A 63,468-nucleotide genomic window follows, 5' to 3' on the forward strand; every position below is an offset into this window, starting at 1 on the left:
TTAGCCCAACTGAAAATATATCATTTTAGGAATGCAGCGTCAACAAGAATGAATCTATCCTCAATGTTTCAAAAACCTCGGGTAAGTCATTAAAGTGGAATACCTAAAAGCTGTCGCCTGCCATCTCGTGAGGCTGAACGCAGTGACTAGTCAGTGTTTTAGTTCAAATTTATGACAAAGCGCAGTAAGTTCACCACTCTACTGATTCAAGACGGTAACTTGGATTTACCTTGTAAACTTTGTAAAGCCAAAAACTTTCCAAAAGGTGCAGAAATCTGGCATCTATTTCTTATTTGGCAAAGGCATCATCATAAAAATTTTTGCAGAACTATATTCTCTCATCTATCTTAACTATGAAATAACAGTCGTCATATTTGGTATATTACAACGAAAGCCATTGCAGACTAACCGAATCTGTCGATCAAGGTCCCGGTTTGGCCGGAGGAGTTAAAACTTCATTACATTTTTCTAGCCTGCCTTGATCGATAGATTCGGTTAGTCTGCGATGGCTTCCAGTGTGCATGATACGTAAGCCGTTATCGTTGGTCAAAAGTCGACTTCAGAACGGTTCCAATTAAAAGTATCCTTTTTAAAGTAGTATAATAATAAACGTTTTCATGCTATATATTATAAGGTCGGGTATCAACTGTTGGTTTATTACCTTTAGGAAATCAACCAAGGTCACATTAAAAAATTTCCCCCACAAAATCCCTTCCCCCAAAAAAACATTTGCGTATTGGCGCCGGTGGTAACACGCTATTGTTTTTTTTATGTTGCCACGTCTTGTATGTCATGTACTCTTGTTCAACTCGCCAATTACAGATAATTTTACGAACAACGATGTTGGAACCATACGAGACGAACTTCGCAAAGCAGCAATGCGTATTACAGGAAAGAATCTTCAAAAGTAATTTTATATATTTGCAAGGCATTTTATTGTCCATACAAGAAAGACAGAGTAAACTATTCGGCAACCAAAACAAATTATCTTTTTATATAGCTTTCAGCTTTTTTAAATTTTGTACTTAACATTTTCACAGTATACTAACCTTAATTACAATGCGTTACAAACTGTTTTATTTCCATTTTTTAATTATATATGTATTTGTTGTACGTAAAACGTATATTCGGGGGCAAACACTGTTCACAGCCCCTTACCATCAACTAGCAACAACGTTTTAATAATTTAAAGGTCTAAATATTTTTAAAAATATATGTTTTAAAATATCAGCATATATTACCCCTCTAAACTTCTTGGCGGTGGTTTCACAAATTTTAAGGTGAAACTTTTCCAACGTTACAAATTGTAAAAAAGTTTTTAAAGATATTAAGGTTTACACGTTTACAAACTGTATTATCAAAGGCCAACACGATATATTGTTTTTTTTAAATATATTATCACTAATAATCAATTTTACAACCTTGGTCAGTAGAACAGAAATTATGGTATTGATTATGTAGTTACTAGGTTGCTTGTTGAGTTAAGACTGATGGTGACAATGAAGAACCAAAGTACTATATTTTCTATTTAAAACGTTGCCTGTTGGCTATATTAAATTTTACAATATTTTAAATTGAATGATCCAATGTTTAAAATGAAAAATTCTTTACAGTTAAACCCACCAGGTATCTTGCTGATAGCTTTCTACTAATAAGACATCCGTGTTTACTTGTATTTAACTGCCTATATTCATTTAGTGTTGTTAAAAAAGAATTACATGACTGTTCGTATTGGTTAGGTCTATCAAACTGCCCACCGAAAAAATAGACTTCACCGGAAGAACCGTGTATCTACGTTCGGTGGCTTCCCTTTCACCGCTCTATCACCCGAAAAGGTGTTTTGAGGAGTAGTCGATCGGATCGAGCAACGTAAAGTACTTCAGGCGCTTCAAAAAAATGCAAACGATCTTATAGATTCGTGACTTTTTTCTCTTGCTTTGCCTTACAGCGTACACAATATCTGGTTATTTTATTCTCGAGTGAAATAGCAAATATGGATAGAACTCAAATGCCTTAATGTATGTCTGGATCACGTGGTACTCAGCGTTAGTTTTGAACATCATCTACGCATGTTCCCGATCTGTTTACACACCGTTATGACGGATTAAGTAAACTTTTCTTTGTTTTATGTGCACATCTTCTATTTATAGCTTAAAGTAACGCTTATCGCAGGGCTGCCAACAGTTCTTGTGTTGAGTTATATATTTATCTTGTATGTGCTGTGTCAAACGCTGCTCCTATATTTTACCTATCTTAATTTATTTACTTAGCGGTGCTTGCCCATATACTGTGTACACAACAACGTTTAATTAACGTTATAAATAAGCATTGTGTTAGTATGTTAGTATAAAATTAGTACTGTGAGAGTACCCTATGGTATTTGCTTGATGCTTTTTGTTTGAAATGCTATTTGTTGCAACGTTTTATTTTGCCGCTAAGTCTTACCTTAATATCGCTGCTATGTGAGTTCCAACTAAATGTTTTTCATATTTTTTCATACTAACTTTTGTGTTCCTTGGACCAAGTGGTTTAAATCTCCGCATGTACTACTTATTAATATTTTGCTAAATTTGAATTCGGATATTTCAAAATTTTCATTATTATATCTTGCTGAATTTGGTTATTATGAAGTGAAAACCGTGTAATCGTACATCCAACCGATCAGGCGTCCTGGCGGCACGGTTGTCTTTTTCCGGCCACACTGGAATTTCGTTTATACAAACAACATTTGCAGATTACACCTTGGCAACAGTAAAAACGGAATCTCGATGATTTTTTGTAATTAATTATACCTTTTCAAATTTATCCTAATAGATGACGAAAAGCGAAAATACACCCTAACTGAAATTATTTGTTTAGTGATCATAAAAAATTCGAACCTTACCATCTCATGACGACATTATGTGTCATTGTGTCTAAAACTTTTACTTCCCAGATAAAAAAAAATGGTGGCACCTGCTAGTTCAATGCAATAATGAATATTTGCAGTGGTTGTTAAACCCCTCCATTTTTGACACCAGACTAAAATTACCCTGTAGTGTTAGGTGTGTGGGTGAAACCACAATGTAAGAAATGTTTACTATAATGGACAAACGTTAAATCGCTCGGTACTTACAGCTTTGTTTACGACAACGTTCGATAATTTCAATAGTGAACAATGTGTAACTGTTCAATTTGACATTGAATTGTAAGTATAAATATATTTAATACATGATGGTTCTAAATAGTTTTGTGTGGCATTAGGTAGATAACACGAAACAGGAAATTCTCAGACTTACCAACGCCACGGGAAACATGCTGGCAGCTTGGATAAAAAACAGGCAGACGACCGACCTGTTAATGGCATCACAATTGGCCAAACTGTATTAATAGAATAACCGGAGTGTGACCCGATCATTTCCAACCTGCTACAGGTGCATTCCAGTTTCATAAACAGTAAAAAACTTCTTATTTTAATTGGATTGAGATGCGTAACATGTTTTTGTTATACAAATTTATGTAAAGCTTCACATTTAACTTTGTTTGCCTAGCCCTAATTGTTGGTTTCCGATTACTAATCTCTCCGACAACTTTTAATTGAAATAATTAAGTGCAAGAAACACTCAGTAACCCAACACCGTACACAAACTTATAAACCGTGGCACCGTGCTATCAAGAATTTAAAAGCAAGCAGTTAATTATGAGTTCTCATTAATTGTCTTTGTCTGATGAATTAACCTCACTCCTTCAATAAGTATTGCTGTAGTCTGATTACAAATCCACACAGTTTTTGTCGGCTGGTGTTGGGCTGGCCTAGCAGCAAGCCGGCCACACCCGCTCAGTGTATTGACTAGACAAGACTGGTGTATATTCCCATAACGCTTTTGCTTATACAAGTGAGAATTTGCATGAACAACAAAAGGGCGACACGGAAAAGCGAAAATGTTTCATAACCCGGAGCCTTTCTGGCAGCCGGGAACTGTTGCAGCAACGCGTTCACACAGGCGAAATACTTTTATCTATAACGGAAATTTGTGTCACACAAACACATTTATCTTGTGAACCGTGCCGTGGCTCATTTCACAGGCAAAAAACAGAAAAGCAAAAGGTTTTAGGACGCTGAAAGTCGCGTCACAGCAACACATCAGAAAATACGCAATACAATAAATTCCAAATTATCCACTAATTATTTATTATGACACTACAAATTAATTTATAGTTGCGTTACTTCAGATCGCTTAAGCCAGCGGTTCTCAACCAGTGGGTCATGGCTCACTGGTGGACCATAAGAACACTTTGAGGTGGGCCACAGATCAATTTAAAAAGCTAAATTTAGTTTGATTTGTATCCCTATATTTAATTTTGCAGGAATAATGGTGGAGAGGAATTAAAAAGCAATGTAAAATTATTGTTCAGCCGCAAGTATCTCACTATTGCACGGTTGAATAAATAATCTGTTTTGAAATATGTTCTGATGTGTTTTGTTCTAAACCAGTGGTGCTTATCCTTTTATGCTTCGTGCCCCCGTTTGATAGGCTCTCAACCCTCGTGGCCCCTGCTTATAAAAATATTCCTAGCATTGCGTTTACGTGTTTTTACTTGTTCTTCTCCACGTCAGTAACAAACAGCAATTAAACGAGGTCTAACGAATAAACTTAGGGCCTACTTACTTTTAGTGAATTAACAAATCTGTTACTTCACTTCAAATTAACATAGTTATAGTAGTCATTGCAAAGCTCATTCTTGTTTTTTGTATTCGACCTGTATTGTTTTGGGCCATTTTGTTTTATTCACGCAATATCAGAAAATTCAACTTTGCGAAGATAGTTATAGTTGCGTATTAAAAGCACATTACGACGGCCTTCCTGTTGAGTAGTGAGTAGCCTACGAATCTCGAATAAACACACAAAAAAAACTGGAGCTATTATTTTTGTTATTATGAGGCAGCTTCGTTGCAGTCATGAAAGTAAACGTCTGTGTTTTAAAACGCCCTGACTTTTTCACGGCTTTTCCGCGATAAACTACCCATAATACTTTTAGCAATAATTCTAGAATATTAAACTGGCGAGTAGGGATCTGCAAAGTAGGTCTTGAATCCAAAAGCATTCTACAATAATAGGTTTCGAATCTAGAGTAACGAATCCAGAATTGGGAATCCTAATAAGTATTGAAATTATTTGACAGACACCTAAATGATAAAGCGAAAGGTTATCGGCCAGTAATTGGTCGCCGGAAAAAGTGCTAACGCCACATATATGGCTGCATTTGAAGCAGCACAGTAGGCCTAATTGTTGCGGTACAGCGATAGGCGGCGTTAATCCAAATTTTTCGCGATAAAACAAATAAATTACATCGGGTCCAATTACCTGACATAAACGGCAGAAGTTTTGTAGTACCATGACCTATGGCTTGAGAGTTATGCCCGTGGCACCCCAGACGTGCCGAGGGCCACTGGGCCACGAAAGAATAAAGGTTGAGAACCACTGGCTTAAGCAATAATTAAGCCACTCCGGTATTGAACACAAGTAAAAAAACGCGCGTCGTCTTTCGCGGCGTGTTTTTTCCCAAAAGTAAGAACCTATCGTTGTTAAAAGCCAGCATTAGGTGTTTAAGCTAGTACAACATCAGATTTGAAGCTCAAACTTGCCCAAGTTATGCATAGCTTCTTTACAAATTTGGCCATCTGTTGCGTATTGCAAATTAACTTATATATTCCTGATTCTTGCGCTCTTTGAAAAGGCGTAGAGAACCAAAAATTACTACAGAATCCTAAAAAATCGGCACCCCGGTTAGGAACCACTGATGATGTTAAAGCATAATGTAATTTTTCGAATGAATTACATTTACGAAAATAAAATGTATAATCAACTTACTAAATTTAATATCATCTGTTTCCCTAATTAGTATTATGCATTAATATTCCCATTTCTAATTGCGGTAATAGCTGGTTTGAAGTTCGTTTTTACTTTTAGTTAACCAGTATAAGTTACTGATTGATGTTTAGTGGTTAAGCTTAGCTGACAAAGTGGCCACTCGTTAGTTCCCACGGTAAATAGCAAATTATATGTCATTCGTAGCAGTTTTTATTGACGCAATCAAGACGTTATACCTGGGACTAATCGATTTAGCCAATTCATTTTTTGTTACCCTTAGCATATTCTTTCATATAAGACTCTCGAGTGTCCATCGGCATTTTGAATTTTGTAGGCGATAACGAACATTGATGACTTCGTTCGATATTTTCCCGGGAGCTATTTTTGGGGGTATTTAGTGGCACCTTTCTCGTCATAAATTAAAAAAAAAATTCTGTTGCAATTTGTTTAATTGTTTTACCTTGTTTACTGGCCTAGCCGGCGACTATTTCCTCTCGTGCTGAATATTTTTTGGACGTTCTTAGAAAAAAAACGGAATACAAAAAAACGTAATACCGATGCAAAAAAACGCATTTGGCTATCTGATTAAGAACCAGTTGTTTAAAGCAGTGTTTCTTAAAGTGGTGAATGGTTCACCCCAGGGTGAATAAAATTTTTGCATGGGTGAACCAACCAAAAGGGGTGAATAAGGGTGAACGTAAGTTCAGGAGCATCCTATAGTTACTAGTAAACAACTTTCTGAAGTAAATCGACTACTGAACTGTTGTTTTTTGGTGTTTTTTTGCTTATTGTAGTAGTTAAGTTGGTTTGCACTGAGTGTATAAGTTAGGCCTACCATATGTCTTCCTTTAGGAGGTTTTTTTCGCTTTTCTTGAGAAAACTGAACGGTCCTCCGAGGACGCTCAAAAATGTCCAAATGTCCTTTTTTCGCATTTCGAGTTAGTTGCTAATACTTTTAGCAAGGTTTCTAGGGGGGCTCCAAGCAATTTGTAGGGGGGGGGCGAGCTCTAAGTTAATATTTATATTTTTTGCTATGATTCTAATGGTATCGTTTTCGTTTTGGTTGTACACCACTCCTACAGCGCTGTACAAACTCTGTTTTTTTTTAAATTTGCGAATCTTCTGTTATCTAATTTTGTTTACTTTGTTGAGCACAATGCCTCTTTGAGTGCCATTGCATGTTTTCATATCATCGAAGGTATAACGGCCCTATTTAATTATAATTTTTCTAACTTATAGATAAACGATAAAAGTCATCCCCCGTTCAATCTATTTTTTATCCATACTTTATATAATTGGACAACAGGCTAGCAACAGGGGGACGAAATGTTTTGTGAAAAGCCTCCTGATTTTACAGTTTAGCGCCAATTCAACCAATTAAATCCATTTTTTTTCGCGCTTTGCGCGCCGACAACAAACTTCACTATTTTCAAGTTGTCTCAGTGATATTTAATTAAAAATTCCGAATTGCTTTTCGTAGGTGTGCAAGTCAGTTTTATCATACCGTGAGACAAGGGTGAATGAAATCTGGAGATAGATATGCTAGGGGTGAACGAAACTAAAAAAGTTTAAGAAGCACTGGTTTAAAGCATACTGGAAAACAAACAAGATTCGCGCGAATGGCGAATTGTTATTTTATTAAAGTAGTTAAAACACGCAAAAATATTCATTGGCATGGAATTTACCATTGGCCGTCGACCCGCCTCTGTGCACAAATACTATATTGTCCAAGCTAAGTGCTTTTTTTGCGTGACTTAGGTGTAGAACGCTATAATCCAAAATAAGTTTAGTACGGCAATTTTGATCATACTAATACACTGAAAGCGGTGTAAGACGTTAAACCACTTATTACATAAGAATACATTAAATATTTCAAGTTTACCAATTGAAATTACCTCACTGCAATAAATATATATATATATATCACTGCAATAAAAATAGCTGCCAAACATTTCGTTAAAATAACAATGTGGTATGATTTTTGTAGTCTACATTGCATAAGAAATACTTAAGGTGTGTGTTGCGATAAGAGAAAGTTTAACCAGCCATTTCGACCAACCTGCAAGATACCTTTGCCACCCACTGGTTTAAAAGTGCTGCCCTAAGCAGTACGCATTCAGCAGATGTACAATTAAGGGCCAATTGATTGCGTCTCGGCGCCTGGTGCGAGCCATTATTTTGTGCTCGTATTATGTAAGCTTGCCTCAGTAAGCCTGCTATTTGCGAGAAGTTTTGAATAATAACTTTTTTCATCGTTTGGGTTAGACTACGTTTTTACTACTTGAATCGCTTGTGCCTGTAGAACGATATACGACTTACTTACGTTATATTATAAAAGTACAGACCAATGGTAACAAAAAAGTGTTTACATATTGTCCAAATAAAATAAATTTAACCCAAATACTAAAATCATAACCAATCCAGTTAGGCTGGCTATTTGCTTGAAGCAGTGGGTTGGTTTCCGATCCATAGGACAGGGGTTAACCTGTAAAAGGCTAACCAGACAAATCTGCAGAAAGGAACTTATGAACATGTAGTTCATTTTGTGCTGGCATAGTGTTTTACAAGTCCGAACAGCCAGACTGGAACGTTACAAACATAAGCCAACCCTACGCAATCCCAGCCAAATTTAAAGTTTTACCAACTCCTTAACGCAATGTAGAATTGTCATGTCTAACTTAATTCATCCTAAATTTTAGTCTTTGAAAGATGGAGTTTACAATTTGTTAGACTGCAATAATAAAAAAGTTATTTCATAAAAACAAGTCAAGGGAAGAGAAAGAAAAACTAATTTTATGTTTAGAAGAAAAACAGCTGCGCTGAGAGCTTTGAAAATATTGTATTGTTGTTTTATTTTATGCAGTTTTGTTACTGCGTTTGAATAATTAAGGTCAAGGTCGGTTTCTGTAAAATATCGTATCTAGCATGATGTATTTCTGTAGATCTTTTGTAGAAATAAACTTTTGGTTGGTTTTGTTTGAATTAATTATTAAGGTTGTTTGCTTACCACTGTTGTAAACAAGTCATTTTAAAATCGTAGGCTATAAGTCCAAATCAAGTATTTACAAAATAACTACAATCCCAGTCAATTCATTTTTAAAAAACGTAAATGTCAGTGCAGGCTATTGCCTTTTTATTTTTGGCCAAAAAAAAACAATTTTAATAAAATGTATTCATTGAAAGCTGCGTAATTTAATTTAAGTTATTTGAGTAAATCAAGTCAAGTTGTTTGTCTTACTGACTTAAGTAAAGTACACAGCATAAGGTGTGCAATTTATAAAGCTTATATTTTTCTTCGCTTTTTGCGGTAAAGAATAATTAAGCTTGATATCGCGATTACATTGGATATGGTTTAATTCAGAGGTAGCCAACTCATGTTTGATCGCAATCGATTGAAATATTTTTTAGAGACTCTCGATGGACTGGTTCGGTAAAAAAAGTCACAAGAACACTTATTAAACATTTTGAGCTTTAATGGCATTCCAAGCCAGCGATGTAGGATAATTTGTCAAGTCAAATAACGCTTTACTAGGCTTCTCCGGCAACAATTGGTCAATATAATGTTCCGCTTGTGTGCGACAGCTACTGTTACTAATAGCAATAAATGACCAATGAGTAATGACGTAGCGCATATTCGACGCGATTGACCAGGTGAAATACGGCAATATTTAGGACTAAAAAGTATAATTTTTGGTAAAACTCTTAATTGTTTTCTTTTTACAGTATTTCGTAAACATAACAAAGCATCATGGTTCAGCCAATAGCGTTTTATATGTGTTTATATATTTTTTTGATGGCAGCAACGAATGTATTTAGCAAAGGTGAGTTATGTTGAATTTTGTTAAGGTTAAATTTTGACACATGTAATTTGTTTAACATCTTTATGGAATGTGCCGGTCAAAACGAACCCAGTGCTTTCTTAACCACCCGATCCGTTAGAAATTAGTGCAGTTTTAAGCAAAAAGGCCATCCAAAGGATCAACAAGTCTGACTTTTGGACTCTAAGATCTTAGACCAGGGATGACCAACCTTTTAGCAGAATAGGCCGCATTGTCACTTTAAGAATTTTGATATGCCGCAAAAACAATTAAAATAATAAGATGACGTCATAAGTTACGTTTTATCGTGACGTCATAAAACAACTTTAAAAAAACGCTTTTCGAGAGTGAACTCGTGCGCAAATATCCTAATTAAACTTCGGCCTGGTCGCGTGAACGCGAAAAATTGAGTTTACATGCCGTATCATGTCGTTGTAAGACACTTTTGACCTAATATATTTCCTTAAAACGCTCCGCAGCACACATTTATAAAAACAACCGTCCGCAAAAACAAAAAGTTAAAATAAAACTTATACTCTAATGAGGCCGATGGTCGACATAATATAGTGTTTCGCAACGCATCACATTAGAAGGTGGCATTAGATCATTTTTCTAACTGGTTTAATGCCACTTTATGAAGCAATTTCGTGCCGTCAAGCCTAATAGATTTCGTGCGAACATTTGCCAAATCATATTCCTATACCCCCCTATGGCTAGATCAACCTTAACAAATGTATAATAGAAACTGAATCTTTTGTGTATAGCCTTCATAATATATTAATTTTTCAAATCTCTTTAGCTACACAAATATACACGTTTATTTTCGGGACTGTCACTAAAGTAGGTATTTTCAAATGTCGTCAATTAAACCCAATCTACAGGAAAACACCTGGGTTCCCGGGGCCTTTTTCTGATAACTGCGATCAATTAAATAAAGTTTATATTCCTTTTCCAAGTACCAGCAAACCTAGAATATCTTAGTAAATTATAAAAAACAAACATTTTTTGCCAACAGTTTGTGTGAATCCTCAGCCACTACTGCACGGCGAAGTATTGGGCCCAGGTCCCTATGAAGAAGGTGCTGAAATATACTACACCTGCAATGCGTCATTTATTCTCTCTGATGGTAATGAGGTTTCGAGGTCGATATGTATTAATGGAATGTGGAAACCCAGTGCTCCGCTGTGCGAACCACTGAGTAAGTATACTGTGCTTACACAGTTAGGTTTACCATAAACTGGACGTTATGCTATGGTGCCTTCAAAATAAAAACAAATTGTGCGGACAAATAAAAAAGCCAATCTGCTTGACGTGTAAGATAATTTTATTTTACGACAAATGGTGGACTAAAACGAAAATCAATGCGTTAAATCATGAATTTATAACGCTCGATTAATTTTACAGATACTGCTGTGTATACTTATGAATCGGAAATGCAATTTTAAAGCGCGCAAACCAAGTTAGGATTGTGTCACATTAATCTTATATGAATTAGTCAAGTATGTTACACTTTGGTTCAGCTTTTATCGTTTTTTTGGAGTTTGGTAATTTATAGATCGCAACAAATTTTTAGTTGTAACATTTTTTAATTATTTCTATTTTATAGGCCAGGTTAAAAAACTATTATTTACCTATATTTAATCATATGTTTTAAGTTGAATCGGTGTGCACCGACCCACCATTAGCAATTGGAGGAATCGTTCCACCGGGGCCATTCTCCAATGGAGTAAATGCCACCATAACTTGTTTAAACAACTCTAAAGCAATAGACGTTGATACTGCCACGTGTCTGTCTGGAGTCTGGCAACCGACCGTTTTGACATGTACTAAAGGTAAAATATTCGCCAGTATTGGCTAGGGATATCATATTTAGAAATATAGTATGGGGCTACGCCCTGTTTGCAGCCGAATTTGGTTGCCCGAAAAACTAACGTTAAAAACAATTTTCGAAGCTGAACTCATTAATGCAAACTGTTGGTTACAACCACAACCAGGTCAAGTTTTTTCTATATCTCACTTTTAAATGTGCAAGACTAGTGTTTATTGTGCACGAAGATTTAATTTTTGTCGTAGCCAAATTGGTCATATGTTGTTGTTGCTGACTTTTGCAAAAATACTGGCATTTTTATATCAATTCAAGGTTTTTGCAATTAATGGTATTATCCTAAAAATTATCACCATAGACATAAATATATTTAAAAAACTTTTTAAAGGGGGTGTTTAAGGTTGTGCCATATCGTGACGTCATAAAACAGCTAACCTTAAAAACACCCGCTTTTTTCGGGGCAAGTTGTGTGTAAAGAAGAAAGTGAATCAAGCTATAATCACGCAAAGCGCGAACAAGAGCTCACTCACCTTTGAGTTGAAAATATCTTCTTATACGGTCAAAAACATAATAGAAAAAATGTAGTTCGTGCCAAGCGCAACAATTTTTTAGTTTACTAAATAAAAATTGGCAAAAAAGACACCGTTTTGCGGGCCCGGTATTTAGAATAATCTAAAAAAATATCAGCAATCAGTTCTCATTTCTTCAATTCTAAAAAAAAATATAACATAAAATGCATAAGTGGCTATAGTTAACAAAAATTTATAGAGGTAAATCACAGAATTCCACACATTAAAAACTTTCGCTTTTAACACCGGTTGGTGCACTGTCTACGATGGCTGTTGAGATGAGGCATTAGACTCGATTCGAGTTTCACAGAAACTATTAAATGACGTCAAATACTGCACGTTCTACACGTTGATGGACCTGGGGGGAGCGCTCCCCTGGGACATAAAAAAAACACTGAGAAAAATACTTTAATCTATATTGAGTATCAAGTTTGGAGAACACGAATATTGTTTTAAATCCGATTTTTACTCTGAATGACACAAATTATTTTAATCCAATCACTCAATCGATTCTCCTCAATAATATGCACCCGCCCCTCGTTTCTTATATGGTCTGTTAAATTAAAGTGTCCTAAATGTGAAACGACACTTACTTCCGGCTACATACAAAACAGGGTGTTAAATTGGTCGTTTTCAAGGGTTGAATCAGGGTGGGGGACACTAGGCCATGTCCCCTAAACTATGTATTTTGCCACATTTTACTATATGAACGCAATTTTTTTAGCATTTCGCACGAACATTTAATTATTGTTTATCCTCCGTTTTAATTAAATATTTCCAGTCTAAATGCGCCGTATAAATTGTATGCTGCGTCGTACAAACTCATAAAAATGGCAATTTGCTGCATATTTGAACACCATATTTCGCCCAAGAAATGCATTTTTAAAGATTAGTTGTTTCACGACCTCACGTTATGGCGCAACTTTGTGACCCCACTAGACAGAAATTCTGGGCCGTTCCCGGTCTATTTATGTCCAGTTACGCTGCTTTAACTTTGTTATATTGTGAAACCCCCAGATCTACTAAAAAGGGGGTTCTCGTAGTAATTGCCTCGGGACTCTGCGCACTTAATTGGTCGTTGTTGAGATTTTGTAGAACGGTGGAGATAAACCTAGAACGATAAATTTTATTGCGAATCAACTTAAAACATGAAATGCTAATCGGTTATTCTGCTTTAGTACATTAGTCATCTGCAACTTGTTTTAATAAATTTCATATTTGTCAACAAACAATTTTAATGTGCTATATAGGGCAGGGATGGCAAACCACTGACCCGCGACCAACCACTAAAAAATTACACTAAAAATTACTGTTCAATTCAGGGCTGCCCAATCTGTGGGTCGTGAAAAGTGTTTTAGAGGTGACGAGTAGGCTTACATTAACTGCAACAAATGCGTGCAGAAAAGCAGACAACTAAAAGCATTTTGTTTATCGCTGTAAAACGTAAAGGGTGGCGAAAGGGAGGAAAATTAGGACCTTACAGACCACAAATTCTGAAAACTCTGGTTAAACCATACTCAAAAGCTTTCTGCTGAACTCATGCAATCCCATACTAATTCTGAAGCATTTGTTAACTATTTAGGTTCTTAATATTCGTGGGAATCCGAATTTGGAAATCGTCCAAAAGACGTGAATTACCAACCCAGACAATAACACTTAAAATGACGCATCAGCAAAGTTTCGCATAAAATGAGCATAGCATAATAATGAAATATATGGCCCACTTGTGCATTTTTAAGGATAAAAATATCAATTGGAAAAAAATACAACATCAATTGGAAAAATTGAAAAAAAAGAAAAATTAATTTGGCAAAAGAAAAAAAAGTGTATAAAATTAGTCTAGGCTAACACAGAAAGCGTTGTGAGACATATTTATACTTTAGCAATACAATATTTATATAAATACAAATGATTTATGCCTTTAAACATTTTTCGTTCTTGCAGTTAAGATGATCTCTTAAGCATGTTTTATGTCTAGTATCATAGGTGCCGTTTATACCTAACGAAGGTCTTGTTGGAATCTCCCTACCTGTTTTTGCTGTAGTACCCACAGTTGTCATAAAATCAAGCTGCAAATTAATAAAGTTCATTAACACCAAACGGGAACACACAATAAGACCTAACAAGCAACAGCACCTAAAGCAGAAAAATCTATAAAGCCATAGTATTAAAACCAACGACATAATACAGCCAAATACGCAATAATATCCAGTACAGCATGAGATCAAAATCGTCTAAATAAGACCTAAATCTGTCGGAATAAGGCCTAAATTCATCGGAATAAGGCCTTAATTCATTGGAATAAGACCTAAATTCATCGGAATTAATCCTAAATTCATCGGAATAAGGGCCAAATTCATCAGAATAAGTCCTAAATTCATCGGAATAAGGCCAAAATTCATCGGAATAAGGCCAAAATTCATCGGAATAAGTCATAAATTCATCGAAAAAAGGCCTAAATGGTTAAAATAATGCCCGAAACTATGGGTAGAGGGTATGGGACGATCGGGGGCCATCGGTCTGGCATCGGCCGTTTTGGTGACTACGATTGGACGCCCTAGTTTGGGCGGCGCCCTGATGGCGCCTGTTTTGGTACCGGATTTTTGGTCCTGTTTAGGGTTATTGGTGGGTAATGGGTGGGGCTACACCGGTTAATGCAAGGGTCTCAAACTCAAATTGCTCTGAGGGCCAAATGAGGACGTGTAAAATGCCCAAGGCCCGCAATTCACAATAAATAAGAACACAATAAAATATAAACACATGTAGGCTGATTTTAGGCCATAGTTATTTGTTCTGGTTACTTTACTGGCAGCGTTTTTCAACAAGGACCTAGATATTGGGCTTCAAACTGTCAGCAGAAACAAAATTTAGAGTTGCCTGCAGATGTGGACTGCTGGCCAAGAAACTTCTTTGTTTGCAAAATGCTGGTTTAACTTTTTATTTTTTTACTTTGCCCTGGTAAGCATCTTATTTATCGCGGTGCATTGTTTCCAGGTGCAAACCCTTGTTATACTTCTTCATAACAGCGATCTTCTGCCGGCAAATAAGGCAATAACTAGTACCTCTTACCGCGGTGACAGAATACAACTCCTCCCACTTATCTTGAAAAACTTTTGTTTCGTATGTGATTTTTCTCATTTTTGAAGCAAAAGACAAGTGTAATTTAGCTTTTTAAACTATAGCCATTTATTCAATACTAGGCTCCCGCGGGCCGCGTGTTTGAGACCCTTGGGTTAATGGGTGGGGTTAAACTGGTTATTGTTAAAATTATTAGGGGAGTTAGTGATGTACTTAGGGTGTGGTTTAGGGTTAGTTAAAGTGTTGTTTAGGCCTGATTCTGACCTATTAGGACCTATTCCGACGGTTTTAGGACTTATTCCGATTAAGACGGTACTAACACCATTAGGTATTAGTCCTATTTTGGCCTTATTTCGAATTATGTTTTATTCCGACGTTGTCGTTGCTCTTATCTCGGTCTTATGGCTGGAGTCCACACAAACATTGTACTATAGAGACTTTGCCTTAACTGGTAATATTTTTAACCCTTAAAAGTATGACAGATATGATCTTCTTCAAACACACATTTCTAAAACTATCTATTTTTATTCCATTAGACAAAAACAAACAAACTGTCTAATATATTTTAGCCATGGCTCTTTATCCATCGCAGAGTTTTTGATTTGTGAAGGTTGACAATCGAACTAAGGTTATCTTTGTAATTTGATAATTTTGCTGATTTGACAATAATAATATCTTCACTTGGTATCGGTTTGGATATCTGTAGATATCGAAATGAAGTATTAAGCATTGGACATCCATAAATCCTTGTCTTTTGTTTACTGTCATCACTCTATCAGTGACGTGCGGTGAGGTTGCTAGATGGTGAGGCACAACATTTTTCGAGTCACGTTTTTTTTAACAACCACAAAAACGGTATCGTACTAATAAAAATAAAAAATAAAAACTTAAAAACTATTCAGAGAGCAAAAACAAACTGATTAAAAAGTAGTAAAACTACATTAATATAGCCAACGTGATAATGACTACATCGTTTAAGACGTAACAGTCCATGACAATTGAAGGTGTGGCATGCCTGTGATCAACTGTTGTGGTAGGCTATTGCTCATAAAAGCTACAAAACAAATTATTATTAAGAGTACAATATTTATAATTTTTTGGGTGCCCATGGACCCCTTGGCTACGCGTATGACATGCCACGCATTCACTCCTTTTTTACCAATCTCTTTGAAAGTTGCGTGTTATTTTTTTTTGTCCAGTCGTCTGATACAAAACTTTTAAATTTGCAACAGGTCTGCCTTTAATTTTGACTTCAACTTAGCTTTACACTTCAAGAAGTCAATGTACAGTTGTACACGTACTATGCGGGCATTCAAGCTGGACGAAAAAGGTTTTATAGCTGGGACGTCACAATTGAGGCATGCCTCAAATCATAGCTAAATCGTTCATCATGTTTTCCGAGAGAATTAGCGAAAGAAAAAGGCACGCATAATGCAGTGTATGGCACTTTTGTGATCTGAAGAGAGGCACGGCTTAGCGCTGCCTCTATTCGCGTATTTCAATGATTTTGACCGCGTGAACGCTTGGTATGAATAACGCAACAGAAATAGAAGAAAAAATAAAGCACGATTTAGGTATAGAAACGTAGATATAACTGACATAACTTTTGCTTGATATATATTTTGCTTTGCCAGATGTTGACAGGTGAGGCAGTGCCTCACCTGCCTCCCCTGACTGTACGTCCCTGCACTCTATGTCAATTAATTTTATTGCTAAATCATTTTTATGACACCACGTATCTCAACCGAAAGATGTCAAAAGGTAAAATCATTAAAAATGTGTTTTTCAGCATTAAAAACTACACCAAGAACCATTAACACTTTAGTAACCTTAACATTTACGAAGCACAAAGATAATATGGTGACCGAAACATATGTTATTTCTGTTAATGTTTTGTTGGGAATACACAATAAGACTGAAAAGGCAAGCAGAAAAATGTATAAAATTATGATGTTAAGACCAACGACATAATACAGTCGACACAATAATATACGCAATATTATCCAGTACAGAAAATGATCGAAATCGTCTGAATAAGACTTAAATCTGCAGGATTATGTCCTAGATATCGGCCGTTTTGGTGTCGACGTTTGGGCGCCCTAGTTTGACCTGGTTTTGGCCCCTGTTTGGGGTTATTGGTAGGTAACGTGGGGTTATTTTTTTTATCTCGTCTTATGGCTGGACTCCGTTTTGTTAATTACTGTGACCAGCTTAAATGATGTAATTTTAGTTAGCAGATTATATTATTTTATTCTGTTTTTTTGGATTCGCTGGTCCTAATTCTGACGTCGAAAATTAATATGACTTCATAAAATATTTAAGGTTTGCAAAGCATGGTACGCATTGCTCTGCGATAAGTAATATTTTATTTATTGTGTTTCTATTATAGTATGTCCTGACCCTCTGCCTTTACTGAACGGCGAAGTTTTGGGACCCCGTCCCTACATAGAAGGTGCTGAAATCTATTACTTTTGCAATGAAGAATTTATTCTTTCTGATGGCAATGAGGTTTCGCGGTCGACATGCACCAATAGCGAGTGGAAACCTAGTGCTCCGTTGTGCGAACCACTAAGTATGTAAATAATGCTTTGGTTACTGCTGATATAGTGATATTTACCAATACGAGTCGAGTTTCAGCTAAATTTAGCGACTCCGTAGACCCCATTGCTACCACCCACGTAACTAAAATGGGGTTGGTATACAACAATCTATACTCACTTACTCACCCATTCACATAGAATAGTTCAAAAATTTAGCACCCTTAGCTATTGTATCTTTTAATGTATTATAGTGGTCATTTAAATTAATCCTTAAATACCACAGTTCACAGTTGTTAACACTCATGTGTGTGTGTGGGCAGGTTCCATTTAATAATGATATGGTTACTGTAGATCCCCCTCATTATGAAGTTGCTTGTACTAACAGAATGTGGCAAGCATTGGCCTATGGTTGTTACTTTATACAGTTCTACTTTAACTTAAAATCTACAATGCCTACAACAAGTAATGAGGAATTTACCTCGATTACTTTTAGTGTTTAGTAGTTAATATTACATATTAAACCTATTCTTTTTCATAGCCCCAAAAAACAAGGTGTAAAAAAATTTTTAAAACAAAAAACATTGAGAGGCGTTTTTCTCAAAATCATAAATTTTGAGTTACGACAGATTTGGTATCCCTGACGACATACAATTATTATTTTTTTTAGACCGCGTTGACGAAAACAATATTTAGTTTGCAGTCACAAGTTTCCACTAGTAAATGAGGCCCCATAACTTATCATTCAACCTACTTTACATTTAACCTTCTTATTAAATATTGCTTCCTGTTAAACTGACGTAATAAATTATCTTTACTCAGTGTGCACCGACCCACCATTAGCAATTGAAGGAACTGTTCCACCGGGGCCATTCGCCAATGGAGAAAATGTCACTGTAACCTGTTTAAATAACTCTAAAGCAATATACGTTGATACCGCGACGTGTCTGTCTGGAGTCTGGCAACCGACGGCTTTGACATGCACCAGAGGTAAACCGTTGGTAGATTAGTGAGAAAAGCTTTGGTACATCGGAGTGGAAATAAATGATTAGTTTATACCCAATCTGACCCAATCCTACGTTTTCAAATTGTATATATTTTTTGTTTTGAACTGCCAAATACACCTTCACAAAAAAGACCACTAAATCTACGTAAAAAATGTTTAAATTTCAGATTGATTGTAACAGTAGGTTTTCTATGTTGGTTATTAATCACGGAATTGATGCCAGAAAAAAAGTCAAATATATAAATGGAAAAATGTCGTGTCTAAGAGGTCACAACAACATAATTCATGTTTTCACTGGCTTCAAAATTCCAAATGCTTTTAAACGTCCGAAATTGGTCTCATATTAAACTAAAGGCCACCATTTACTATTAATTTTGATCTTACTTGACAATTTCAATTTATTGTTCCCAATAAGAAATGTCAGATTTAAGAAAAACGTTTCTTTTTTACATTATAAATATTCATCTGGTATGTACTTTATCAAATAAGTCGCTCGTAATGTTGGCCATAGCCTTGGAGCACTGATGGACGGTCGCCGATTTACAACACCACATTAGTCAACGGTGCGTTATCAAAAGTTAGAAATTTTGGACGAAAAGTCAAAGGTGTTTTATGGATTATAAAAAGTGCGTCGTGTTTTTTGGCGATAGTTTTAGGTAGCTTTTTTTTTATTTTGTCCTTGGAAAGGGTACTTTGCCTCGATTTTCTCCTCTTGGCAAATTCTAATAAACAGCAAATTAAACAGGGAAAAAGTAATGTAACCTTCACGTGGCTTTAAATAAATCACTACAGATAACAGAAAAGCTTGCTTTGGTATTTCTGTGTTACAGAATATCAGTAGGCTATTCCTTAAATCCAAACTGTTTATCTTCGAAAGACTCGGTTTATGAAGAGGAAGTCTTTTATTTTATGGGTTAATATGGTTTAATTGTGTCGCAGTTCCTGACAATGCTTCCAATACAATTTTTTACAAAAATTATTCTCAAGAAACACAAAAACTTTGTCAAAAGCCATAATTTGACAAATTTAGCCTTTTTTACTTTATTTTTACTTTATTTTGACCTAAAAACTTCTTAGAAACAGTCCCCTTAGGTGCTAAAAACAACTTTATTCTTTGATTCGTGGACAGACGAAGTCCTTAAAAAACTTTGACTTTATTGACTTTTATGGGCCCTATACTGATAACTTGATGTTCTCGTAATGTTTACTTTAACATTGGATAAAAGCAGTGGCAATTGATAATTTAAGTTACATAGTTGAAACGGTGACGTCATAATGGTATCATCAAGTTTCATACCTAAGTGTTGTGATTGAGTTTAGATAACGTATGTGGCCACCTTTTAACTTTACTTTCCATTGTAAAATTTAAGTCATTAAAAAAATGTTGATGACGCCTTATGACTCATAGCTTTGATGAAATTTAATTTTTTGTTACCCTTAGTATATTCCTTAATATGAGCTTAATAACGTGTGTCTATCGCCACTTTGAACTTGGAAGATCATACAAAAATTTCCGTCATGAATCAACAAAAAATCCTTTTGCTGCAATTTGTTTGATTTATAACCATGTTTACCGACCTAAAAAGATAAAATGTAATACAAACCTAACGTAAATCGACGAATAAACTTCGACGGAAGGTTACCAATGAAAGCATTATTTTCCTACCTTATCACAATCTTATAAGCCAGTGCTTCTCAACCGATGGGTCGCGACCCAAAGTTGGGTCGCTGTTTGATTTGGTTGGGTTGCCGACCGCAGTAGTCACATGTTTATACTAGTTGAGATTGGTTCTGAGCAAAATTTATCAATTAAGAAAATTAAGGAAGCAATTCAAATAATGTCTTAGAATAATTTTTAAAATTCGAAATTTTTTATGCGAATGCCTATTTTTTGTTCGCTTACAAGAAGCTGGTTTTTATTTCGCTTCCAAGAAAAAACAATTAGGTCGCCAAAGCTCAGTCGTCATACGCTTAATATTTGGGTCGCCGCGAAAAAAGGTTGAGAAGCACTGTTATAAGCGGTTCACGTTTGGCGAAGAACTCCGTGTATTATTATTTTTCCGTGTATTATTATTAATTATCAATCCTATTTCACTGTTTCAACTTTATTTTAACTCGTCCACAACTCAGGTATACTAAACAAAACGTGGTCGAATGTTATACATCGCCACTAGCCTAAAATAGGTTGCACAAATAACCTTAAAATCCAAGTATAGAGCTTCGTAACATTAGATAAAAAACCTTTTATATTATAAATTGTTAAAACATTGAATATTATCTTGATAATAAATTGCAAAGCCAAAAAGGTTGAGTAGATCGACATCATCTTGATTAAGACGTTTCGATAAGAATTTATACCATCTTTAGATAATGTTACTGAGAAGTAACTCAAAACATCACTTTTAATGAGGCCCTCCGAGTATTTCGAGTTTCTTTTAACGAGGGTTAAATAACACAGAGTGGATGAAAAATGTGAGATTTGCAGACATCTTCTGCAGCATTCAGACCATAGGGTTGATTTTGGCAGACCCGAAGTGTTCGGGCGGGCTTCAGTCGTGTTTAGATAGCGGTTACTCGAGTCGTTATCTATCCAAGACTATAGCCCCAAACTGAAAGTCGATACTTCAACATCGCTGTACCTGTTAAACACCTGGATGCTAATTAGTTCCGACTATGGAAACTTAGAATGATAACAATTGCGTCCCACCTTTTATAAGTGACGCTTTGATTTAGTTCTCAGGCACTGAATATGAATTACTTTTTTGTGGTAATTACTTTTTAACACGAAGTATTTTTTAATCACATGGAGTTTAAGGTGGTATAGTACTCTATTCAACCTGGTCAATACCAAGTTTTTCGTTTATTATTTGGTCAAACCACATTATTGATTAATTGATCTTGTGTCAACATTTTTTTTATTAAAAATTTTTAGTTTTCGCGCACAACGTTCTTTGCGAAGTCCACTCTAATCTTGTAAAATATATTTTTTTTTATGGATGGTGCATTTTTATGGATGGTGCAGGAAAAAAACAACCTATGTAGGGAGTCAGTAATCCATTTATCGTTACTTCTCTAACCAGGGCGGATCCAGGGGCACGAAACACTGACCCCTTAAACTGAATTTTAAGCCTGGCAAAAAATTGTCTAAAATTATACTTCTAGTAAGTCTTAGCCCAGAGTTCGACAACATTTTCTCAGTCGCCGGCCAAAGTCACACAGTTTTGACAAGCCGTAATACAATTTACAGAAATTTTTGTTGTTAAAATGTGTAATTTGTAAACATTTTTACCACAACTAGTAATAAGGGGCTTACCCAAGATTTTTTGCAGTTTAAAATCGTTCTCATTAAATTTTGGATAATGGTGAACCGTTCGTATACGAAGCAAAAAAAAATCTTTTTTTGGTGAAAAATTTAACACGGCTTCATCCATGATCCCAACGAAAAGGTTTGACAAAAATAGGAACATAATATAAACTTAATCGTTAATCTAGTTTGTGGTTTATATTCAATATGTCTGTTAAAATATTGTGACACAAAATGCATAGTTATACTAAGCTCGCAAAATTTTATATTCATAGGTTAGGGCTGTGGTCGGCAATCGCCGGTCCGCAAGGAGTTCATTACCGGTCCGTAGCAGGGTTTCCAGATGATATTTTGATCAAAGCCCGATTTTTTTTATTGTAAAATCTAACTCCTCGTACGTACAATATATCGAAAACGGGCCATATATAATGTTTTTTTGATGTTCAAGCGTGCTCACCCAAAAGTGCAATAGAATCGAATCATGCAAACAATGTTTATAAACAATGTTGATGTTCAGACAGGAAATTTCGAAAAAACACATGCATTTTAAATAGGACATTGAAAAAAAGTTGTTATAAATTTCCTTTACTGAACATTTGTTGTTTTTAAGGCCGGTCCGCGACAAAATTTCAGTTTTAAACCGGTCCGCAGTGTAAAAAAGGTTGCCGACCCCTGGGTTAGGGCATTCTTGGCGCCGGGCTGGAAAATTTCTTATCACAACATACTAGACTTATTGGCAGATATATAGGCGCGTAGAGCGAAAACAATTCCACTTACCTATAGTTAAAATTGGTAAAAAATAGGGTGTATGTCCTCAAGCTGAGTTTGTAAAAGAGGTGGTGGGCTGGATGAATTACATTGGCAGGTCGTAGGTTGCTGTCCACTGTCTTTCGCCCGTCTTGCTAAACTCGTTTGAGCATAAAGACGCCGTACGTCTTATCGAATTCTGTATAATAAATCGCTTCACGATGTGCGTGTTTCCGTATTTTTAATTTAGAATGTGCTGGGTGACTTTTACATAGGTAATACATTGATGGCTTGGTACACGATAAAGCAGGACAATAAAAGCAGGAGGCCTAAAAAATAAAGTCAAGTCCTAAGTGCACGTCTGAGTCGGGATTCGATAAGCCTTACTGGAACTTCGAATCCGACTCTAGCCAACTAACCAGACTTCGTCGAGTCCGTAGACCCGACCTATAGGCTGAAAGCCTTTAAAGGTAACTTAAATTTGTTATTTCGGTTAGTTTGTTCTGATCCCCAGCCTCTACTTCACGGCGAAGTATTGGGCCCTGGTCCTTACTGGGAAGGTGTTGAGATCTATTACTTTTGCAATGCGTCGTTTGTTCTTTCTGGTGGAATGGAGGTCTCGCGGTCCATATGTACTCTTGGCGAGTGGAAACCGAGTGCTCCGTTGTGTGAACCAAAGAGTAAGTGCAGTAGTGCTTGTGTGTGTATCGCAAACTGAAAATTAACGTTTAAAATCTCATAAGCCCAAATGTTCAAAAACAAATATAAAATATATATTATATGAAGTTTGGTTCTTATTTCATATTTTTTAGGATAATCAAAGTTGGGTTTCGCTTGAAACTTCAGGTAAACTACCTAACCAGAGATTCTTACCCGTGGCCCTCATCAGTATCTTAATTGTACCTTATTCTGTGCGTAATTCGAATTAATACAGCGATGATGCTCAAAAGAGTAAAATATATTTATTGTAAACACACCAAAACAAGCTGATAGATTTTCTAAGTTCGTACTTAGTTTGTCTTTTACCAATTTACGTACAACCAGAATCGTTTATTTTTTTACCATACGGATTTAGGTAAATTATTTTATTCGAAAGAAGATTCAGACCCGTTTGGTTTATAGGCAGAAAAATAATAACAAAATCATTTATTTAATGAAGATGCCTACCCAACCGTGGGAATTGTGAAACTAACTTCGTGTTATTTAAGTTTGCGCAGACCCACCATTAGCAATTGGAGGAACTGTTTCACCTGGGCCGTACGCCAACAGAGGAAATGCTACCATAACCTGTTTGACTAACTACATGGCGAAAGAAGTTATAAGTGCAACTTGTCTGGCTGGTGTGTGGCAACCGACAGTTTTGACATGTACTAAAGGTAAAATTGTTGGCGCATATTGGTATACAAAAGTGCGAAATTCAGTATAATTGTCACAAGCTCTAAATTCTTACATTTGAATAGTTTTGAACTGAAATAAATACTGTGCGATGTAACGTTCGCTTGGCAATTTATCTTAGGTAAAGGGACCTCAATAATTTATGTTAACTATTCTTTGTTGGGTAATCCATTTTGCTTCATCAATTAACCCAAAGGTTCTCTTTTCTGCCCGTGGACCCCAACCGTTATTCCAAACTTAAATTCTCCCCAAAGAAAAACAACACCTGCAAATATACCTTCCAATATGTCAATACAAAAGAAAGTATACCTCCTTAAGACTGTGAGCTATTTTAGTTCAAAATTATTAGTACCGTAATCAATTTGCTGAATGATGTTTTCATGAAAACGGTAAATGCTGACTACTAGTAAATGACAGACAGCACACGCACAATGCATTGTGGCGTGTTAATAATAAACTGTAGGCTACTCGTCAGTCATAAGTTTTGTCTCCCTTGCAAAAAATATCTGTATTTTTCAAATTGGCTCTGCTTATAAATTGATTTTATATGCATATGCACGCGAAAAATGTGCCTAATTTTTTTTTGAAACTTCTGTTTTTGCATATATTAATCTTGTTAATGCTAATATGACTACCTTAGTAACGTTAATTGTGCACCTCTTAATAACACATACAAAACATTATTTTCCGGTTATAATGTATAATTTATCACATTTTTTATTAACTGACCATGAAAGTTAGGCCTGCTTAAAGGAATTGGGCAAAACTATAAAATGATTTTAACAAGTTGCAAGACTATGGATTCAACGTATGACCGTATGTAAAGAATTTTAGTTGAGCTAAAATAGGGTTGGGATATTTTGAAAAGCGTTTACATTGGCAAAACTCCAGTTCGTTGGGGGAGCATGGCTTTACAGAATCGGCAAACTTTTCTTTCATCAAAGTTGACGTACATTTTATTAATAAAAATTTTTTGCGGTACTTAATTGGCTGAATAATTTGCTTGCATTTCACTCGTGAAGTTACATTTTTTCCATTTTGTGCAGTAAAACAACCACGTAATTTTAATTATTAGATATTAACACACTCGGCTTGAACATACAAATACCACCCGATCCGTCAGAAATCAGTGCAGTTCTAAGCAAAAAGGTCTACGACAATCAGTGCATTCAAAGGATCAAAAAGTCCTACTTTTAGACTTTGAGGTCTTGGACAATGCACTAATTTGCATTAACAAATGTGCATAAGAAGATTAAGTTTAACAATACTTGACCCAATCAAACCCAAACGCTAACCAGCGCCCTAACCCAAATAATGTGCGATAATTTAATAATTATAACGCTTCAGGCCCCAATACCTCAATTTGTGACGTAATAATCTTAAATACAATGGACGAGAAACCATCCGAGTTTGGGCTTTTTTTCCTCAGGATTTAAAGAATTATTAAAATAACGCACATTATTTGGGTTAGGATTCAGGTTAGCGTTAGGGTTTAGGTGGGTCAAGTGTTATTAATCCTATCTCACATTTTTTGTTATCTTTTCTGAACTTTTAATGAATATTTTTAATTTATCTTCGCCGGGAGTTTACCTAAAGGTCCAAATCAGTGCATTGCCAGGACCTCAAGGTCTAAAAGTCTAGACTTTTCTGCCATTGGATGCCCTGATTGTCGTAGACCTTTTTGCTTAGAAATGCACTGATTTCTAACGGATCGGGTGCAAATACTTAAATGTTTTTATGGCAAATAGCAATTAGTCTAATAAACAGAACTTTGACCAGGTACCGGTAACATTTTATTTGTTTGCCAAATAATTAGTTTCAGACACCTCTTAGGCTACTTAACACAAGTATGTTTTAACAGTAAGCATAGCCCAAGGACCAATTGGTTTTTATATGCAGTCATAGATTTTGTAAAAAAAACTATAGAGTCTTGCTTGTTGAGGTTATGCCATTATTTAACTTACGGTATAAAACATATACTATAGTGGGTAAACGTTTCTAACTAAAACGGAATAAAGAACGCAATACACAAAAACTCTTTTCTAAAGCGAAAACAAAATAACTAAAAAGTAGGCCTATTAAAATAATAAAGCTATTTACTAAACAGAACAAAAATTTGACTACTCTTAATTGATACAGTTATCGGTTTCGATATTGTATGTGTATTAGCTATATACTTCATACTGCAGTATGTATGGTCAAATCGCGGACATAAAAGCAACTTTTGCCATTTTCTCCTTGACGCAGATTTCAACACTAAATTCCCTGACATGTCAGGGAAAATCCTAATGTATTGCCTCCCTAAGATAAAAGCCATAGGTCAGGTGAAAGGGCATGTTTATGAAAACGCAGAGAATGGCGCTTGCCTAAATAAAATATTTACCAAAAAAGAAAATCCAGTTTCTGTATCATTAATATAAACACTGACGATAAAAGCACTGTTGAACCATTGCAATGCGTACCTTAAGGGTTTAATCAAAAAAATATAAGTGACCAACGAACAACAAGCATCTTCGAATTGTTTGGTTATTATTACATGTTTCCGGTTACACAATTAAATAAACCAGTTTACTATCGCTCATCAAGTTCGCATTCGCGCTTCTGGAAAGGATTATTTTACAGTTTTTTTAAAGGCTAACGCCTGACAAAATTGATCTAGTTAAAAAACATTTTATGCTAATAAAATACAGCATTCTAAATTAAAAATTTTGTTAAATACACAATTTTGTTCGCGGTTCGCGCGCACGATTTTGCCCGTCTCATTATCACTCGATTTCATTTGCGCAAAAGCGCGACGAGAGCAGCAAGTTTTTTGAGCTTATATGTTATTCGACGTTACTTTTTGATGATGCTTTGTGGCGTTATCTTTAAACATTTCATGCCCCGACCAAACGAAAATCATTGATCCGCCCCTGGCTCGCATGTAGCACTTTATGTGTCCCGCGAAGCAAGAAACATTGTGGCCCGCGATGCTGTGAACCTTGGACCACCCTACCCTAGAACCTAGGAATTCGGCCTTTGGCATCACGTAACCCACATCTATTTAGTAATATTGCAAAAACCTAAACAGCGTTTTTTTAATTAAGACCTGAACTAAACTGTCTTGTCAAAATAATTTCTAATGACTCAAATCCGAGTAACTATACTCTTTTTAGTATTTACTGGTTGTGTTGACCCGCCAAAAGCAGTGGGTGGTAGTATTCGAGGTGGGACTTACCAAGATGGTGACACCGCTCAAATTGTATGCTTTTTTGGCAACGAAGCAAAGGAAAGCACATCGTTGTGTTCAGCGGGTTCATGGAGTTATACTTCGCTTACGTGCTCGCGTAAGTACACGCAGTGCCGAATCATGAGTCTCATCACGATTATTCTAGTTCAGGAGTGAGTCGAATGATTTTAAATTATTAATCCACAGATTCTTTCCATAAACCTAGTTCAAAAATATGCTTTCCAACGTATACCAAACAGGTCATCATTTTGAAATCGCAAAGTTTCCCAAATATTGAAACTTTTTTTTTGCGGTAAAACATTGCCAATGCTTATTTTCCAGTCTTTGAGGTTTAAATATGCTGTAAAAAGAACCTATAAGTTTAAAAATACGAACGATTAATTGTTTCTTCTAGGATAAATAAATGGATAAAACATATATATCTAAGTACAGATAACGTTATAAATGGTTAAAAAACGCAAATATGTCGACTATAAATCAAACCATTGGATAAAATGAGATTGGCAAGGCGAACTTTTAAAGCAATTTCAGACGGACCTACGACCCATCAAACGTATAAAAATTATACGAAAATATTTATGGCGAATATTAATATTGAATATTATTATTTTTTTAATATTATTTTTTTTTAATTTACAAAATATAGATCAGTCTTAATATGGTGGTGATTATTTTTTAATTATACGTAAATATGTTTATTTTCGCGTTGAAAGAAATTTTTAGTTGACTGGCCTTTGGTATTTGTTAAGAATAATCATTTGTTCAGTTCGAATTATGATTAATTATTACTTAATAGAAAGTGCCATGGTACACACAGCGCATTTGAGCTAAAAAGGATTTACCAAATCGTGTAAACATATAAATAGCCATATAAGATCGTCGTAGTTGAAACAAGCAAACATTATAGTTGAGGGCATGGCTTCAGGGCCGCGCCTTCCTGATATGGCTTAAAAAATATAGCGTGGTCACAAAACACAAATGTCTATTTTGTCACAGTTGTAAAATGCGCTAATACTTACATAATCTGTATACCTTTCGCTTTCCTTTTGTCAGTTGAATAACCTAGCTTTGAATCGGTATACACTTGGCTATGCAGTATACCCAGTTAAAGAGCACTAGTTTAAACTACAATAAAAAATATCTTAAAATACCCATGAAAGTTCCTTCTGTACGTCTTTAACAGCCAAATCTTGTGCGGTTCGTGCCGTGACAAATGGAATTATCAGTTTCCGGCGTTATGTCCATGGTGATTCTGCGACGATCATATGTGATCGTGGATATCGATTTAAAAGTAGTTCAACCTGCATCGATGGTCAGTGGAGACCACCTACATTTGGATGTATACCCACGGGTAAGAAAATCATAAAAACGCTATTTCTTGATTAATGATAAAATTAAAACTTTGATTAGAATATTGTTACAACCAGGATTCAAAAGTTTTATTTAGGTTTGACCAATTTTGTTTAAAATTCGGTGGTAGTGCTATATGAATCATTTGTCAACGAGATAAAACTACAATAGACTTTACACTCAATAATTACTAACAGTTTTTGGTTCGTTATATCGATATTTGAGGTCTCCATATAAACAAGCAAAAATAGAAAAAATTAAAATTACAATAACAATTTGTTTAATACTTTTAGCTTCGCCCCACTTCGTCCGTCCCCTAGCTGGTCGCCAGTTTTCAAGATTTTATAAGCCTAAGCCTGCGAAGTGCTATGACAGAATAAATCAATGGAAGTACGGACACAACCAGAAGTTCAGTCAAATTCGCAATGGTCTTTATTACAACTGTAAATGTATAATAACAACGAATGAAAAAAGAATAGTATGTAGATTCGCTGGAGTTGTGAGCAATTTTCGCAAAACCACTTAAGAATCAAAGTTTTTTTGAGTTGACTATCCGGAAAATGTCATTTGATTTATTGTACTGTACTTACACAAATAGATTGTACGAGAGTCCTGATTTATCCCAGTAAACAAGGTGAAAAAAAAATGAAACAAAATGCAAGTTGTTTTGTTGATTCATGACGAGAAAGGTGCAAGCAACTCCCAAAATAAGCCACCGAAAAAATAATGTGTCCAACACGTCATAATAACGTCATCCATATTCCTCATAGGCTCGAAAATTTAAAGTGCTTCTAGATTAGACACCACATTTTTCCGGGGACATTTTTGTGGCAGTTCCGGGGACCTTTCCCGATATGATTCAGCGAAAAACCTACTGTTGCAATTAGTCCTAGGTTTGGGCCTTTTTTAACCTAGATTTACTGGCCTAATTATCAATAAAACAAAAATCAGATTCTTAAAGATTCCCTTATTAGTAGTGGCATCCCGGTTAGGAACCACTGTGCTAGAGTTTATGCGGCCCTTTGTTTTTAACTCCCATTACTTCCTTATAGTATTTTGGTATAAATGCATTTTTTCGAATATGTTACCCATTTCACTTTGTAGGGTTCACTTTAACTTATCAACTCTGCCCTCTATACTGTAAACAGAAACATGTTGTGATTATGTGTATGGATCCTAATAAATTAAGCTTTTGCTTAGACAGGTTTGTCTAAGATCGTATGATTTCATTTGTGAACCAATACGTTTTCGCTATACAATATATATTTTTTCTTTTTCCCCCTTTATTTAGAAACTAACTATAATTCTGGTCTTAAAAGAAACCTATGCCCTAGGGAAGTGATTCCCAAACTGTGTGCCGCGGTACACTAGTGTGCCCCAAAAGATTGTCAAGTGTGCCGCAAAACTCCTTGTAATTTTGGAAAATAAGTTATTTGTATTACCAATAGGCATACACACAAGTATTTTAGACTTGAATACGCACCATATATTACAAATTATTCATATTGAGACATTTAGATTTAGTTTGTCGTGTGTTTTAAGGGCAATTGTAAAATGACTCTATTGTTGTTCTGTTAAAAGTGTGCCGCGAAATATTAAAGATATTTTTAGTGTGCCGCGAGTCAAAAAAGTTTGGGAACCACTGCCCGTCTATGGTCATAAGTAACAGATGAAGATGATACGTTCAACATGAGACTTATAAGCATAGCCTACATTTACAGAAGAATCTGGTTATCCAAAATTGTAAATTACTATTATGATTATAAAACCTAAACCGCTTCTGTTCTCACGTTTGAACCTTCGGGTTAATAACAAAACGAAAAACTAAACTTTTAATACCTAAAAAATAATAGAAGATAAAATCAATTGACTAGGTAAAATACAAGTAGTGACGTCATGCTGGATTGAAGAGATTTTTGACAGGTTTTGGTTGGGATAAGGTTCAGTTTTTTTTTTAAATATTCGGTTCCGGTTCGGCTCCACAAAAAACGGTCCAGGTTCGGTTACCGTTCGGAAGAAATTGACCCAAAACCGGTTCATAAATTTCCGGTTCGACTTCCTGGCAATAAGCGCGATAATTTGTGAAATTCACACGAACTTTGTAAGGGTAATCAAAATTAAACAATTCATCATGCTGTGTGCTCTTTATCACTATTGCCTATTACGTTGTTCTCGAGTGGGTTTAATAAAGAGGCGGTAACGCATACACATACATCCTCCAATATATCGCCTTTAAAGTAGTACTACATGGCGATACACGTTCGGTAAATGGGAATATAATATCAAAGTAAGTTTGCTAAAGCCCGTATTATAAAGTAAGAATACGCAGCATTTAAACGTGACGAAAATATGAATTTGTCTTGAAAAGCCACCACATAACTAATCGCAAATTTACTGATTACCATTATAATTACACACTGTTTTAAAAACATTGAGCGTAAACCTTAAAACTTCGCAAAAGCGATGACTTTAATTTGATTTTTAAAGTAACTACAAAAGATGCGACCAATGTCAGACAAACCAGTAAACCCTTCGTAATAAACATTTCTGACTGGTAAATCTGCTGCAACCATCGTGATATTTAGCGGAATCTATATAAATTGTGCCTAGTTATATAAAATGAAAGAGTTCATTATACTGTGAGCTCATTATCACCCTTAAATATTACGTTGTAACATGTCCGTGTAAACTTGCTAGCCTCATGAAAATTTGTATGCCTACAATTTGGAAAAATGAATGTGTCAATTCACATGTAAGCAAAAAGTGATGTTACGGATTCGTCAGAGGGCTAAGTATTGCGAAAATATTTTTTTAGAAAGCATAACAGTTTTATTTATACCCAAACGTTTACTTGGCGCTACACGTTCGGTAAATAAAATTTTAATATCGTGTGATGCATTGAAAAATGCTCCATGCTACCCCGCAATAACAGTAACACTACTAAGAACGACCTATGCGGAAGCGGCATATAAACGGCTGGCGTGGTATAAAAGTTTGCTGAAAGCGCATTTTACAGCCGATGGTCTCAATAAGATTGTGAAAATTTAACACGCAATCCAAGTACAATGTTGTGTGTTGTTTCTGAAATGGTACTACTAAATACTCAATTATAGCATACAACACTTAGATATCAATCAGGAATCACTTCCATACGTAAAACTTTAAGTCGTAGCAGCAAATAGACTTGCGTGATGGCGTGCTATTCAACAAAATACGTAATCTCGGTACTAAACTGCGTCAAACGTAAAAAAATCCCTTTGAAAAATTAAAATTGCTAACTGTTTAAACTGGTGCAACAAACGTAACTTTTTGCCAAGTCTGCCTAAAGTATGCGTGGTGAAACACACTGCAAGGAGCCATTAGGCTTTGGCCTAAATCCAGTTGTGGGATTAAGCCGGTTCGCACCGGTTCTATAGAACCGTCTCGCTGAATTTTATAAGATCAGCGAACCAGTTATCATTACTGGTTAATGTCGATGGATTTTTGCATCTTATTCTATACATCGATTTTTGAGATCCAATCATCCAAGTAGCTCACGTGATTGTTTTTTTTTTCAAAATGTGCAATCATCAAGTTCGCAAGCAGTCATACCATAGAATAGTATTCTATGGTCATACACTGTGTTACTTTGTATAATTATAGTAGTTTTCCTTCTGTGATTGTTTGTCTGAAAATTTAATCGTTGCCTCATAAGTACATATCATGAGACGACTGCTGCTGTTTACAGTGCCTGTTAGCAGTGATGGGATTCAGCCAGTTCGCAGTTCGCAAGAATTCACTGGAACCTGGGTTTGCATCCTGTTCTTGCAGCTACTTTAATTATTTTCCGGAAAATATGACTTGAGCCGGCTGAAATATACGAGTTTTGTGGTAGAACCGACTGACAAAAGATTTGAATCCCACCACTGCCTAAATCTCTATCAAATTTATTTTTGCTGGGAAGGTTTGTTGTTCGATACCCGTATGAGTTTCCTGATGTTAAATCCAAGTATGTTTAGTATTTCACCCATGTGGTAACAGTGTTTGTTCGACTTGTGTGATATTCAAGCAAGCCCATAATCCCGGTACCTAAAGACGTAAAACGTAAGACGAACTCTGTCAAATTATGCGTGGGTAAACACCCCGTAAGAAGAAAAAGCTACAACCTGCGACAGTCTAAAAGTAAAACTTTCTGAGACCATGAGTATGGCAAAGCCTGTTTGAGACGCGCGCTTTGCTCCGTCTTTTTTTTACAGAAAAAGGCGAGTTCCTTTCTGCATTTCGCCAGGTAAATTACATTATTAGTTTTTGTAAACAAATAAATACTTAAAATAAAATAAAAAAATACACACAAAAATTAAATGCATCCAAAACAAACACGGACAGAGACAAGCTGTAACCCAGTGTTTCTCAACCTTTTTCGCTGCGACCCAAATTATAAGCGTTAATAGATAAAGGTTTGGTGACCCATTTATCAAAATTTGTAAGCGAACACAAATAAAAACAAATAATATAAATAAATTTGAAATAAAAAATATGAGCCATAAAGGCCCATATTCAAATTTTTACCGCAGTTTTTGCAAATTGCAGATATGTGTTAACCGGAACCAATCCCAATAAATTTAACGTTGTAAACTACTGCAGTCGGCTAACCAGCCAAATCAAAAAGCACTGATCAGCACACAGCCAAGAGGAAAGACAATGTAAATCAGTAACGTAACGAAAAACGAAGAACGAGCAAACGGTAGAGGGAATAAGAGCAGATTGGCAAGGAAACAGCATAAAATTCAAAACGCGAGAATGGGGCGAACCAACCCAAAATTTGTGTGCTCTATGTCCATACTTTTGTGTTTCTCATGATGATCACAGAGGGCACTCTTGCCGCACAGAGTCAACAAAACGACTGCTTGGCTAACGGTGTTGGCAAGTTGTCGATAGTTATAGTAAGAAGGTAGTTAACCATGGGCGCCCTTCTGAAGACTTTGTAGCCCGTGGTTTACGCGCTTTATCTTTATTGGATTGGAAGGTTCAAATAAATCGATTGGAGTCGACCATGTGACAACGCCGTCTGTCGACTTGTCTTTAAAAGGCCTTTTTTTCGTTCTTGAATGCTGACAAAAGTGCAGACTTAATGCCTTCAGTGGTATCGACCCCGACTGATATGCAAATGATGTCATCAACAAAACCCTTAAAGACTTTAGACGTGCCTAACGTGTCTGAGATTGATTCGATGTGTAACAGCGGTTCCCAAACTTTTCTAAAAAAATTGCTTGGTAAACCCCTTGCAATTATTTTAATATTTCGCGGACCTATAAACCTCAAGGGTCAGTTGAGCTATGTTTCTTGTACTACACTAGTGCAGTCATGATTCTTTCTAATGTAACAACTTTGTAACTAATGCGAACGATTCGCTGATAGCAGGTAGTACCGGTACAGCATATTAGATGCTTTATGGTGTCACAATAGACATCAGAAAACACGCTATATGATCGAATAATAAAGCATGTAACTAAACACAATAATGATGACAGATAATGTTGAAAAACTTAAAGACTAATTCTCATTGCGGACCCTCTGAAACTGCTGTACGGACCCCAGTTTGGGAACCGGCTGATGTATAGGATACATTGCAATATTGTCTATCGAAACGGAATGGCTGTCTCACGTAATAATACCCTCTGTTTGACTATAAAAATTCTCGTCGTATTGGAAGATATTTTTCCAGTGTAAACAGTGTAAAATTTAATACGTATTTAAACCCCAAAGGGTTTAACCCACTCTGTAGCTTAATGATCGGGACAGGGAACGTCGTATTAGCTGTCTGCTAACGCTTGGATGTCACGCTATACCACACCCGCTGCCGCAATGTAAATATCCTTCGTTTTCCCATTTATTTTTCTTCGACATTCTTCCATTGGATAAGCTCAGTTATGTAATGCTTACTTTCCTCGTAATATTCATAATATATGTTCCGGCAGTATGCGACGCCTAGCACCTGTAGTGTGGTAGAGCTGTGTTTGGGAAATTACATCCAGGCGATACAGCGTTCGCAGTTACACTTAGTGTACGCTTATAACAAATTGTTTACTTTTTTCTTGTCCATCTCTAATCGGTCAAAATTTGTAATTTTATATTATTTTCCTGTCGTAATCCACGTAAGAGCCAAAGCTAATTTTACCGTCTTTATCAGACCAGTAAGTCACAATTTCCTTCCTGCGAACTGAGTTTTTTAAACTGTTAATCACCATGGCATTTAATAAATCATTGTAGACGAAGGTTTCCTTAAAGTTTGTAAGGAATTTCCGGTGTAAGATTGCTACATTCTGATCGTCACTTTAACACAGGGGTGTCCAACAAGCGGCTTCTTTATATATAGTAACATTTTATTGTGTGGAGGCTAGCATTCACATAATATTATATAGTTTCTACTAGACCAGTGGTTCCCAAACTGTGGTACGCGTACCACCGGTGGTACGCGAGAGTCTTTCAGGTGGTACGCGACTAACTTCAGCATACGTATAAATTTCGAAAACGTTCAACTTTTTAAACTTTCAGATTGGGTAATTTGCCGTGCTGCGTTTTAGTTACCTTTAACTTGAGGTTTCGCACGTTTATGACGTAACACTTATCTTGTTCAAGATAATAAAACGCTAATTGTTAGCTGGTTTAATATACATGTAGTAATAAACTAATAGTGAGCGGTGTAGTTGTAGTATGTATCGACCAGCTGGTGAAGAAAAAACAACTATCGCATTGAACCTTGGGTTTTGTTTAATTTATGGCTTCTTTGTCTTACTGGTATGGCGTTTGGTAAAGTTTAATTCTGCTTACTTATTTTGTATAATATGCTAAAATAGTTAAAGCAGCGGTTCGCGGTTCTGAACCGGGGGGGGGGGCGAGCTCGACTTTATATATTTTTAATTTTTGCAGTGATTTTAATGGTTTCGTTTGGGTTAGGCATAATTCCTACATACAAACTCTGTTTTTTGCCAACTTTAACATTAAAACTGCAAAAATTTTCGCGCTGCGCGCGAATCTTATAGTTCCCTTTTAGAAAATCCATGGTATCACCGTCCTATTAAATTAACTTATAGATAAACGATAAAAGCTATCGCCCTTTCGGACTATTTTTCATCCATATTTTATATATGATAACAGGCTATAGCAACATGGGGAGTCGAACTTTTTTTGCGCGAAACTATATTGTTTTTGCAATATTGCCGTTGTATTGTGTGTCGTTACATCTTTTGAAACACGATAACGCAATGTTTAATATTTGCGCTTGACATTTTTTGCGCTCGACATAATAACTCTTACAACTGTGGAGTAAATGCCCTCGCAACACGTTTGTCAAAATCAGCTCGATAAAATCAATGTGTCGAGCTCGCGCAATTTGTTGCGTGCCCAATGCGAAACGCCTCTTCGGTTGCAGTTTAGCCAATTCGACCAACTAAAACTCAAAATTTTTTTTTTGACCAACAATCCCTTCCTTCACTATTTTCCTGTTTTCTCAGTGATATTTAATTGCAAAATGTCGAAATATTAGGGGGGCGCAAGGCATGAGAAAATTACCAAAGGGGGGCGCGGCTGAAAAAAGGTTAAGAACCACTGAGTTAAAGTTTGAGATATTCTGGTAAGGTGTAACTTAGGTGGTACATCAACACTGTACAAAAGCTCAAAATGGTTCGCGAGAAAAAAAGTTTGGGAATCACTGTACTAGACAATAAACGTTCTTATTTTTGGTAAAAAAGCGCTTTTATGATTAAAAAGAATTGGTTCGGTTACGAAACTTTGGCACGGGAAAAAGTTATAAGATAAAAATTGGCACGCCGGCATGTTTGAGTTGGACACCCCTGCTTTAACATAAGTCAGAAATTTTATTCTATCAACAATAAAACCCAATTTAAAAAACCCCGAGTAAAACCAGGATCAGACTATACTGGCATCGTCAGTCCCTATAAGTAAAATACATATACATAGCAAAGTAATAATAAAATTAACAAAAAGGTTCAAAAACATAATGAAAAAGTATGGCTTTCTGAAAGGTGATCTAATAATGCAAATCAGTGCCGCGCAGAGGCAACCTGGCGTGACAGTCGATATGAACAAGTCTTTTCCATCAATGTGCGAAGTCGAATATATCCATTAGGATTTTTCAGTTTGACTATTCCATGATGCGGTGTAGGCGCAAAATTTAACCAACGTAACAACAGTAATTTAACGCTGTCGGTCAAATTCACGGTGGATTTGTTGAGAATGACTTCTTCCGCTGTACCGTACGCAAATGCACAGTGCGTTTAGAATAACTTTTCCGTTTTATAAATCTCTTTTCATCCTTCTGCTTATTGTTTGCTTTTTGATGGCTGTCCAGCGCCCATCAAATTCGTTTTACTTCGCACTGATGTTTTATCATCTTATAATAGTGCTTTAACTTCTTCACATGCCACAGTATCGATGAATGTGAGGCTAAATGGCTTAAACTGACCTAAGCCGCAAAACATTCAAAAAATATTATTACCGTACCACAAATTTGGTTCCTATTTTGCGGGTTTGTGTTAGTTGCGCCTTATTCTTGGGTTTTAAAGTTTATGCCGTTTCCCTGATGATCTGTTGTAATTTTTTGCTACTCTATGATTTTCTTTTAATTCGGCCTGAGTTTTCTTGGCGTCGCTATGATTTACATATCGCTTTCCTACGGGCTGCGTGTTTGTACTCCTTGCCTTTAGAATTATATTTGTAGGACTGTAAGGACGTTGTCATTTTTTAAGCTGAAGTGTGGACAAACTATACTACAGTACACAGAAAAATTAAAATCACTAAACTGAATTAGTAAAATGTTAATTAATTTAACACAGGGATCATCGCCCCCAAGGCGCTACAGCCACGGAAAACATACCCTGAATATCAATCGATTTAGCCGCCAAGCCAAAGAATTCTTTAACCACAAAACGTTATAAAACATCTTGTGCGATGGGATATAAATTAATCTCTTATCAGGCCAATTGACAACCATTTATAATGTCCAAACTGTTGAGGTAAGTAAGATTAATAAAAGTTGATTTTGTTGAGAGTTTATAAACTGTTGCTACCTTTTATAAACTGTTGCTACCTAATATAAATCAAAAACAGCTCCTCTGGTAATTATAATTGTTTACAGGACGCCATGGCTCCCGGCGGATGTTGTGACTGGGTTGCAAATTTGTTTACAGCAAGTGTTTTTAACATTCAGGGGGAAATTTTACCACCAAATACAGGGTACAGCGATGGGTTCTCCAGTTTCTGTGGTGGTTGCCAACATGACCATGAAAGCCCTGGAAGGAAAATCCCTGACAACATTTGCCAACCGACCAAGGTTCTGGCGGCGTTATGTTGACGACATTTTTACCGTCATTGCTAAAGATCAGGTGGGACTATTTCTGCACCATCTTAATCAGGCGCAGCAAGGCATTCGATTCACCATGGAAATGCAACAGGGAAACCTCCTTTCATTTTTAGATGTCCAAGTCACAAAGACTTTTGTCGGTGATTTATGTTCAAGAGTGTACCACAAGCCAACAAGTGCCGGCAGGTATCTTAATTTTCGTCGTGCGATCACTTGAGGACCAGGCCCAACGCCTACGTTCTAACAGCATTGAGCGCGAGGTGGAACTTAAAAAGGTACACGACGCCCTGAAGTCCAACGGTTACTCGAACTGGATGCTCCACGACCGACCGAATTCTGTTGCTACACAGGTTAGTTTTGTGAAAAAAGATGGGTTTGTTACGCTGCCCTACATACCAAAACTAACCGATGTGTTAAGACGTATGTTGGGAGACTTCGGTATAGCGGTTGGTGTGCAACCTGACAATACTCTTCGAAAGCTTCTGAGTCACCCCAAAGATCCCATCAGTTCCTTTGACCAACGAAGTGTGGTATATTCAATCCCCTGTGCGGATTGTAATTTGGTCTATATCGGCGAGACCGGAAGGTCATTCAAGACTCGCCGAAAAGAACACCAAAGGGATGTGGCAAATAACGACGCAAAGAAGTCTGCACTCTCATACCATGCTGTTTCCCGAAGCCACCAAATTGATTTTGGTACAGGAAAAGATTATTTTTGGAATCGTGGAACATCCATAAAAAGGGTAACACCATGAACGTCAAAACTGACGTGATGCTTTCTGCATGCTACACGCACCTGAAGGACTAGAGGCAGTCGCTAATTATTTTCTTATCGTTTCGTTGCTCGCGTTTATTTCTGCTTTTTTCCTTTTTTTGCTTTCCATTTATTGTACGAGCGTTCAGTGTCAATCACCCTGACGAAGGTGGCTTGTATAGGTTGCCGAAACGTTGGTTAACAATTACAATTACCAGAGGAGCTGTTTTTGATTTATATTGTTGAGAGTTTGTCGGCCTAATTTTTTTCCAGGGTGTGGTGGTCCCAAAGGTTCTATGTTAACAAGGCAAACGCGTAGATTCACATTGTGTGACGAACACGTCAAATTAAACGCTATAATAATGCCAATCTTGCAAACTATAAAAATTACTGTATTGATTTGTTAAGCAGGTCCAACGATTACCTGAATATAACTATCTTGATGTTTCAACCACTTTACATCAGATCGATCGCCACATCTTAACTTTTCTATCGGATTTATTTTTTTCGTGAGTTTCCATAATAATATATGTGTTACGTCACCCGCCAAGTTTTGCTTGCTTAAAATTTGCTAATTATCTTATAACAATAACGCCTATTACATCACACGGTGTTGTTTACTGCCGCTAATGCTACAGTTAGTATTTTTTATTTGTGAACTACTTGTGTTGCTGGCTGGTTGGTAATTGTAACTCGTTTATTTAAATAAGACTGTTGAAAATGTTAACGCCGATAATTAAGCGACTGTTCCTATAATAGTTCGGTAAGTTAATTGTTAGACTGTTGACCGTGGCGTACTGTCTTATTGGTTACTGATTTCGTTTGCATTTAGAAACCGCATTTGTTGAACGAATTAAAGAACGACGATTGGTTTCTTGTCTCAAAGGCGAGTTTTACTACTTAGGACAGTAAACAGGCTACTACGTATTAGGAACTCGGCGCCTTTACAATATGTATTTTAATTAGATTGCCGTACGAAATATTTGTGCTCAACAACCCAATTTAAACAACGCTTGTAATAGGTATAAAAAGTAGAAAGTTCGCCATCCTTGCCTATAGTGAATCACAAATGTGATGTAATAAATACGAGCCACTTTTTTGCTTTTTTTTTGCAAAACGGCCCTTGGCAATTTTATTAATGTTGACCATAAATATTATTCGCGATCTATGATTCGCAAATCGTAGCCCATAACACAATATAAAACAAGGTATTTATTATTTATTAACATTTAATAGATTAGATTACAGCGGCAAGTGTCACATTTGTTCACGTAATTTGTTTGATTACTTTTAAACATTTTGGTAACAGGGTTACTTTGCGCCGAATCAAAATTTGTACAAAAATGACAAGGAGTTTCTTGTATCTTTCTTGACCTTGGTCATAGGGAACCCTGTAAAAACAAAAACAGTATCAACTAGACGGGGGTGCGGTTGTTGTATATTTTGTCAGGGGGTATATTTTCAGGGCTTAGTGTTTATTTTCACTTTTTATTTTTATTATTTTTTTCAATTGATTTTATTTTTTAATTTTTTTTTTTTTTATATTTTATTGATTTTTTTATTTTTTTTTTTTACTTTTTACTTTATATTTTTTTTTGTATTGTGTATTTTATATTATATATTTTGTTTTTAATTTTCCTTAACTTGTTTCTGCAAGCAAAAACAGATATGGGCCGAAAACTTCCCCACTTAACTTATGCCTTTGATGCGAAAGGGGTTCTAATATGGCGTAGATTCTGGGGAATGATCGAAACATATATTTGATAAATAGAATTTACGTAGAAAATGCGTACAAGCATGTTATTACATTTTGACCAGCTTACGTGTTTAAAAAGCAAGTATCATCATTCTCTTAAAGACTTAAAATGGTTTAACGCCTATATGGTTTGCTATACTTTTGCAAACTTTTACTCGGTAAATTTTTACCATTGCTTTGTCCGAGCAATCACTGTTAAAACAGGCTTTAAATCTGTAGTTTCAAACAATATGAAAAACACTATTATGTGCCTAATACGCAAACTATTAAATCGTAAGTTTTGCTAGTTGTTTAGGCCAGATGTTGGTATGTTATTTGGAGCAACATGCACACCATGTGCTAACAGAGAGGCGTATGTACTGCCTCAAGATTTCGCATTTAAATTTGCAGCGGTAAATACAACCTATTGACACTTGATTATTAGGCGAAGCTTATCGCAGAGTAATTGGTCGCCCCAAAAAATGCTGACGCCGCATTGAAAGCAAGCATTATAAATGTGTCGCCGATATTCTGCCTTGAACATCCCTACTCGAAATGCTTCCCTGCGTTAATTGTACGGTAGGTGAAAGTTTATTCACGGCCTTACCTCTTTTTGTATTACCGCGACAATACGATGAAGTACGATTTGAAGAATATTTGAAAAAATCGTATTTGGAGAATATTTGCTATTTGCACCTGTATAGTATGTTATTCCAATCCAACATATCAACACACAATTTTAAGTTGTGTAGGCCTGGTGTTGATATTTTGGATTGGAGTTGCCAACAGATTTCGCATTTAAATTTGCGGCGGTAAAATAAGTTGTTTCTTAAGACCATTAAGTAATTTTACTAAAGAGAAGCCTCTTTTTAAAATGCAAGTCGCCCGAGCCCAGTTTTGGACGTGCCACTTCGCACAATGAAAGTCTCACGCGCGGGACAATAAAGCGCAGTAGGCGGTCAGTCGCTTCTTCACTTTATAAGCTGGACAAAGCAAGTGAATATAAACGAATTCTGTATGAAAGTTTTTCTGCTGCTAGATGGCAGTCGTTAGCTACAAAGAGCTAAAACGCAATATTTCAGGTTTTGCCCCCCAAGCAAAGGCCCCTGGGAGTGCAGCCTCAAACTTCTACAAAGCACCTACATACCACTCTACGCCATGTCTGAAACTTTGAAGGTTCTACGATGTATACTTTTTCTATAAAACTTCGGACAAAAATCGGTCTGAAACATGCCATAGGAAACCATAGGAAACCATAGGAAACCATAGGAAACCATAGGAAACCATAGGAAACCATAGGAAACCAAAGGAAACCATAGGAAACCAAGAAAGAATGGCGGCAAAAACAAGATATGTCCCGAAAATAAATTTTCGGCCCATATAATAAATATAAACATTTGGGTTTTTTGGGGTTTTGTTTATATAAACATTTGGGTTTTGGTAAAAGAAGCTATTTACAACCTGGATTTTTTAAAAGAACTTTATGTAAATATAGGTTGCACTAGGCAACAACTAAATAGATTTATGCATACCTTAATTAGGCACACATCGCATCGACACTCGGTATCCAGATTGGACGCATCTACAAAAGACGTTTTGTCCATTGTTGTACAGCACGACTTGTTGTCCGACAGCGTATCGGCGATTATTGAATAAGCATGCTTGATTAATAGGTTGATAACCATGTGGAAATTGCCCTGCGAGTAATGAATATTGATTCAAAAGATCGTTATGAAAATAATTAATCAAACATCGTTTCTCTAAAAATAAATATTAAGGTAATTTTTATAACGAATCGCCTGTTCGTCCTGCTTTGTTTGAGTTAATAATGCGAATGCGAGTTCTAATTGTACCGCAATATACGGAGGTAAAATCTGTTCACACAGGAAAATGGATTAGACACAAAAAAAACACACAAAAAACTCAAATTTACCAAAGTATCATTTCTAAGGCACTCTAAATGGGCTTTGAAACAGTGGTGTTGGTATGACCGTCAATTGATTGATTGATTTACGTTTACCGACGCTATTTTTTCAGGCAAAATGCCTTTTCTTGACGAACATCATTTTAAAGAAATGGCATGATTTGGACTGGAAATTGTTTACATAATTACCCTAAATTGGTGTTTTGTGGTCAGTTTACGTTATCTTTGTTTTTAGTTACTCTTGTTACAAGTAAAGTACAAAAACGTCAAAATGTGTGCAGCCAAAATCTGCTTCAAGAGAAAATAGTTTTTTGGATAATTAACCAATAAAGTAAATTACGCAGAAGCTGAATTTAGGTAATTAATCATTTGACAAAGAATTAATCAAAAAGGTTGCATACTAGGTTCGACTTAGCATTTACTGATATTTTCTCGGGATAATTGCTTGTTGTAGTATATAATACTTTTGTTTTTTAAGCAGAAATACTCTGTAATGAACTTACCAGTCATATCTCGATTACAAGCAATGGAAGCCTTGCGACCGGTGATGGTACATGTGCAACTCCAGGGAATGTTCCCACGTATTTGTTGAAATGTTTCATCATGTTGATAATTTTTGTGTGTCCATTTTCTGTCGTAACAAGTGAGTGGTGTTTCTGTAAACAAAACACGAGTGGCTAGCTCGATAAGCATAAAAAGTAGAAGAAGTTTAGTTACCTATAGTTAACATTTATCTTACCTTCTAAGGTAATAGCTACATTGGATCGCAAATCATGGTTTATATTACTATACGTTATTTTAGTATAGGACAGGCACCGGTACTACCCTAGTTTTAAATAAGTACCGATACTAAAACTTGTAATTGGATATCATATCTAACCCGATATTTTTGGACTTTCCTAGCACTACTGTTGTTCATATAACCTAAATAATCTAGTAAAAAATTCAACTTATATTTATTAAAAAAGCCAAATAATTTTTACGTGGATATCCTAAAGGTTGAGGCATAATGTAAACAGGATTAACATGGGATTCGCCGGCGCTGTGCACTCCACCAGGTACTGATCCGTCTGTTTCTCCAGTTTGTTCTGTTGTTGGGGGATTGACGGCTACTACCGATCCCCGAATTGTGTCGCCCTCGTGACTGCTAGGGCGGGTATCAGTCATCGTCTCCATTCTAGTACAAAGCAAATCACGGCAGTTTTCTCCGGTACATTGACATAAGTACTGTGAACCGTCGCTTTTAACGCTAGTGAATGATGACGATGATGCGATATTTGAGTAGGTAAAATCGGTCGTGGTACACGTTTCCCCAAGGTTTGATCCTGCAGCAAAATTTGTCATTTTTAAGGGTTACAAACTTTGGTCGCATTTCGGTGTTCATGGCCAATTCGTGCTAGCCGAATATAGAAGTGTTACTTATAATTCCGTATAAAACTATTAGATGATAAAAAAAAACTTTAGAAACAATGTAAAATATTTAAATTATTGATAAACTTGTGTTTCTTTAGACTAGGTGTTACCTACCATGATGGGATGCATACACTGAGACTGCCAAACAAGCCCAAACGTAAATTAACATTGAAGAAAACATTTTCATCTTCTGCATAAATATATTAAATATTATATCAAGCGAAAAAACATTAAAATAATAAAAATAAATTTAAGCACGCAAGTTCTTCACAAGGTCTCACTCTTCTGGCACTATACTACTGAATCTCCCCCTGATATACGACGTGGTCTTCAAAATAATTAGTTCACTGCTTTGCAAAAACAAGCAACTTGTTTTCGCCTTGAGTTCTATAAATACTCCAACTGTTCCCTATCCACAGCCCTTGATTTTTCCGGAATTGCAGCCAACAAGGCACCGTTGGCAGACTGTTCAGTCCTAATTAGGCGATTTTTTTCAAAAACAAATTGCACGTAAAATGCCCTTATGTTAACAAATGCCAGAACAAAGCGTCATCAAAAGTGTTGTACCAAGGTCCATATTTGACTTTTAGGTGATTTTGTTAAAGCAAACATAAAACTTTTGTAAGTGCTTTGTTTTATTAAATTAAAGTGTTTTATCTTTCTGTTTTTTTTATAGCTCCACTACATCTATTTAAATTAGATATTATAAATTTTGGCTGTGGTGTCGAGATGCAACGCCATCTTTGTCTACGAGTTTTCGAACAAGACGGAAATCTGTGTAAGATTTGAGACAAAAAAAACGATTTTTGAAGCAAGAACGTAAAATTTTCACACCTAATCGAAATTTTATTTTGTACTAGAGCAAAGTGCTTAATAAATGTGGTTTAATAGGAACAATTCTCATTGTATTTAGTTGATGGCAAATAGTACACCTGAAAAGAGCAAATGACCGTCATGGGAGCCAGTGGTTCACAACCCGGTGGGGACCAGTGGAACAGTAAATCAGCAGTATTGTTCGCCTACCACGTAAGCAAATCACAGAGATATGCAAATTTTCTACAGCATCTATAAACTTTCAAGTGGGTGATAGCCATGTATATAGTAATAAATATAAATTAGCAAAATGGCAGATGAAAATTGCGATTGTAATGGACGGTGTTTGAGTTCTTCTTCAACAACATGCTCTAAAATCAGTGGTCCCCAACCCTTGAACCAATGGTCCCCATGGGTGACGACCAATGGTTCACTTGAGTAGCATTTTTTGCATGCAAAATAAACAACTTTTCTGTTCTGGCATTTTAAGTTAAATGCTGTGATGTGTTGAAGCTTGAAGGATAGATTAAATTTCATGTTAAGACTTCTAAATCCCATTTTACGACGCAAATAAATCCTGGAGATGCAAAAACGTCAAAATTGACCCACAGGTCCCACATCTCTGCTACTGAGGGTACAAGATACCACATAAGAATAAGCCTATGATCAGGTATCATAATAAATAAACAGGTTTATTACCATGCAGAATGAGTGGAGTGTACAACAACACATGGCACAACATGCATTTAAGCGTGTGCAGGTTGTAAGATACTATATTCTAATTGTTTTATCATAACCAAATATTTCTCTTGCACTGACTGGTTCTTTATAATGGTTAATAGTTGTTTTTTTCAGTACAGCAGGATGTATGTTTTTATAAGTTCAGTGCATTACGTGGGGTGGGGTGTACAAGTTCTTTAGTAAATGTAAAAGTGGGTACTGTTGCACATAAGGTTGACAGGCACGGAAATAGGCACATAACTGAACATCTTTTATGCAATTACAAAGGTCAGAGCAATTATGCAATTACAAGGTCAGATGTCATTGGCGCGATACGCGATAAAAATCGAAAAATTTGCCAGTAGTGTAAGGCGGTGTTTATATTGTTTCAATGGTGTTACAAAAATGACATCAGACATAGGTCACAAAAATACGAGTACCTCCGGGTTTGCCTGTAGAGTAACTTAGAAAAGTGTCTGTAATAGCGCGCCAGTCAGACTACAGGAAAAACTTCTTTTTTAAATATTGGAACATTCACAAAAAGGCTAACACCATGAACATCAAAACAGACGTAATGATCTCGGCATGTTATAAACACTTGCAGAAGGACTAGACTTTGAGGCTATACGACTATACGTTATCGCTGACTGTTTTCTTATCGTGTTTTGTTGTTTTTATTTTTCCACATATTGTGCTATGATCGTTCGGTGTCATAAACCCTGAAAAAGGCGATTTATATAGGTTGCCGAAACGTTGGTTAACAATTACAAATACCAGAGGAGCAGATATTAAATATTATTACTATGCCTAGTAGCAACAGTTTATATGTAGTTTTATTATGTCGTTCGTCGTAATAATTTTAATTGTACATTTGGCCTTTTTTGAGATATTTTTGCTTTACCGATCTTACATGTTGCTGTGGAAAATACTTTCGGTAAACATAATAACTTAGACCTAGTCCGACTCCCAAGTCCCAACCTAACAATGACACCATTCTTGCTACATCCTGTTGGTCCAAACAACTTCATATCGACTGTGTTTTTCTACAGCAGTGGTCTTCAACCTTTTTAATAGGTGACCCCAATTCAAATAAAATGCAATTATAATTTACATTGCGACCACATTTTGTTTTCTAATACGAATAAAAATATTTTAAATAACGTTGGAACATAGTAGTTCGAGCGTAAATTGTACACAACAAAATAAATTTGGATTAAACACACGAAGGAACGTATAGAAATTTCATTTGTTTCTACAATTAATGCATTCAGTGCTATGGTTGCGCCTGCGTATTATCTCCATTAATTTTGACATCCAGTTTACCACATGTCATGGTCTATTTCTAAGCAAAATAGATATATATAAGTCCAAAACAAAACATATAAGTCCAAAACAAAATATATGCTTAACGTTTTGATCATGTTACTTTAAACGAGTTAAAAGAAATTAGGTTTGTTGCTTCCGTTTGCCTTTAAAAAAACACCTTTATATGCATATTTCGCCTTTAATATGCTCATTGCGCTAGATCCCATTTAAACCATTTTTAAAAACCAGCCCTTTATAACTGATGGAAATAACGTCGTAGTGAAACAATTTAAGCTAATTTTTGTTAAATGTTACCTTAGTTGATAGCAGCTCCAAAGAGCTAAAGCAGCAATTTTATGTAAAAGATTTACTTACTCAGTCACTTATATTTATTTAGTGACGTCATTGTAAAGAAAAAAACTACATAAATCGCACTAAAACGGAAATACGATGAGTTAATGGCGACCCAACAAAAATTTCAGGCGACCCCAGTTGGGGTCGCGACCCGCAGGTTGGGGACCACTGTTCTACAGTACCAAGTGGTATCAATCAATGAAAGATACATGCACATACGTGTACAACAACTGTGACATTGTTAAAAGTTATGACGTCACAAAAAAGGTTTTCGCCAATTTTTACGTTCCAGTATAAATTCTCGTATAATATGCTTGTCAGAAGGAATAGAACGGTCATGTTCAAATGGCGGATCGCGATCCTGTTCCGGATCTTTTCAGCGTTTTGTGCGGATCTTTTGATTTAGTCTTAAAAAACAAACTTTCTACAGTGTTTTCATGTGAATACCAATTGTCAGGGTTAATAAATTTTGTAAAAAATCAAGCATACACCGAGACTCCTAAATGCTAATCTTTGTGAGCGTTTGAGGATATCATTAAGCGACAGAAAGCCCCAATTCGATGCTATTGTAAGACCTAAAGTCTAAAACAGGGGTCGGCAACCTACAACCCGCGGATGCGCCCCGCTAATGTAATTCATTCGGCCCGCCGCCTCTTTGACAAACTAGATACGAGTCCATTTCAAATACTTTTTGACCATTTTAACTACGTAATGGCGAAAATTTTTCCCGCTTCGCGAATTATCTTTCTACGTCCGGCTTGTTTACGTTTTGATGCTTTTTGTGCCCGTGGCCCCTTTTGGATGCTTTCACATAGTCGCGGAGCGCACCTTACTTTGGGTAAAGTAGCAGACAACACCTAATTACTTTGTGACGCGTTTATTTTAATGTTACTTCTGCTGAGTCTCCGAAGCAAGTCTTAAAATGCGTGTTTGTGTTTTTGACAATGCTAGGCTTGTTTAACAAATTCATTGTTACAAACATAATTTTTTTTTTGTTTTTTTTTTATTCAGTGTTACAAACATACAACAATTGAAAAAAGGCTTCTAGATGAAAAGGAAATTCAACAGGACCAAATTAACATTTTGCACCATTTGATATTGCTGGGCAACCCACATGCTTGCTCTTTAGATCTCAAAAAACGAGTTATAAATAATTATTGTAGACGGTGGCAACAATTTAATGTTCAAAAGTAAAAAATGAAATATTGGGTTACATGTAGGGCTACCATATTTTGGCACCCCAAAAAAGGACATTTTTGCCGGCAAGTAAAACGAAAGTAGTAATTGTTACGTTTAAGTCTGATGATGTTTTACATTTCTCTGTGAGTTGCAGGCAAACCTTACAAAAAAAGCAATGCACAAGTTACAAAAAACACACACAAAAACAACAAATCAAATTTATTTTCAGATACAGCCCGTGAATAGTTTGCGGTTCCCTTAACTTTTGCCAATAGGGAATGATCATGTTTAACAAGATCGTAAAATTGTTTACACGACATACTATTGAAATTATAAACAACCGTCAAGATGCTCGAAACTGATCCAACTAATAGGCTGTCTCTTTCTTTGCACCATTGTGGCTGCATAAAAAAATGCGTAAAATTGTGCGATTTTTAACTGTTTAATAAACATTGTTGGAAAACCTTTTTAAACCAGCAATTCAGCATGTTTCATGACTACAGTATTTTTTGGGAAATAAAGCCAACGTCTCGCCTAACAGTCGTGTTGAAAGTATAAACAACCAACTTGAAATGCGAAAAAAGAGGACATTTCGGCATTTTTGAGCGTTCTCGGAGGACCATTTACTTTTCTTTAGTTGCAAGAAGGCCCAGGAAGGGCGTAAAACTAAGACAAAAATACTTAAATCACAAATCATCCTTTGCACTAACATGGCCATCACATCAGACATGTATATAGCTTTTTTTTAATTGGTTTAAACAGTTTGGAACGTCGTGGATGTCTCTTGTTTGCCAACGATCAAACACCATACAATGCTTGCCTTGTCAGTGTAAAAAGGTTTTTTCAAACAACGTAAAATTTCATATCCCAAAGAGACCTGTACAACATAATGCTATAAACGCTCCAATTTCGATTCAACCTAATAAAGTTGAAAAAAAGATAGTGGTGGTGAACGTAATTTCACTGTCCGAATCTGTAGGCCGCATGAAGGTACCAAAAGTATGTCCAAAACCAATTCTATTTTCGGCAGAAAGGTTTAAACTTTAAACAATTACTTATTTTAAATTGTCTCTTTCGAAAAAGAAAAGTTGGAACTTAAAACAACTTGCATAAAAGACGTCGCAACTGAACATTACGAAAAGCGAAACTTGATCTATATTTTTTGCAATAGACGGATCTTATATCTACTGCCACAATATCAATTAATGGAATGGAGGATTTTCGAAACACTACTTATTTATTTGATTCGAAGGCTTTACTAAAATACCGACCAGCAATAGATTAATAAGTGGCTAACAAAGAAACATTTCTGTCGTACTTATCTGATATCCGACGTGGTCGTTAAAAAAGTTGTTACTGCTTAGCAAAACAAGCAACTTGTTTTTGCCCTAAATTCTATAAATAGTTTTACTGTTCCGCATCCTTTTCCTTTGATTTTTCCGGAATTGCAGACAATTGGGCGCCGTCGACAGCCTGTTCAGCCTTGAAGCGACTTCATTTAAGAACAAATTGCAATTAAAATATCCTTATGCGTACAAACTCAAATCTCCAAGAGTGTGGTGTCCAGGTTTATATGCTTTTAAGTGTTTTGTTGTTAAAACAATTACAAAAGTTTCTCAAGCGTTTTGCTTTGTAACACATCAATGTTTTTCTGTGAGTTTTAATTGCTAAGCTGCTCCACTGCATATTTTTTATTTTATTAGTTTTTTTTAATTTTTTAGCATTATTAGGACTTGAAACTAGGGCCTACAACATATATAAGCTTGATAATCACTGTTCGAAAAAAGTAGCATTGCTCGGTACGACAACAACCACAACCGTTTCACTAATTTGCGACAATATAAAGATAAATAGCGCACCTAACCGTCATATCGTTCTACAAATAGTTTTGAAAAAGTACTTGTAAAATAATAAGTAAAAGGTTTCACAATACTACGATAAACAAACGTTTTGTTTACAAATGTTGCCTAATTTATTTTGAATATTATTAAATACATTTCACCTAATGTCTATATGATTGCAATTGCAATAATAGGAAAGTTACAGATATGTGGTAAATGTTAGGGGCAAACTCCGCCTCTTGGTTGAGTTAATTGCCAACTGCGTGGCAACAGCTTCCCCTCGGAAATGTATCTCGCCAAGCAAAGCGAATCTGTCCCATTTCTGACGCAGAACGTATTATTAGTATTGGAATTTGTTGCAAACGTTTGGGGCCTTTTTTGTCCGTTAGCGAATATTCAGTACTTTCGACAGTAGAGCCAGACATTTGTATTAGTTTTTTAACAAGTATGTATTTTGTTATAGTAAAGGCTTAACAAATATGAATAAAATGCTATGGTTTATTCAAACAAATGCTCTAATGATTCTGACAGTCATTTTCCAAGTCAATGGACTTCCTGGAAACCTAGGTAACAAGCTGTTTTAAAGTCTTTGTAATGCTTAGTTACATACCGTGTGTCTAAAATATTTGTAACCGATTTTATTATTACGTCTGTCTATTCAGAAAAGTTTTACCTCAAGATTTGATATTGCAATATTAAGTAACTAAATTTTGTAGGTTTGCCAAAAATGTGTCTTTTTCAATTTCTTAGTGCGTGGCAAGCTAAAAGCTAAAAAAAATCTGAAATACTTAACTTATAAAAAGTTAGACAAGAAAGTTTATGTTTAGTAAAACCGATACAAAGCATAAAATAATTTCTTAAAATTAACAGAAATATACATTTCATTGTATGTAATGCAGTAAAATGTTAAAACTGCAGTTTAAGCATTTTCCTACACGTTTGTTTATTCTGCAGAAACGGAGGATGTATCCCATACGGCGAAACTTTAATTTTTAAGAAATTATTTTACGCTTTGAAACTATTTTTATTATTTTTGCTGTTCAAGTAAACCGTAAAATTATAATCTGATTATGGGAAGCAAACATTTTGTTGTCTGCGAGAGATCCTTTTTACACGAAAATTGGTGTTTCAGTTTATTATATATATGCATTTAATATTATACACCTTTCGGCCTTAAAATGATATCTATCTTTTTACAAAGGCGGTGGTGGCATAAGTTTACGTCAAGATCTTCCAATATACCTATTGGCTTGTTTAAGGCTATAATTCTTGTCATGTATAATATGTTTCCCAAAGAGAAAGTAACATGTAACATTTTAAAATTGTGTTCCTACAAGTAATCCAACGTCCCCCTTCCCCTAGATGAATAAATAAGAATCTAGAATAGGTCATCATGCTTCTAACTAAAAATTTTCAGGTTTTTCGGAAATCTGTAACTCGACTGGTTTATCACGTTCGCCATCTGCGAAATTCATCAGCCATAAAAGCGACGGTTCCCAGTACGCGTGCATTTGCAGTGGACCGTCATGCGACACGATGACTTGCACAAAACTCAAAACGCAACCTGATGTCAACGATACGATTGCCGGAGTTCCCGTTATAGGTGGAACTGAAGGCACGATGGTCTTAGAACAACCAGTAATCACTATTGTTGAGGAGGAAAATAATTCCGTACCTCCTCTTGAGGTCATTCCAGTTGTACAACCTAAAGTCCGCCTTAGACCTTTTCCTCCTGTCCGATCCAGACCTCGCCCATTTTATCCTTTCGGACGTAGAGGTACCAATTATATGTTCTCTGCTTGATATTTTGTTAGTTTAAGCATTTAAATAGGTGCACACAAAACATTCGTTTTAGTAACCCTATTTACTCCTTAAAGAAACTAATTATTTTCACTAGACGGGTTTTATTTTAGGCAAGTATAAGGAGGAACATTATAGTGCGTTCCATCTAACAAAATTTTGTTCAGTTTGATGTGATACAGCTTATAAACACCTTGGTTGCAATGCTTTTCGACATTATAGTCATTACTCGATTGTACCGGTTGTTCAGTTAAAAAGTATAGTTTTACCAAATTTCAGTGCCCAGAACATGCCTAACGCCTAACGGGAGAAGAATTGAAGTCAACAAGGAATTCATTAATTTGATGCCACATAGAAAGGTTTGTAAGTGTACGCAGATTGGAACAAGCAAGCCCAAGATAAAATGCAAGACTGAAATTTGTCCACTACCGCCATCTCCCGAAGATATGGCAGCCAACGGTCAAGGTGATATCTGTTTTAATATTTGAACTTGCATATACATATTAATTAGTCGCAGATTTTTTTTGTTGTTGTTTATTTTTACATAACTTTAGGTATATAAAAACATTGCCTTGCAACTAAAACATCTTTAAACAAACATAGGAAAGATATAAAGCTATCCACTCATTGGGGTGTCATACAACTCACCCAGAGGTGGTTACTAAATACTCCACCATATGCTATTTGATCTTTAAAATTTAACGTTTGCATCAATATTTCGAATTAGGAACTGAGCATGCGTACTCCGGACTCGGGTAGTTTTATGTACTCTCGAATCTCGGTCAGACCCCGTAGCCCTTATATTTAAACTTTTATTTGTGATCAAAACGCATTTTTGTTTATTTGTTTTATAGTTTATTTTGCACACTCAATTTCAGTCTTGCATATTAATCCAAAGTAAACAAAACTACTGTTTGGTAAACAAAACTATTGTAAATTAGTGCTAATTAAGGGTTTCACGTTATTGACTTATGTTTCAATATAAAAAAATATTAACATTATGTAGGCTTACCACTAATTTCAGTAATATTAAAAGTCTTTAAATCTAACATGGCTTGACAAATAAGGTCAGTATAATGTATTTAAAATCACATTTAACAGAAAATATATTGACGTAACATAATCAAAATCGGTATTACGTCATAAGGTAATGTTAAGGAAATATTTACTTTTTTCTATTTAAAGTTGCCGTCCAAACGAGCCTATTTTGTTTTGCTTGTATACCTGGTAATGTAGTAGGTTACAGCTATTTTCAAGCTTAGGCTTTGTTGTGTGAGGGCGACGTACACAAAAAAAAAACTTTTTTAAAAGTTAAGTTAAATGTTTTGGGGTACAATGATCCCCTACATTTCTTTTTAAACTGCCCTTATTTTCCAATAACACTTTACTTGATAGAATGTTACGATCCGTGGACCAGACAAAAGTACGAATTATGGTCAAGTTATGAACGAAACAGGTCTATGACGTCAGATGGGTCCATTAAGGGCTTGTACAGATGCCGATGCTTAAAGTGGAAAATACATTGTACAGGCAAGTTAAGCACCCTCGATAAGCGTTTCAAATAATACAGCTTTTGCTTGGGTTTTTAACAATTTGTTTTCCTTTGTTCACATTTTCGAAAAATACGTCGCAGGACGTCTTAATGGGGATTCTTTCAAGTAAAACCAACAAATTGAGTTTAATATACGCAAATGTCCTATATGCTTGTTGTACCTTGAAGGCGTACGTGCCAACTACCAGCGGTGCAGCCGGTTCACTGCACCGGGACCCAAGAGCACGACGGCCATATTTAACTATTTTTGTAAAATACTTCAGTTAAAAACATAATAAACTTGTTATTACTTCATTAAGAATCTACACGTATAAGTTTTATGTAGCATTTTCCTTTACTAAGTGCGCTTAATTACAAATAATTAATTTTTTTTAATAAATATATGCATCATTATTAGTCTTTACAATTTTAACTTTTCGACAAAATAAATGTAATTATTATAATGCAACACGCATGTTGTAACGACAGTAACGCAGTATGGTGAGCATTTTCCGAAAGTAAACATATGTATTTGGTTGGTACTAAACAAAGCCTACTCTTTGCGACGTTATATTCCAACTATTTCTCTAACAAAAACTGTTAGGCAAAACCAAAAAAACATACCCATAAGTTCAACAATATATTAAAACTTATATTATTAGGTTTCACAATGTCTATGATTGTTCTCTCTATCCTACATTAAATACAGCAAATACAACTCGGTGTTGCGACCACAAAAGACATAAACCTAAAATAATATTTTAAGCCTAACGGCGTCATGTCATGTCTACCCTGGATTGGAACGATCGACAATGAAAGTTTCGCCACTTTATTATATCTAAAAGCGTTTTATTGCGCTTGACACGAATCCATTGCGTCTTTTTAATGTCAACATAACACCGAGAGTTGAAATGCCACCTTATAAATATGTCACCATTATATACTATAGACTAGTGTTTCTTAATCAGGTGAATGGTTCACCCCAGGGTGAATAAAATTTTTGCAGAGGTGAACCAACCAAAAGGGGTGAATAAGAGTGTACCGTCAGAAATGGATAATAGCTTGCGAGCAGGGCGGATATTCCGGGTGTTCAATCTGTTCAGTGAAATATAGACGTTTTATCATATCATGAGAAGGGTGAATGAATCTGGAGATAGATGCTAGGGGTGAACAAAACTAAAAAAGTTTAGGAAGCACTGCTATAGACTATAGTAATAGCAATGAAATTTATCGCGACCTTTCGGCCAGCGTTTAAGTCAAGGTTGCCCACTCCTGGCCTATACTTCATTATGTGTCTTTTTTTGTGTTTTCATATTGCCTTTATTTTAGGTTTTTCTCTATGACGTAACTATATATGGTCTTATAATTACGTTCTTATATAAGTTTTGTTTCGCGAAAACAAGCTTCTCATTGAATCAAAGATGTAATAAATTTACATTATTTAACACTTATTGTTTTTTGAAGGCTGTTCTGCAATATTCTATTTGTTTATTTAAAGGCCGTTAAAAAGTATGACTTTTAGACCGGTCCACAGTGCAAAAAGGTTTCCGACCCCTGTACTAGAAGGTTTTGCGATTTAAAAACAAGTCATCTAGCAGTTTGTTAGTGCAGTAGAAAAACGATTCTTAATTGTAAAATACTTTTAGTTAAATTAGCGATTTGTGTTTTAATGGTTTGTATCTACCGAGTTAATTGCCAGGTCCCTTCAATTTTTTTAGGCTAAGCATGCAAATATCTGTTTTTTCTAAAACAATGTTTACCGCGCGCCGCAACGTAGCCTAATTAAATGTTATGTACAGAAAAGTAGGTGCCGCAAAATAAATTTCGCACCTAAGGGGCTAAGTGTTCTTATTAAAAAAATGGATAGGGTCAAAATGACTCACTATTTTTGAAAAGAGAAAGCATTGTTGCGAAAACACTATAACCATTGATTAATTATTGACAAACCAACAAATAAATAAAAATAGTAAAATTCCTATCGCTTGGTGCGCCGTAGGTGCATCAAACTTTTCGTCGCAAAAAACAATATTGAGCCACTGCACTATGCAATGACGTGTATGCTTAACTATATACAAATTGCTTACTACGCAATGACATAAAGAGTATAATTTTTTTGATTGCAGTGATTGACAGCCCTTGCTGCGATTTCACAACTCAGCGATTTGTTCCCGCCGGAAGTACTTTTGTACCATTTAAGTTTAGGGGCTACAACTGCACTTGCTTAGGAGGAAAACAAAAATTTGGCAATTGTGTGCCTTTGACGTCTACCTCTGGTGATAATAGTAAGTACAGGCCCTTTTATTCGGAATTCACTTTAAAGAAAACTATACGTTAAATAAACAAAGTTTAATGTTTGTTTTTTAGTTGTTATAGAAGAGACATTATTTTTTTTTGAAAATGTAAATGTCGTGTAAAAACGTCTTTTTGATTATAGGTCCGATTTTAGCTCCAATTGCTAAAACTCCGCAAATCTTGTCATTAGCCACTCATTGCATACAAAGTGACGGCACACGTCACCCGCTTAACGAAGAGTATGAAGAGGTTAGAGATGATGGCGTGACACGCATTTGTATTTGTAAACTTCATGGAAGGGGGACAAGGACCACATGCAGGATCAGAGGTAGATGAAATTTAAATCAAAACATGGAAAAAATCGCAACAAAATCCATCTAAATTTTGAGTTGTTCAAACATATATAGTGCGGTAAAGTGCTAACATCATCCGTTTTAATATTAACATATGTCTCTAAAAACAATTAGTATTATAGTTCGCTCCATTGAAAGAAGTTGGTAACTAAAACGTACTAATTTTTTCAGTACTGCTATTAATTAAACATGGATAATAATACACAACGGAATAGCTCGGGGGTTCTCAAACTGGTATGACATGTCTCTTAAAAATATGGAACTAAAAATATATACGCGTGTTTTTGAGATTGGCCCTAACTTCGATCCCGAATAAATGTATAAAATTGTCCAACGAAATATTCCGCCCGTTAGCATATGTAGTGCCGAATTTTAGAATAATCCTGGCTTACACAATAGCACGGCAGTAGATAAACTAAAATTCGCGACAGTTATTGTAGTTAATAACGTCACTAAAAAGGCGAGAAAATGGTGTTTAAACAAAACGCTGGTTATGTCGGGTTATTATAGCATCCAAATAACAATGAAGTGTTAATGTCTAGCAGCAATTTAAAAATGCGCAGCGGTGAAAATGTTTCCAAACCTCATTTTGGGGTTTGTGGTGAGACGAACGACGCCGTTGGTCGAGATGATAACCTGTCTCGCCGGTGTGTAAGTGTCCTGACTTCTAGACCAGCTATAGGCCTACCACTGAACCTGTGTAGTGCACTCGGTATAGTGGCTCGCAAATTCTTAGGAGCTTAACATCAGTGTGTCTCAAGCATTTTTTTTAACTTTGGAATTAGAAAATAGCCTGTTTGTTGCACTCTATCCATTATACAAATTTAATATGGTATCCAGCCATTTCCTTGTCGAGTAATATTGCTATTGTCAGGTTAATGTTGTTTTTAATTAACGTGTAATAACAAAAAGTGTGACGCGAGTTTGTTTATATCTTCTTTATACACCGCCTTATAAAAAAGTTCAAAATACACCATGATAGAATGATTGACCAGGCTTGGTTCTGAGTTGTAAAATTTCGGCAGGCTAGATTTTTCTCCTAACTTGCTTGTATTACAATCCTAATTTGGCCAACCGAGTTCGATATAAGACTGAAGTAATAAGGGTTGCCACAGCATTGGATCTCACTTGGTGGTACCAGAGAGGGTCTCCACATCTTGAAAATTAGGATTGTAATACACAATACAAATTTTCTGTTGAGAATGAGTGGAAACAAAAGCCAATGGTTTTGAAAAAACATCTGAAACATTAAGTTTATTTTAGATCTTTTATTTCAGGCTATTTAGCTCGACCCTGACGTGCGAAGCAATCGTTTCACCATCACTCGTCTCAAACATTCATTCAAAAAAGAAGCGCAACAACATCACTTTTCTCGGATTAAAAATTAACAACAAAATATTGTAATTGTTCGGAGAATTTTTTTTTCGATTGTTTAAAAATATTTGGAAGCGACATGATCTTCATTTTCTGAAATTTGTGAAATACGCAGAGGTGATTGTGATCTAAAAGTCAGTAAATCTCGGTAAAGACAAGCCTAGACCGGGAAATTTAAACCATAATAGAAACAGAGAGGTTTGCAGCGGATTTTTTATGACAGGTTTCTGGAAAGATTCCTGGCAAATATTGTATCTGTAAAACATGTCATCCACAGTCATTACTAAAATAACAAGTAAAGTCAATATTATCAAGTTTCACGCCGATCCATGATTCTATTGTAGGTATAAGTAGTTCATAATAACAAAGGTTTTTACTTTACCGCGACCAACTGCCTGAAAAATAAAATTAACTGTCCATAATGCTTATATTAATAATTTTAGAAAGTTTAACTGGCGAGTAATTTATGAAAAAAATACTTCACTTTAATTTTTTTTTTGTCGGACCAAAGAGCAATTATTTGCAAAACTAACTGTGCTAACATATGTATATTGTATATTGTAAACGAAAAATTCAATTGCAAATGCTGAACATTCTAAACAACTGTCACCTAAAGAAGTTTAGTGGAGTTCATAACTAAACGAAAGGTTAAAGAAGAAATTATTTGTTTGTCAATATAGTGAGTGCAATGCAACACACTGTTGTATTTTTGTTCATTGCCAACATGCAGTCACATAATATGCTGCAAAGAATGCAAAGTTACAACTGCCATTAATGTGTTATTATTACTTAATAATTACAATGTGCGTAACGTCGCTGAATATTCGCCTAACGTTGAACTTCAGTAACCTTCTGTAGAGTACTTTGCGCATTTTACCTAGGAATCTTTATTTTGCAATATAGCGCATTTTAAGGAAATTGCGAAATCTCTACATCTGGCATTACACGTTAGCAGTAGCTGCTCGCCCACCAGCATTCGATAGACATTTAGTGATTGGACGAAGGTTTAGAAAAAGTATTTGTTTGACAGAAAAAATCTGAAGCCGCATGGCTACGTTTAATGCAGCAACGGCAGAATCGGGTTCGATTCCAACTTGAAAAACACAAATTTAAGTTAATTAGCAAATTTAAAAAATAGTGACGGTTTTGCCATACTACGACCTAGCTATGCCTATCAACAGCAGTTTCCTAAATTCCGTGAATTTTCGCCACCTACAATACTAAACAAAGAACATTTTCCCCTGGTGTTATTATGCCACGATTAGCGCAAGATTTGCGCCGAGCTGTGCCTGTGTGCCAAGTCAGCTAAATTACAAGCTGCGGTTGAGGAAAAATAAGTGCTGTCAATTGCACACTTAACACGTGGTATTAGAATATGTTTTAATAGCATAGTTTTGCGTTAACTATCATTGCATAAATATGGAGACTTTAAAACGCGCACGACAGTCACCATTATACCTCCTTTTAAGAATCTGCTTCAGTTAAACAAATGCCGATGTTACACCAACATCGGGTATTAGCGAGGAACTTTAATTGCGCCTAGTTCGATCTGCAGTGTTCGGGTCACAAATTAGTTTCTTAACTGTTGTATTTAACATAATTTGTTGTGGGCGTTAAACTTGTTGTTCAGGACTAACCGTGCCCCAAAAGTAGAGTGATGTTACTGCGTTAAATCAGGGCAATCAACGTCAAAAGTAAGCACGTGTGCTTTTGTGCGACTGAGAAACCAAGCTAAAAGCGAAAATGATAGTTAACACGAAGTATAATTGTAGCGGTCACAGTATTGTGTTTTTGACAGTTCGTTGTATTTCTAATGACCCCTATAAGTGGATTGCCGAATATTCACTTAAATGGGTGAAACACAGGCTGTATAGATTCGGACCCAGATTAGGAACTCGACAAAATCGCACATTTGGCCGAACTCGGGTTGATTTTAACCGACTCCGCAGTCCTGGTTGCCAGTGCAAAACCAAATATAGAAAAAATACAAAATAATGTTTGGCACGTGAGTTGTTAATATTTTATATTATTCATAAAATGACACACTGCATACGAAAGGTTGCCGACCCCTGACCTAAGCAAATAACGAAAACTATCCGGCGTTTACGGTAGACCAAACAAAATACGAAAAACGGCGATTTGAGCTCGTTTTTGGTTTCGCATTATCTTAAGACGCAAAATACAGTGTGTAGACCAGGGGTCGGCAACCTACGGCCCGCCGATGTAATTCATCCGGCCCGCCGCCTCTTTGACTAACTAGGCACAAGTCCATTTTAAATACTTTTTGACTATTTTAACTTAAATGCGAAAATGTTTCGCGCTTCGCGCCAATTTTCTTTCGCGATGCCAATGAGAACACCTTGCTTCATCTAGTCGTGATCTCGCAGACACATTTCCACGCTAATTGAGTTGATAATAATATAGAAAATAACATGAGCTACTAGGTTAGAGTAATTAACAACTGGCTCGGTAGCAATTTGTTTACGTTTTGATGCTGTCATGCTATATTTTCGGCAATGTTATAAAAAGCAAGAAATTTAAAAGAAATGTCGGTATACCCAGAAAAAATCGCGCTCGCTTCGGTCGCCAGGTCAACCCTTCAAAAAGTTAATAAACATTGAACTACATTAACTATTACGGTTATCGCGTTCCCTCGAAGTAGTTTTATTACACTTTTCATGAGTAGTATGGATGACGACGTGTGGACTCGAATTTTAAACCAAACGAACGCTTTTTTACGCGCTTTGCGAAACACTTTACTACCACTTAAATCTAACTAAACACGTTTTAAAGTGCAAAAAAGATCCAAGCCCCCCCCCCCTGATTCAAAGTTATTCTAACATTTGAATAACACAATTCTAAGTCAACATTTTGTGCGGCCCGCAGACACCTTTTTGAGTTTGGTTCAGGCCCGCGACTAGAAAAAGGTTGCCGACCCCTGGTGTAGACTCTGAACGGCCGACCTGCAGGCTAAGTCACATAAAGGGGATAGTCACGTTGAAACGCGCACCTTGCCCTATCGCACAATGACGACAGCCTCCAAATCCTGGTGTAATGACGCCAAACTCACACAGCACACACAAGTAGTAGCGAAGCAAGTAACACGGCAACGAATTACTTTCATGTAGCACGATGACAGAACGATAGGACGAAGCACGGTTCCAAAGCAAGAAAGTCAACTGCTAAACAACACATGAACGTATTCACAGAATAAATTAAATTTATAAATTATTTTTGCGACGCAGGTCTATTCAGTTACATTCAGCTTTTCACATATGCTTATTTTCTAAGTTTTTTTGTAGAAGTTTCGTTAAACACAAATTCCAACAATTAGTTATACTTAACTACTCACTTCTCAATCTTTTTTAGCCAATGAACGGCAAATATCATATAGTTGCCATTTTTTTCTCACAGTAATCATCTAGATTTACCAAAAAAATAATCTAAAAACATCTAGATTTTTGTGGAGAAATTTAAAAAAATAATCTAAAGAGATTTTGTATTCAATACTTTTGGACAAAAAATCAACATAGAAGCTTAATCAACGCCTGAGGCGTTGGCTTAATGCCGTATAAAGTTGCATAAAGAGACTTGCTTGATGCTTTAGATTTAAGATTTCTGCTTTATAAAACATTTTACTGAACATGACGAGTTACTGAAATTTCGATATATGTCTCATCCTTTTTTTTTTCAATTTGCAAAAAACAACTTTTGAAATTACTGAAATATTTATCGTCAATAGCAAATCTGTCACTAATTTAGATTATACAATATTTTTTTATAATAATCTAAAAAAACATCTAACGTCTAGATCAGGGGTGTTCAAATGATTTCTGCCATGATCCGCCACATCCAAACCTGACAACATGATGATCCACCAAACACGAATAGTAAACATATTGGACACGCTTTAATTTTTATGGTGCTTTATTTATGTAAACGCGACAAGTTTAATAGTTAATCTTGTTTGGTGATTGTTAAGTTTGCGATTTTTTTAGGTATATCGGCTTTTTTTTAATTTCTTGCAAGTTTTTATCACATTGCCGAAAATACGAAATGTTAAAAAATATATGTCCAACATTTTTGAATGTGTTTTCCATTAACGGTAACGAAGCGCTGATCTAGTTCAAAAGACCGCATCAAAACGTACACAAGCCGGACGCAGAACGATGATTCGCGCGAAGCGGTAAAATTTTTCGCAATTACGAGTTAAAATAGTCAAAAAACATTTGAAATGGACTCGTATCTAGTTTGTCAAAGAGGCGGCGGGCCGAATGAATTACATTGACGGGGCGCATCCGGCCCGCAGGCCGTAGGTTGCCGACCCCTGTTTTAGACTTTAGGTCTTACAATAGCATCGAATTGGGGCTTTCGGTCGCTGACTGATATCCTCAAACGCTCACAAAGATTAGCATTTGGAGTCTCGTTCTATGCTTGATTTTTTACAAAATTCATTAACACTGACAATTGGTATTCACATGAAAACACTGTAGAAAGTTTATTTTTTTAAGACTATTAGAAGATCCGCACAAAACGCTGAAAAGATCCGGATCCGGATCGCGATCCGCCATTTGAACATGACTGGTCTAGATTGTATAATCCTACATCTAGATTCAAACCAAAACATCTAAATCTAGATTAAAATAATCTAGAATGGCAACTATGGCAAATATAGCCATTGAGAAAACAAAAAGCCAATTCCTAAACCATTGTTACGTCGCGTTATTGTTACGTAGGCTAGTAAGCAACAACATTGGTATTGCGCAGGGGTGTCCAACATGAGGCACGCGTGTCAAATGTGGTACGCGACCTAATATAAAATGGCACGCAACCCCCCCCCCAAAAGACAGCCAATTGTCAAAAAAGCTAAATTTGTTCTACAGCCTATTGTCATTGTTTATTCAGCCTATTGTCATTGTTTATTCAATACAGAGCAATCCAAGCTTTTACGACAACAAACAATCATACTTCTGATATTATAGGTACTATAACCGTTATAGCCAGGGTTGCCATTGACATGGACCCAAAAATAAGGACAACCGAAAAATTCGATTAGCATTTAAAAAATGTTTTTGTACATGCATTGTGTATATACGAGCCGTGTCATATTACATTCCATACTTTTAGCCAGAAGTAATTCGCTCCAGCAATTTATCAAGGTTTATGGTGTTTTTCGGTGTACTCCTGTTAATGTTGCTTGAAATCCAAAACATAACGCGATCGACCAGGTGAAATGTGGCGATCAAGCGGTGGGTCGCGATTGAAGTGTTGACCACCCCTTCTTATAGCTTTACTAATTTAATTGAAGTGTCGACTGCACTGCACCCATTTCCCCATTACCAAGCAAAAAATGATGCCTTCGCCGCACCCTATTCTGCGGTAGCCCAAAATACCAGTAACCTCGTACTGCTGTTTACTGCTAAAAAATCGTCAGCTGCTGTATCCTGGAAGAGAAGCCAAAACTACTGTACCACTGTCCTACCTATCTCTTGTACGGCACGCGAGTACATTTCATTTATGATGTCATAAAGTCTCGGCGCAAAAGCATAATTTTAGAATATTATTCAACACCGGTTACCAGAGGAAAACGATCGAAGTTCTGTAGTTGTTATAAATAAGACAAAATAAGGACGCAAGTCAAAAATAAGGACATTTCTTAGAAATAAGATATTTAGGTTTTCTAAGACCCGGCCCTTCAAAATAAGGACAAATCTTAGAAATAAGGACAGTACGGCAACCCTGGTTATAGCACTATACTGTTTTGATTTTTTTGTATAAAAGCACATTTAATATTAGAAAAAAAAATAGCTGCTAAACTTTGGCACGGGAAGAAGTTATAAGGTAAAAATTTGCAGGTCGACATGTTTTAGCTGGACACCCCTGGTATAACGTGAACGTGTAGATGTAGCACAGTGTAATAAATGTAAGCTATCACGCGTGACACAACTACATGATAACACTACTATGTCAAAGTAATTCGCGGCCCACAGTTTGCCGACCACTGGCGTA

The 63,468-nt window shown here is 36.0% G+C and overlaps 4 protein-coding genes and 1 pseudogene across 5 annotated transcripts in view; 4 read left to right on the forward strand and 1 right to left on the reverse strand.

The window, feature by feature from the left end:
- Positions 1–3,137, forward strand: part of LOC146148508 (uncharacterized) — a 15,504-nt gene extending 12,367 nt beyond the window's left edge. Inside the window, exons 11-13 of the mRNA XM_083388051.1 lie at positions 30–81; positions 757–907; positions 1,740–3,137. Coding sequence (XP_083244177.1) covers positions 30–81; positions 757–907; positions 1,740–1,851 — 315 coding nt within the window. The 3' untranslated portion in view covers positions 1,852–3,137. The remainder of the gene's footprint in view (positions 1–29; positions 82–756; positions 908–1,739) is intronic.
- A 6,439-nt stretch (positions 3,138–9,576) lies between these two features.
- LOC146148509 (sushi, von Willebrand factor type A, EGF and pentraxin domain-containing protein 1-like) lies at positions 9,577–29,878 on the forward strand. 2 transcript variants are annotated; one of them, XM_083387806.1, is made up of 10 exons: positions 9,577–9,673; positions 10,686–10,868; positions 11,326–11,502; positions 17,532–17,714; positions 18,502–18,669; positions 23,234–23,416; positions 23,945–24,112; positions 27,287–27,457; positions 28,544–28,711; positions 29,004–29,878. In XM_083387806.1, exons 1-10 carry the CDS (start codon positions 9,601–9,603, stop codon positions 29,234–29,236), a joined length of 1,707 nt encoding a protein of 568 aa, XP_083243932.1. In that variant the 5' UTR covers positions 9,577–9,600; the 3' UTR covers positions 29,237–29,878. The 2 variants fall into 2 exon arrangements, with proteins under 2 accessions (XP_083243932.1, XP_083243933.1); XM_083387807.1 differs by lacking the exon at positions 18,502–18,669.
- Positions 29,879–37,898: 8,020 nt separating this feature from the next.
- LOC146148510 (uncharacterized) lies at positions 37,899–38,826 on the forward strand (annotated as a pseudogene).
- Positions 38,827–40,029: 1,203 nt separating this feature from the next.
- On the reverse strand, positions 40,030–44,165 carry LOC146148511 (uncharacterized). Its single transcript, XM_083387791.1, has 5 exons — positions 44,012–44,165; positions 43,468–43,809; positions 42,988–43,140; positions 42,093–42,257; positions 40,030–40,216 (listed from the first exon to the last, which is right to left on the reverse strand). Exons 1-4 carry the CDS (start codon positions 44,091–44,093, stop codon positions 42,094–42,096), a joined length of 741 nt encoding a protein of 246 aa, XP_083243917.1. The 5' UTR covers positions 44,094–44,165; the 3' UTR covers positions 40,030–40,216; position 42,093.
- Positions 44,166–50,532: 6,367 nt separating this feature from the next.
- LOC146148512 (uncharacterized) lies at positions 50,533–58,307 on the forward strand. Its single transcript, XM_083387430.1, has 7 exons — positions 50,533–50,676; positions 51,527–51,886; positions 52,189–52,374; positions 53,305–53,439; positions 55,564–55,722; positions 55,875–56,060; positions 57,363–58,307. Exons 1-7 carry the CDS (start codon positions 50,589–50,591, stop codon positions 57,380–57,382), a joined length of 1,134 nt encoding a protein of 377 aa, XP_083243556.1. The 5' UTR covers positions 50,533–50,588; the 3' UTR covers positions 57,383–58,307.
- The last annotated feature ends 5,161 nt before the right edge of the window (positions 58,308–63,468 follow it).

This window comes from Ascidiella aspersa, chromosome 4 (genome assembly GCF_963924565.1).
Source record: "Ascidiella aspersa chromosome 4, kaAscAspe10.2, whole genome shotgun sequence".
Classification (NCBI taxonomy): domain Eukaryota; kingdom Metazoa; phylum Chordata; class Ascidiacea; order Phlebobranchia; family Ascidiidae; genus Ascidiella; species Ascidiella aspersa.

Coding starts and splice junctions, on each gene's coding strand:
- LOC146148509 (XM_083387806.1), top strand. CDS start 9,601: ATGGTTCAGCCAATAGCGTTTTATATGTGTTTATATATTTTTTTGATG. Junction 11,503..17,531: donor CGTTTTGACATGTACTAAAG/GTAAAATATTCG, acceptor TTTCTATTATAG/TATGTCCTGACCCTCTGCCT. Junction 24,113..27,286: donor AGTTTTGACATGTACTAAAG/GTAAAATTGTTG, acceptor TACTCTTTTTAG/TATTTACTGGTTGTGTTGAC.
- LOC146148511 (XM_083387791.1), bottom strand. CDS start 44,093: ATGCAGAAGATGAAAATGTTTTCTTCAATGTTAATTTACGTTTGGGCT. Junction 43,810..44,011: donor AGTGTATGCATCCCATCATG/GTAGGTAACACC, acceptor ATTTTGCTGCAG/GATCAAACCTTGGGGAAACG. Junction 43,141..43,467: donor TCAACCTTTAGGATATCCAC/GTAAAAATTATT, acceptor TTTTGTTTACAG/AAACACCACTCACTTGTTAC.
- LOC146148512 (XM_083387430.1), top strand. CDS start 50,589: ATGAATAAAATGCTATGGTTTATTCAAACAAATGCTCTAATGATTCTG. Junction 50,677..51,526: donor TGGACTTCCTGGAAACCTAG/GTAACAAGCTGT, acceptor AAAAATTTTCAG/GTTTTTCGGAAATCTGTAAC. Junction 53,440..55,563: donor GTGGAAAATACATTGTACAG/GCAAGTTAAGCA, acceptor TTTTGATTGCAG/TGATTGACAGCCCTTGCTGC.